This window comes from Heterocephalus glaber, unplaced genomic scaffold, assembly GCF_053883595.1.
Source record: "Heterocephalus glaber isolate CG9 unplaced genomic scaffold, H.glaber_assembly_v1.0 deba00001569, whole genome shotgun sequence".
In the NCBI taxonomy this organism is placed as follows: domain Eukaryota; kingdom Metazoa; phylum Chordata; class Mammalia; order Rodentia; family Bathyergidae; genus Heterocephalus; species Heterocephalus glaber.
This window is the reverse complement of record NW_028258354.1, coordinates 13,378,337-13,450,425: the sequence shown is the minus strand read 5'-3', so window position 1 is coordinate 13,450,425 and position 72,089 is coordinate 13,378,337. Positions and strand designations below refer to the sequence as shown.

General features: G+C 37.0%; 1 protein-coding gene across 1 annotated transcript; it reads left to right on the top strand.

Annotated features, from left to right (window-relative positions):
* The first annotated feature begins 25,583 nt into the window (after positions 1 to 25,583).
* Positions 25,584 to 29,057, top strand: Ifng (interferon gamma). Its single transcript, XM_004861087.2, has 4 exons — positions 25,584 to 25,792; positions 27,005 to 27,073; positions 27,165 to 27,347; positions 28,824 to 29,057. The coding sequence occupies exons 1-4, from the start codon at positions 25,679 to 25,681 to the stop codon at positions 28,950 to 28,952; spliced, it is 495 nt and encodes a 164-aa protein (XP_004861144.1). The 5' UTR covers positions 25,584 to 25,678; the 3' UTR covers positions 28,953 to 29,057.
* The last annotated feature ends 43,032 nt before the right edge of the window (positions 29,058 to 72,089 follow it).

Genomic DNA, 72,089 nt, shown 5'->3' with positions numbered 1-72,089 from the left:
GTGGTTCCACTGCCTGCCTTGCAAGTGCAAGATCCCGAGTTTGATCCCTGATACCAAAAAACAAACAAACAGAAATCATACTGTAATAACAAATGCTGGTGAGGCTGCAGGGGAAAAAAAGGAACCCTTCTGTATTGTTGGTGGGAATGTAAACTAGGACAACCACTATGGACATCAGTATGGAGATTCTTCAGAAAACTAAAACTAGAAATTCCATTTGACTCAGATATTTCCATTCTAGCTATCTTCCCCAAAGAGTTCAAGACATCATATTACAGTCATATACAGTTCATAATAGCTAAATCTTGGAAGCATCTTATACAGCATGTCGGTCAACAGATAAATGAGTAAAGAGAATGTGGCATTTATACACAATGGGGTATTACTCTGCCATAAAGAAGGATAAATTTGGGGCATTTATAGAAAAATAGATGCACTTTGAGACCATAATGTTAAACAAAATAAATGAGATGCAGAAGTTTAAATATTGCATGGTTTCTCTATATGATAGATAATAGGAAGTAGGGAGGTAGAACTTTTTCAAATGAGAAGGGGACTAAGAGGTGGAGGGAGAGGGGAGGGGAAAAAGATGAGAAAAGAATTGAGATGTGTTATATACATATATCAACTCCCTGGAAAGAATGTAATCATTATGTACTGCAAACATGTATTAATACAAAATGAAAACTAAAGAAAGAAAAGATTGAAGCAAAATATTATAAAGATCACCTTTCTAAATAACATTTGCCTTCATCCAGCATGGCTTCAGAAAATAAAAATCTTTTGGAAATAATTTCTGGAGTAGGAAAGAGAAATAGTTGAAAATACAACTTCATTCAGCTGGAGCAGCGCATTAAGTTGGTCATCTGTTCCAAGTCCAAAATGAATAGGCAGATGCTTATCTATGCTTTGAGATGTCCTTATTGACCACCTAAAAGTTTCCCCTGGCTGAAAGAGATCCCAGGTGGAGAAATATCCAGAGCATAGAATGTCCCAGAAATGGCCTAATCAGCTAAGAAAAATGTGTGGAAAAAGGAATGCTTGAAAGAGGGGTAAGGAGTATAAAGTAAAGCCAGAGCCAGGGCCAAATAGGGTATAGATCCTCAGTGGGCTGGAATCCAGCGGGAGAGGAGCTCCAATTGGAAGGGCCAGAGGCTCATGAAAGCCATGTCAATAGCCCTAATGTCAATGTCCTCTGTGTGTGTGTGTGTGTGTGTGTGTGTACTAGTTTGTGATTGTCTACATTCTCTTAAAAGCCTCATATTTTATTTATTATTCATTTATAGTAAATTATATTTAACATTTTTATGTGCCAGGCATGATGATAGGTGTTGGGAATACAAAGGAGAATAAGACAATATTCTTAGCCTTGAAGAACCTCTTAGTTTGGTGGAAAAAACAAACATGAACAAAATTGTAATACAATGTGAAAAGTACAATGATAGAATTATATACAATGAATTGAGGGAGCACAAGGGTTGAGAGTTGTACTGAACCTGAACGAATTAGCAAAAGCTTCCTGAAACAGGTAATGTCTAAGCTAAGTACTAAAAGTAGAATTCATCAGGTGGTAGACGGTTTAGCAAGAGCTGGGACCCGAAATCCACTTGGTGATACTGGAGCTTTAAGTGTGAGGCAGAGGATGCTGAGGTATGAACAGAAGCCAATAGATGGTCTCTTGTATTACATTAAAACACTTGTAGAGGTGAGTAGCTGTAATGTGAGGAAATACATGTTATAATCATATTTATCTTTGAGGAAAAAGCTCCGGAAAGTGGACTTAAGAGGGCCACAAGCAGAGACCAAGGGCTGGTTCAGCAGCTGGCAGGGTTTAAGGAAGATAACAAGTCTGTTTCCACTGGGCAGGAGGCTAAAGATATTAGGCAGATTAGGACATCAAACTAGTAGATCTAAGAGGCTGAGTCAATGTGAGTTTCCTCAGTGTATGGGGCAGAATTGATGTTGCCATGGAGAGAGAACACAGAGGAGGAGGCTTAGGGTAGATTATTTTGGAGGTGACTCTAAGACAGCTGGTTTGAGATTCCCCCTGCCCCTGGCAACCTTGTCTATTGGTTTACTAAGGTACAATAGTCAGCATTTGGCCAGGAAAGTAGAAGCTGCTTTAGGTTTTTCAAGTATGTCATGAATTAGAGGGAATTAAGAATATGAGTCAACCACTTTAGTGAGCTGTAGTCTGGCAAGCTGCTACTGAGAGGGTCAGCCTACAGCACGGAGTGGTGTGATTGTAATGACTTGCCCTAAGCAGATGCCAATCTCAAGCACCTCGGGGAGGCTCCTATGAACCAGTTCAGTCTGCAGCACTAAGTGAGTAATTCTCAAGAATCTTGCCTGGAAGCTGGTTTGAACTTCACATGTACCCATTACAGATCTTTCTCCTTTAAAGACCCACCTGTTCAGACTTACTACCTGACATTTGGACCTATGACCTGTCTTTTTGTGTGTGTGTGTACAGTTCTGCACATCTTGTTTATGGAGCCTCAGTGTCTTTTTTTGTACAATACATCTTGTTCATACAGTGCTATAATTTCTTCTGATTGAACTGTGCAGTACTGTAGTTTTATGTTCTGTTATACATTACAGTACTGCATGTAAGAGTTATGCAAATTAAAGCAAAGTCATTAAGTTGGAGTTTCCACTGACCATTTGTTCGGAATATTCTAATGTACATACTATATACAATTCCTCATTTAGTGACCAATTCATTTAACGACCTAGCTGCAGGAATGGAACTCAGTTGTTAAATGAGAAATACCTGTACAGTGCTGCCTCCAGAGAATAACAACCTCTCCTCCCTTCTACCTTCTAAATCTACTGCACGGGCCTTAATTGGCCAACTCTAAGAAATGTACAGAGGATCATGTCATTTGCAAATAATGACAATTTGACTTCTTCATTTCCTATCTTTATTCCTTTTATTTCTTTCTCTTGTCTAATTGCCGTGGCTAATGTTTCCAGAACTATATTGAACAAGAGTGGTGATAGTGATACTCTATATAGAAGACCCCAAGAACTCCACCAAACGTCTTCTAGACTTAATAACAAAATTCAGTCAAGTAGCTGGTTACAAGGTCAACACACAAAAATCAATAGCTTTCCTCTACAAATGACAGACTCACTGAGAGAGAAATAGGGCAAATAATTCCTTTCACAATAGCATCCAAAAAATTGAAATACCTAGCAATCAACCTAACAAAAGAAATCAAAGACCTCTTCTCTGAAAACTATGGCACTCTGAAATGAGAGATTGAAGATGATATCAGAAAATGGACAGACATCCCCTGCTCCTGGGTAGGAAAGATTAATATAGTGAAAATGGCCATACTTCCAAAACTTCTCTATAGATTTAATGCAATTCCAATTGATATCCCAGCAGCATACTTCATGGACCTTGAGAAAACAATCCAAAAATTCATTTGGAACAAGAAGAGACCCAGAGTAGCAAAAGTAATTCTAGGTAACAGAGACATGGCAGGAGGCATCACAATCCCCATACTGCAACTCTACTCCAAAGATACTGTGATAAAAACAGCATGGTACTGGCAAAGAAACAGACCTGAGGACCAGTGAAACAGATGAGAAGATGCAGAAACAACGCCAGACACACTCAGCCATCTCATCTTGGATAAAGGAGCCAAACACCCTCACTGGAGGAAAGATAGCCTCTTTAATAAATGGTGCTGGAAAAATTGGGTTTCAACTTGCCAAAGACTAAAACTAGACCTATATCTCTCACCAAGCATTAAACTAAAATCAAAATGGATTAAAGACCTAAATATTAAAATAGAAACTCTGAACCAGTTGGAACAGAGGTTAGGTAGAACTCTTGAAGACATCAGTATAGGAAAAGATTTTATGAACAAAACCTTAGTTGCCCATGAATTAGCACAAACAATCAACAAGTGGGATCTCTTCTTATTAAAAAGCTTCTGCACAGCAAGAGAAACCACCAGCAGTGTGAAGAGAAAACCTACAATGTGGGAAAAAATCTTCACCTGCTTTTCCTCAGACAAAGGTCTACTATCTTGAATCTATAAAGAACTTAAAAAGATCAGACCTCCCAAATTTAAAGACCCAATCCGAAAATGGGCATCTGAAATGAACAGACATTTCTCAGACAAAGAAGTAGAAATAGCAAATAAATACATGAAAAAATGTTCAACATCACTGGTCATTCGAGAGATGCAAATGAAAGCAACGCTGAGATTCCACCTCACTCCAGAAAGAATGGCTGCTATCATGAAATCAACCAATAACAAATGCTGGCGGGGCTGTGAGAGGAACCCTGCTCCACTGCTGGTGGGAGTGTAGACTGGTGCAACCACTGTGGAAATCAGTATGGAGATACCTCAGAGAACTAGGACTGGAAGTCCCATTTGACCCTGCTATTCCACTGCTGGGGATCTTCCCCAAAGAATTAAAAGAATCATACCACAGTCATATATGTGCACCCATGCTCATAGCGGCACAGTTTGTAATAGCTAAAACTTGGAAACAGCCCAAATTCCCATCAACTGGAGACTGGATAAAGAAAATGTGTGTTTTTTTTTTTTATAAAATGGAGTACTACTCTGCCATAAAAAATGAGAAATTAGAGACATTTATAGCTAAGTGGATGCACATTGAGGTGATAGTCTTAAGTGAAATAAATAGGACACACATGTATAAATACCAAATAGTTTCTCTGGTGTGAGAAACTGAAAGTGTAAATAAGGACTAAATGTATAATAGGTAATGTGAAATAGGAAGAAAAGGGGCAAAGGGGAAGGAAGTGGGAGGGCTAGGGGAAAGGATAGAAGGGAATGGGATTAATATGAGAAAATAGAAAAATAGGAACAAAATCTTTGTAAATAGGGAGGAATGGAGGGGATGAAGGGTGGGCTGGGCAAGGGCAAAAAATAAGAACCAAGAGAGACTATGTAAAGGTGCAAATTTCCAATGATGAATGTCATTATATTTTATACTTAAAATGTACCAATGATTAGAATGAATAATCGATAATGTAAAATAGGAAGAAAAGGTCCAAAGGGGTAGGGGTAGTGAGAGGGGCAGGGGAAAGGAAAGAAGGGAAAGGAAAAATGATGAGAAATGGAAAAAATGGAAATAAAGTCTTTGTAAATAGGGAAAGGTGGAGGGGGTGAAGGGAGGGCTAGGAATGGGGGAAAAATAAGAATCAAGATGCATTATGTAAAGGTACAACTCCCAATGAGAAATGTAATTGTGTTGTATACCTAAAATGTACCAATAAAAGAATTTAACAACAACAACAAAAATTCTAGAAAACTAAAAAAAAAAAAAAAAAAATTGTACAGAGAAGAGAATTCTGGGAAATGTAGTTTCAGCTTAACTGTGCCGCGCAGAATTTAGAATAATGTGTGGGTTCTGCACACCAGCCAATCTATATATCACTAAGTCCCTACAGAAAATTCTGATTTATGATTCAGTGACTTTTGAGTCTTTCCCTGTGGCTGGTAACAGGGTAAGAAAAAACACCAGAGCTCTTGAGTGGCCATCTTTTGTATTGTGGAAAGAGAAATAGTGAAAGATGTAGGAAGGAAAAGAATGAAGCAAATGTGCACGGAAAAGGGAAAATGAGAAATCATGTAGCTGCTCCCAGAGCCAGAGAGGTAGCAAGACAGACATATCTATTAAGAGAATCTTTTGAACCATGGCTAAACTTTTGTTTTGGATTCTCTGAGCAAGACATGGCTTCTTAGGAAAAAACCTTTATTTCTTAATGTAGCTTACGTTGATTTGAAATTCTTCTAAACAAAGGAATTGTAAGCAAGATAGCATCCTATCAGAGATGTCCATGCAGCCATGGGAGAGGTGGGTCAGAGATTCTGGAGAATGAGCTTTCCTTGAAGTAGATATTGAGAGGCTATTGACCTATAGAAGTAAAACTGAGAATGGAGGAGCTTGGGCAATGATTCTGACTCGAAGGTGAATAATAATATGGATATTAAAGGCATTATAAGTAGTATTGAAAATACATTAGCACTGATAGAAAAGACAATGTTCTATGAAGAGATGAGTCAAATTGGAGCATGAACCATGGAAGAACGAGTAGGGTGGATAAGCATGCACATACACACGTCTTGTTTAATAAACACTATAGTACTTGCAGGTATGTTTCTTACACCTGACTTTGGGTATGCTACTTGCTAATGAATGAAAAAAAATCCAACTTTGATCTCCTTTTTCATGACGACTGGTAATACTGGCGAACTTAGTTTTTACTTGCTTCTTAGTTGGTTCTAATGATGCTATACTTTTTTTTTGGTACTGGGGATTGAACTTGGGACCTTGCGCTTGCCGAGGCAGGCGCCAGAACCACTGAGCTAAATCCCCAGCCCTGATGCTATACATTTTTATATACTTGGTTATAGAATTTAAAAATTAGCAACTAAAGGTAAATGTGGTGGATGCTTGTAATCCCAGCTACTCAGGATGCTGAGGTGGGAGGATCCTGGTTTCAGTTCAGTTTGGTCAGAAAGTGAGACACTGTCTCAAAAATAAGTAAAAATTATCAATTAAATGTTAGCATGTGCATTTTAAGGATAAAGATGCTATCATTAAGGGAATATTTTCATAAAATTTTGACTTGAGATAGCTAGTACAGAGGACTTTGACTGTTCCTAACATGAAGACATGGATTTGTTTTAGGTGATGTATATCCACATTGTTCTAATCATTACATATTATATGCCTGCATTGAAATATCTCTCTGTACTCCATAAATATGTTATGTCTCAACTAAAAATATCTTAAAAACCAAAAATTATTTTAGAAGGAAGATATATTCTTATTTTCAAAAATTAAAACTCTCAAAGCTATAGCATGTTAAATTTACATATTAATGCTGAAATATGATCCTAAGTTGACAGCATACGTGTCTAAATTAAAGTAGACCATTTTTGATGTAATTTGTAAATTAAATGCATGAGATGGGCCTAATTATTTGTAGCACTTTTCCTATTCTATAAACCTGGCTTATATTGTATACATGCTTTTTGGTGGTAGCAGGAGGAGTCACCATGTTTTTGTATGACTCCATGGTAGATTGCTTCTGAGCTGGGAAATTGATATGGGCTCCTGACCTAACAGCATTCCTCATTTGGATTTTTTAGGACGACTGCAGAACCCTCTAATTCAACATTCAGTTTCTATTCTTGCTCCATTATAGCTTATTTTTCACCTACCAGCTACAATGATCCCATTAAAACATATGCCAAATCATGTCACTCCCTCACTTAAAGCACCACAGAGTCTACCCCATTTCCTTTCGAATGAACCCGAAGTTCTTGCCAGGGCCATCACTTGGCCCCTGGCCATCTTGCTGACCTGATCACCTATTCTTCAGATCCAATAACCCTGCTTTCTTGCTATGACTGGAACCTGGCTATAAATGCTCCTATCTTCCCATTTTGCTCTTCTCTTTTCTCTGCCCTGGAACATTCTTCCCAGACACGATCATAATTCTCTCTCTCCCTCCTTCCAGTGAGGTCTCTGCTCAAATGTCCTTGCTTTAGAAGAACTAACTCCAACCTCTCTTTAAAATGGACTGCCCCTTTCTCCTACTTCACTTCCCATACATACATATCCCCTTAGATGCACAGCATCTCCCATTATCTACATCCCACATTTGAGTAGTGTATTTGTTATAATTGGTGAGCATGTATCGACATAGCATTATCATCCAAAGTCTGTAGTTTTGTTAGAGTTGCTCTTGGTATGGTGCATTCTGTGGGTTTGGACAAATGCATAATAATATGTGTCCTTCATTATAGTACCATGCAGGGTATTTTCACTCCCTGATAAACCTCTTTGTTATGCCTTTTCACTCATTCTACCCCTCACCAATGGCTAGCAGTCACTGATATTTCTTTTCCATCATGTGATATAGTTGGAATCACACAGTATATATTCTTTTCAGATTGGCTTCTATCACTTGGCAATATGCATTTAACATTTTTCCATCCTTTTCATGGGTTGCTAAATAATTTCTTTTTCTTGTTGAATAATATTCCATTGTATGGATATACCACAGTATACAAGTACAATCCATTCAGCTACCAAAGGACGTTTTGGTTGCTTAAAAGTTTTGGCATCTTTGAATGAAGCTGGTATAAATATCCATGTGAAGGATTTTGTGTGGATATATAAGCTTTTAACACATTCATATAAACACAAAGGAGTGGGATTTCTGTATCATGTGGCAAGAGTTTTGTGAATAACTACCAACCATCTTCCCAAGTGGATGCAGCATCAGCGAGAGGGCTCCTGTTGTTCCACCAGGAGGTGGAACATGGTGCTGTTAATCTTCTGGGTTTTTGCCGTTCTGATAGGTGTGTAGGGGTAACTCATGGTTGTTTGAATTTGCTTTTCTCTGAGGATGTTTGATAAGGAGATCAACAAGTATGTAATGAATTAGTACTGTTCAAACTGGAATTTAAAAAGGAAGTCTATTGTTGGGAGCCAAAACTTGTGAAATATGAAGTTTTGGAGCCCAATTTTCCTCCCACTGGAAGACGCTGCTCTGTGGTATGTAAGATTGATGGTGTCTCATAAAGAGAAACAGAGATGAGAGCCAGTGAGACAAATCCTGTGAAAACTTGAATCCCTGATTCCAGCTACCCCTGAGGCTCTCTCGGTTTCCCATGATATTTGTGTCCTTCCAATAAACACTTCGTGGTTGAGATTTCTATCTCTTGCTACTCAGAAAGTTCTGTCAAATGCAACTTGTCAGTGTACTGATAGTGACACTGAAAAATAAAGGGTATAATGAAAACTGAAAAAGAAATCTCTGGAATTAGTTCAGTCAGTGTTACAAAATATTGGTGGTTGCTGATGTTGCATTCCTTGCCCATATTTCTCAGCAACTTCCATTTCTATCCCTACCTGCTGCCCCACTGGTTCCAAGTGTAACAACTCATTATCCTTGGCCTGAGGCATTCTTTGTGTCTCTGTGTGGGGATGACTGAGAGTGCCAGGTGTCAATGTCCTGGGAGCAGCTCTCAGATAGTGGTGAGGAGAGTGGAAGATAAATACCCCAGCTTCCTTCCCCCTTGGGGAAATTGACTGTGAGGCCTTAGTGGACAGGATCCCATTTTCCAATGTGACTCCAATTTGGTAATGACTCTATACTGACTTCCTGCTCGCATTAGTCAGCTTTTCTGTTACCGGGAAAAAGTTATCACCTGCAATTTAAAGCAGGAGATGTTTATTTTGGTTCATGGTTTCCAGGGTGTCAGTTCATGGTCAGCTGGCTCCGGGGAAGGAACATCATGATGGAAGAGTCTGGCAGAGGAAGTCTCCTAATATCACGATGGTTGAGAAGCAGAGCACAGGAAAAGAGTGCCAGAGAGGAAGGGGATACTGATGAGGCAGAGTCCCCAGGGTCATGCCTCCACAACTCATCCAGCCGTCCTCAGAAGTGCACCTTACTAATCTCCCACATGTCTTTCAAGTCAATCAAGTTGACAATCGAGATTAATCATTCGCTGATGCTCCCTGGATCATGTCACCTCTTCCCTACTGGTGGTTTCTAGAATCACTATCAAAGTGATCCTTGTCTCAGGTTCTGCTTCTGGTGTAACCCTGTCTAAATTTCTTTATGTAAAATATTTCAATTGAACATGAGTAAATTAAAATAGAAATGCACAAATACAACTTAATATAAATCAGGTTACAGATGAACAAATCCACACTGGAAGTGGTGGCGCACGCCTATAATCCCAGCACTCTGGAGGCTGAGGCAGGAGGATTGCCATGAGTTTGAGGCCAGCCTTGGCTGCATAATGAGTTCAAGGCTAAGCTGAACTACATAGTGAGACCCTGTCTCATAAAATCCTCCCCCCAAAAGAAGAAACTAAAATTAAAATAATGAATACATATTGTGCTTACTATGTGTGCTTACTATGTGGCAAGCACTATTCTAAGAGCTTCAAGTATAACTCATTTGATTCTCACAAAACCTCTATGAGGTAGATGCCATTATTGTCTGTTAAATCCACAGTGTTTAAGAAACTTTTTCAGGCTTACACAGCTGGTAAAAATGGGGCCAGGATTCAAACTCAGAGTGGCTCCTAACTCTGTGCCATCAGATATGATACTACAATGAAAGCATTATTTTAAAAGATGATTTATCAGTAAGGCCATGATATTATGTAAGTAATTGCACACAATTAAATTGTTTTTATATAGTATATATGTGCTATATATGAATAGTACAGAAAAATAATGCAATTTGATGTCACTGTAATCTTAAGCATAGGAAGGTTATCACAAAAGTTAGAGTTGTTATGGCATAAAGACTTTTCTTAAAAATCTCTTTAAATTGGTATGGATCAGTTGTTCATGAAAGTGATTCATCACTAGTGCCTGGCAGTAAAAACCACTAGCATCAGTTTCTGTGCCTGATATCATTACAGCCCTTAGGACAACAGAGGACAGGTATAATTGGAAGCTAAAATCAGCATGTGTGATGAAGGTACTACCCTGTTTCCTGTATGGTTTGGCACTAAACTGAGCTAAAGAACTGAGGTCCTTTTGAGCTTGCAGCCCTGACCAAGAGCACTTGTTGGCTTATCCCCCAGGCCTGGTAGTCAAGTGGTTTTAGATAGTTCACGTAAAGCACTGAGCTGGCATTTTGGGACAGACAAGGAGACAAAGACACAGTGCCAATTCTCTAGGACACTACTAACTAGTGGGTAAGATGAGCATACAGGATACCTTGATTTTTTTTAAGGAGAAAATTTCAGGTGAGGTTATTCAGAGGTTTAACTTTATATGGATTTCTATGCTTTTGCAGTTTCTGCTCATTGGCTTCAGTTGTTACATCTGTGACAGGGAGTGTGGCTACTCAGAAGAGGGAAGATGCAAAACTGTCATGCTCTGCAGGTGCTTTACAATTCTTTAAAGAAGAGTGCATCAAAAGCTTCCTGACTCTGTGATAGAGCATGCTGCCCTGCATCTGTCCCTCTAAGCCTCTGTTCTCCATAGGGTCCAGACCATCTGTGTAGCTTCTACACACACGGGAGCCCAGGGCTGCCAGAGAGGAAATGACATCAGTGCCAGGTGGGGGAAATTAGGGCAATTTCCTTCTTCTCAGGGTGCCCCACAGGAAGGAGATGGGAAGTTAGGTCAACGCTGGCTTCACACCTCTGGCCTGGGAAGTCCTATCAGATGATTAAAAAGAAAACCCAACATCCTAACTTGTTGCTCATTGGCAAGAGATGACCGGGACCTCAGGGGAAACCCCTGACCACAGGCTAGTCTTGCAGAAAAAAGCCAACTCGAAAAATACTTCAAACTCCACCTTGTGTGACAAGAAGTATTTCCTGGTCTTGAGTTCTTTCACTTTCCCAATGGAAGTGTAGACTGAATGTCATTTAGATTTCCCCTCTGTGACTAATTTTCTTCTTTTTAGGGAGAAGACAATGTGACAGAATGCAGGGGATGTTTTGTTATTGACTAGGCTTCCCAATAAAATCATAACTGTGACCAGCACATAAGTTATGATCTATGATTCTAATTAGCAAATGATGTTTTTAATTTTCAAATAGGGCCTGTCATACATCATTAGGTCTGAGGATGCCAAATTTTAATTAAAGTAACTGATATATGTTTAGAATTATTTGGAGTAATAAATCTGTGCTATAATCTCAAGCAAGATAATCTGAAGAAGAAAATACATGAGAAGTTCAGTTTTTAAAAGCCTAGGATTGTGTACCTATTGCTTCCAGAATTAAGGAATAGACAGAGCCTTTAATTATTAGTAACCATGCAAAGCAAGCAAGACAAAAGAAAAGAAAACAACAGGATCTAAAAAACAAAAGCAAAATTAAAAACATTGATGAATTGAAAATAAAGAGTGGATTTATAGTATTCTTAAAATAATTCTTAAGAAGACAACTCTAAAAAGAAACATAAGAACAAACATACATCAATGTTATAGTACATATAAAGGGCATGGGTTTTACAGCAATGTAAGTCTAGGTATGTAGTGATAGTATTTGCTTTAAAGCCCAAAGATGAATTAAAAATATGAAATAGACATATTTATTTAGGTAAAAGTAATAGTCAAGATAAGTGTTTCAGTAGTTATATTAAGTGAGGTAATATGCGTAGTCCCAAAATGTATCATGGGACAGAAATTCACAAAATGAATACATCAGTGCAGTAGGTATTTCTCCTCCAAGCAGGACAATGAGCTTTTCTTTCTGTGGCCTCATTATCTTCAGTACGTGGCCTCTGAGGCTGCTGTGCACATTTGTATCAAGATAGACAATGGAGAAAGAGTACAGAAGGTGGCTCTTGGAGGGTGGTGCATTGCTTCTCCTCACAGCCTGCCACTCAGTCCTATGTCCACATGTGGCTGAAAAAGACTTTGCGAAATGTGGGTGGGATCTGTGCCAGGGAGAATAAGCAGGTTTGGTTAACAACAAGGCATTCTTGGCCCCAAAGTGCTCGCAGGTGGGAAATACACAAGCCAAATGGGGATGTGAGCAATCTCTGCATGGGCGACTGTCTTTGCTGTTGCTCATTAGAATATTAACAGGGTCAAGGAATATTAAAAAGAAACATATTTTGTACATTATGCGGCAGGTTTTGCCGTTCTATGAACCTCTTTGAAAGTCTCCACTAAGGAGACCTTTTTTTGGCAGTCAAACATCTTCCTCTTTCCCAGTGGCAGCTGTTAGGTATTTCAGAGCCCCCCACAGAACAAGCCCCCTCCTCTCCTTTCCCACAAGGAACGGGGAACTTCCGCATATCTAAGGCATGACCTCCCTTTGTTAGTGACTTTCTGCCTAGTTAAGGTCTTTCTGCCCCATCGGTTGGTTCCTTAGATATTCCAGTGAGATGGGGCTTCCTGAAAGCAGTGACTCCATTCCCCTGACCAAAACCTATTGTTACATACCCCAGCCCCAATTACTCACCCCCCACCAGTGGACTAGTGCTCTCCCTCCTGCGAAATCCCATATAAACCCCCAGTTCAGCCCATACTGTGGCTGATCTCCCTCCTGTGAATCAGTCCCGGCAGGGTGCAGACTGCCGCCCCAATAAAGCTTGCTTGAACATCCGTGTGTGCCCCCCTCTTCGGCGACCTTTCAGCAGCCCACTTGTCCTTTGAGGAATCATATTGTTCTTGGTGTATGCATTCAAGCTGGGCTAGCAAATCTGAGTTGCATATACCCACATCATGAACTCCAAAGAGGTACATGGAAGATCCTTTACCACATATTTTCCTTAGCACTATAGGATTAACGCCAGGGGAGTCACATTATCCATGATCAGCCAATTAAATTCACTTCCTAAGGTTTGATTTTGGAGCAGAGTGGAGTGGTACAAATATGGGAGCAAAAACATGGATTTTACTGATTCATTCCTTCATGATGCTCCAAAATGTTTAGTAGTTTCTGTCAGGTAAAAGGGCTGAAGACCAAGACCAGACCAGTCCACAACAAGCCTTTATTAGGGGAATAGATCTGCCGGGCTGTCTCTGAACAAAGGAGAGACAAAAGCAATATGGCCGGGGCAGGGAGAGTCTTTTATAGAGACTGGGGTGGGGTTTGTAGGGGCTGAGGTGGGGTTGAGTGAGGTAGTGACTAGGGAATGGAGGAGCCAGTGATGTCACTAGGTGGTAGGAGGTGAGCGAGTATTAGGTTACTTTCTAGGCGGGAACAGGGGCATACTGGGAAGAACGGTTTATTCTTTGGTGGGAGCAACCATCTTGGCGTGACGTCACACAGGGGAGGGGGCAAGGCACGATAGGAAGAGGGCAGCTACTATACATAATAGCTGCTGAGGTAGTGGGAGACCTATCAGTTTCTAGGGCTGAGATCTTTGGAATAGATGACTTACTTTGAACGTGGTTCTTCCTTCCATGAGCTCATCCATATACCTTCATTAAGTGTTACAAATAAAATTAGTCTACTGTTCTCTAATACCTGAAGAAAGAACCCTAAATAATATATTAAATGCATCAAGCTTTCAAGAACAAATTAGACAACAGCCACTAGCTTGGTTGGAGCAGGATGATTAAGAAAGCCAGGAGGGTTTTAGCTACTACTGACTGTTGGCACTTAGGGTAGTGATTTTTAGATAAGTTGCTTATCCTTTCTGAGCCCCATTTTTCTTCTCTATAAAATGAAAATAAATGTTTCTTCCTTAGGTAGTTGTCAGGATTAAATGAGATTATTGTAGATAGGTAAGTTAATTAGATATCTTGTAGGCAGTTAGACAGGGCCTCCCTTAAGGTGCCAGCCCTCCAAGAGCCAACACAGCTAGGAGCTAACATGGAGGAGAGTGAAGACACATTCACTGAAGGCCAGCATTGTAAAAGGAGAGAAACTACCACACCCTTGTAGGATGAATAGCAGTGACTGATATTCTAAACAGGTATCATCACCTGGGTGGGGGGCCAAGGTCTTAACCCAGCCTCTCCAGGAAATATCCCTGACCCCCACCCTTACTGAAAATCCTTGTATGCTTGCTATGTGACTTGCTTCCCCATTTGACCCCCATTTAATCAATATTACCTGGGTGACTGTACTTGTAATCTTATTGGTTGGCCATGGTTTTGTCCCACCTCATGCCCACCTTGTAAATTTCCATTGGGTCTTATAGTTTTGTCCCACTTTGTACCCGCCTCACCACATGGCTTTGCTGTACAAAACATCTTTGAAAAGTGGGGTGAGCGGGCAACCCACTTGTGGATCCCCTTCTGTCTCTCTTAGGCAGAAGCTTTCTTCCAATAAGGTTTTCCTACTTTTAACCTCCATTGTTCCTAGAATTCATTCTTCGATTTTAGAGAATACAAACTTACGTTTCAGATATCTAGTAGGTTTGGAAATTACATCTCTTCCCCCTATATCAAGATGATGCACTTTTACTTACTTCATGGATAGCTGTCATTTTACTTATAGAAATTTTGGGTACACTCTTATTTAGAAGCTGTGTTTTACTGAAACCAATTTGAGTTGTTTTTTTTTTTTTGGTGAGGGGATCTTGCCATATTCAAGCTAAAGCTAGAAGTCTTCCATTTATACATTTTTCTGACTAATAATGGCCCAAGTTAAGTTGGTAAATTATAACATATAGACTTTGCAAAATCTCAAGCTGAAAGTAGTAGGATTTATGGGGCTAACTAGGGTTGGGATAGTACATTTGCTGTGTTTTGGTTATGGCTTATGTGTGTCCCTTCCTATGTTGGAAGCTTGGTCTTCAGCATGGCAATGTTGGGAGGTGGGACCTTTAAGAATTGGGGCTTAGTTAAAAGTCCTTAGATCAACTGTGGTCACACACTCCAGAGATTGTGATATCCCAGTCTCTAGCTGGTTCCCTTTTGGAAGGTGTGATCCATTCCTCCTACCCATGTTTCCACCATTGCAATCTGCCACATGTTAAGTGGCAGTTCTCACTAGAGTTTGTGAATCCTGTTTGCACTTTCAGCCTTTTCAGAGTTAAATAAATCTTTTTCTTGTATAAAGTTAGCCTGCCTCAAGTATTTTGTTATAATAGTAAAAAGTGGACTAAGATACCATTTATTACTTTTTGAACTTTATAATCCAATCATTAACAAAAACAAGAAAATATGAATCAAAATAACACATTGTTAAATTTCTAGGGAGTGTTTCCATCTATCACCATAGTGAATTTCTTCTTTGCAACCTTATAACTTGGGCTGCTGCTTCCTCCTTTGAGATGTAGGGCCTGGTAATATTTGCTCCTGGAAGGGATTATTTACATCCCAATTAAAAATCCCATTTGTGGTGTAGCCCATTTACATTAATTCCTTGTTTTTATTCTGTCTTTGCTGTTTGCTTCTTGGTACTTGGTATTTCCCAGATAGTTGAAGGTTTAACAATTATATTTTTGCACATAAAAAAGGTTTATTTAAGGATTTTAAGGATAAGATAGACATATCATAATTATAAACACAATTTATAGAACAGATTTATATGGTATATACTTCTAAATGTAGGAACAGGGGGCTGCCTGCCTATTGTATAAAATAAAATTAAAAATTAATCCAAGCTCAAAAGAGGAGGCCATTCACCTCATTTTAAAATGTGAACATGAAGACCTCTGAAAAACACACATTCATTCAAACTGCACTAATGATGGACAACACAAAGAGTGCAGCATTTCCAAGGAAGCCCAGAGCTTTCAACCTTAATTTGTTAAAATAATTAATGCTTTGACTTTGGAGATCTTTCATTTTTTAAGACAATCAGCTCAAGAATGTTTTCAGGCACTACAGCTTGTAACAATCAGAACAGTCTTCTAGTGAGTCTACAGTGTTCAGAGATTCAAGTCCAATACACTTTGGCACATAAAACATGAACAGAAATGAAATCCAGTTGAGAAGTAACTGTGATTTTTTTTTAAAAGAAGTCCCTTCAAAGGTTGCTTGACATGTACAAAGGGAAATTCACCTGTTGGCACTACATTTGGTTCCATAGTGTACTTTTAATCCCGCAACCACAACAACAGCACAGCAAGCAAATATGTAGGACACTGAAAGTAGAACTAGCAATTTTTGGATTCACCAAAGTACTACTTGCATCAAAGTAAAACACTTCTGTAACTTTCTAGCTTTTTAAAAACCAAATATTGTTAAGGCTTTTTGACTGATTGTGAGAAAAATTGTACTTGGTTTCCTTAAGATTTTCATATGCTGGGAAAATCCATTATGAACCAAAATTAATTCCATCTTTTACCAACAGAATTTTCCTATTCCCCAACTGAATATGAAGAAATTGTGCAATAGAACCCTCTACATATTATAGCAGAACAAACTGTATAAAACAGAAAAATTTAAAAATATGGGTATTATATGGGAAGTAAAATTTTGTCTATAGAGACGTTTGATCTTTGCCATCAATTCTGGGATGTAAATTCTAAGCCCTTAGAACTTCCTGCCTGATAAGCATGTCTGTGTTTACTTAAGGCCTTTGAGCCATGCCAGATGGTCTATGTCAATGATGTCATTATGGTGGGGACTTGGGGGTCCAAGTGTGAGATTAATCTCTGGAAGCGCTGGAGACTAAAGTCAGTCATACAGGCAGTCCACCATGTCTATGTGACCCAGATCAACAGAAACTGGACACTAAGTCTTAGGTGTATTCTGGTTGGCAACATTTCATGGATATTCTTACACATCATTACTGGAAGAAGATCACTTTCCATTGCTCCACTGATCAAAGATGTGTCTTACGAGCCTCTTTGCTGGTTTTAGTCTGGGTTCTTATGCTGTAATAAACTAAATAATTATGAATATAATCATTTTTCTGAGTTCTGTGAGTCCTTAATAATGAGCTCTTGAACATGGAAGTGGCCTTGGGGGCCCCTGAAATTGCAGTTGGTTAAGAAAGTAAGGTGACCTTGAAGACTCCTAACTTATAAAGACTTACACCAAAAGACTTAAAAACTTAGCAGCTTTCTGGTCTATGTGCTTATGCTTCTAACACAGTTATCTGAAAAATGATCTTCAATTTCTTAAGCCTCATTGCTTAACTAAATTTCTACTTAGTTCTATATCACTAAAAATTTCTTGCACTGATTTTTTCTGGTTTCAGATAGTGTCTATAAGGTGCCCACAAAAGAAAATTATGATTTATTTATTTTATCCTATATACATATGTTTAGCTTCTCCTATTCTCCTGTCTTCCCAATATAGATACATTACATTTTGAGAGTAAAATCTGCATTAGAATGATTAACTGAACATTATTCACAATATTTGTTATACACCATAATATTTTGTTCCACACACAATGTGTTTTTTAAAGTTAATAATTGACGTTATTTGTCTGGCTTTCTTAGTTTTCCACATATCCATCACTAATTTATCATCCCACCCTCAAAATCTTATCAGGTGAAATTGTTCTGGAATGTTATTATTAGTGACTTTTTTTTTTTGGATGCCCCCTCCTGGACTCCTCAGCCCTTCAGATCCCTTCAGATTTTTATATTCATTTTCTTGGAATGTCCCTCTAAATCTGCTGGAAATTCTCCTAGCTTTTTTTCTGTATTTGTTCTTGTTTATCTGGATTTAGGTCATCCTGGATATAATTTTTCATTTTGGTTGAGCACTTTCTAGACTTTCTCAAGATGCTTTAGGAGAAAGGATGCAGAAAAAATGAAGTTATGAAATTTTGCATGAATGAAAATTGTTCTTATCCTAACAGTTGATTAATAGTTTGGTTGAGTATGATATTCTAGTTTCAACACTATCTTATTCAGAATTATTAAGCTATTATTTGAAGGCATGGCTCTTCCACTTCTATCTTCAGTCTAGCTGTTGAGAAATTTGAGGGAATTATGCTTCCTGCTGCTTCGTACGAAACTTGTTTTTTCTCTCTTGAAGTTTAAGGGTCTTCTCTATTCAAGATTCTTTTCAATTTGATGATGCATCTCGAGGTCAATCTTTTTCTCACTAATTTTATTGGGCATTCATAGGATTTTCTCTTGGATCACTCATGTTCTTCAGCTATGGGAAATTTTAAGTAATTTCCTTGATAATTTTCTTTCTTCATTCACTTCTTTTCTCTTTCTGGAGCTTGTTTTATTCAGCTGTTTTCCTGTATTTTTAATATATCCCTAGCTCTTAGTCACTTCTTTCTTTCTTGGAGATTTCCTTACTTTGTCTTTCAGCCCTTCTGTTGCTTTTTAAACTTTCTTTTCTAAATACTCTTATTTCACAAATCTTACTTTTTCCATTTTTTTTTATGTTGATCTTTTCTCTATACTATCTTCGTTCCATTCAAGTTAATGTTATATTTGAAATTGGTATGTTTGATTGTGAAAGCCCTGTTAGTATGTTTAGGGCTATTTCCTGGAGAGGAATCTTCTAGTCATCCATTACTTAACATTCTAGAAACCTAGTGATCTTACTGCTTAGTAGGATGGTTTTCAATTAACTTCTAATCTTATCAAAGTACTCATTTATGTTTTAGCTATGCTAAATATCTAGAACCTTGCTAAAAGGTAGACTCAGTTTTCAAACCAGATATAATAGAAAGTGGCTTGGATGAGTGGGCTTGAAGGAATTTAACTACATTTTATTATATATATATATATATATATATATTTGCAATCAATTGTCCCATTTTCAACCCTAATGTGAACTTACTTCTCCTCAATTCCTGCGTCTTCTGATGCTCTGCAATGTAAACTAACCCTCGTCTTGTTAAATTCCCGTACTTGGGTGATTGCCACAGTAAAAACAACTAAAATTGAAGTCAGTTACTACTTGATCATCTTTTTTTCCATCTTTCCTATCTGCTGTTATCTCATGCATCTTTCCTTTGAAGATTTTTAGTGTTTTTATGCCTTTGCTATTATTTTAGAGATTTTGAAAGAAAATAGATGCAACATGTATTCTATATACCGCAGTTTCATGTCCTCAAACTTGTTATCTCCATCATTATTACAGCAAAGGAAGAGAGAGCTGGAAGAATTACCAGGGGCTTTCATTGTCCTTGGCCCAGAAGTGATCCATCCACCTAGGCCTAGAGTAAATTGATCAGAAAAATCACAAGATACAATTGAGATAAAAGGGCTGCGAAGTGTTTTATTCCCTAGGAAAGAGTTTAGATCTGGATATCTAGAAGACACTTGGAGTGTTGACTGCACATCCATTTAGCTCTTAATATATGTGCATTATTGCACCATTACACCCACTGACATAATTTATACTCATGACAGTTTTTGAGACAGCTGCTATTTAAGTTAGCTTTTTAAATAGATGAGGAAATTGAAGCAGAGAGAATTTAAGAAACTCACTCAAAGTCAACAGAGTAAGAAAGTCATGACTGAACGCACACAACATGATTTCAGAGTCTTGGGCTTACCTAACTGAGTCATTTTGCCTCACATTTAATTAATCCACAAAAGTTTATTGGGGAACAATTTTGTGTGTGATATTGCATTGGGTACCTAGAAAACAAAAAAACAATTTGTATCAAAATGCTAACTGTATTTACCTATGAAGAGTGAAATCATAAGTGATTTGCCTGTTTTTCTGTATTCTTTGATTTTTTTAATTTAAAAGATCTCCCACATAATAATCATTAAAAATTTTCCATCTGGCAAGCTAATGGATAGGAATTTGTTTTAGATAATTCATGAATTAGTTTAGGGATTAGGGACATAGTAATTAACTATCAAACCTTCATGAGAAAAAGTCTTATTCATGGAATCACAGATTCAGAATTCCTCTGTCAAACAGTCTAAGGAAAAAATGTAAATCTGCCAGTCTTCTGTATGGAACTTTTATGATGGGAGGTAGAGTAGTCAGTCTTTTTTTAGAAAAATGTGCATATTTTTTAAGAATAGTGCATTTTTAGGGACATCCAAAAGACAAACACTTCCTGAGCCAATTGAGTTAAAAAAGCGCACGGCTGGAGGGTCATGTGCAAGTGTTAAATGTTATCCCATATCTTTTCTTATGAATTTTATGTATTTTTCAAAGTTCAAATTTAAAGCTCAAGTTCAGCCTAAATTCAGACTCATCATTGTTGAAATTTTCCAACTTTCCCATCATTCAGATAATTATTTATCTTTAAATTTCTAAATCTCTTACTGCCTTTACCTCATTTAACCTTAATCTTTAGTAATGTCTTATACTTGTCATAAGTCATAGCCATGGAAACAAAATTTTAGAAATGGAGAGAAATAGCATTCACTGGGTCTATCTTTTCACTTTAAAGAGGATGTAGCCGAGATGTCAGGCCTGGGTAAAGGTTTTACTCAAAATCCGATATGGTATTGAAAAGAATCCAAGACTAGAATTGGGAACTCCTTGCTTTTAGGCCAAAGTTCTTCTACATTACTTCATAGGTTGTAATTTTTTTCTTTAATACTGATTTTCTTGGAGGGAGAGATAGTGTGTTTTACTTCTTTGTAGATCCAAATAACTCAGCCAGAGATCTATATGAGGCATAGCACCAAATAAAATTTGCTTAAACCAGGAAAATGAAATCTTGAAATCCTGAGGCAGTATCTACTGTGATTTCAGTGTTAATATTGGAATCTAATGGGAAAGAATGACTTAACTTATTGATGACATCTGCTAGTGACATGAGAAGAATGAATGTATGCATTATGTCAAATACATGGCTTTTTCCTCTTACCAATAATCAGTCCTCTTAAACATAGGAACTCAGTGGGAAGAAAATACATGGAGGCGAAAAAGAGAACATGAATCCCTATCCTGGTACTGGTACAGAAGAATTAACTCGAGCTATCAAATTTTCTTACTATTAACTTCTTTGTGATCCCCAAAGTTATGGTTATATAGGAGGAGCTCAGTAAGGACATACTAATTAATTAAAATTAGGATATAAACATATTTTCACAATCAAACTTTATATCCTTCTTTGGTAACCCTATGTCAAGAACTCAATAAGTGCTTTTTAATTCCTTAAGGAACAAAAATATGACCTTTAAAGCAGACCGTAATTCCCTAGATTGTCACGTACAATCTTGTTTGGCATAAAATCGACAATATTATAAACTGATGATTGTACTGATAGCATCTTCAAATTTACTTGAAGCACCCTTCAAAGTTGCCTAGGTGGTCCAAATGAAAAAGGGGGATTCAGAAAACCTTCCTGAAACATATGGGATATTATGAGTCAAATTGTGGGGGAAATTTGACTCCGCACGACTTCCATTGTGTATGTCATGCTTCTTCTGTAGGCTCAGCCTTCATGATGTCAGGAGTTCCAGGAGTCAGAATAGCGTGGGAGCATGGATCCAATATTGACTCATACTGAGTGGAAGAATTTACACCAGAGTCAGGATGAGATAATTCGGTTGTGAGTGCTAGGGATGTGACTGCTGATCAGAGAGGAAAAGGGCAACCAAGGTGTAAGTTTTGTCTTACTATCTACTCAATTAAGAATGAAGATAGCATGAGATTCAACTGAAATCTTGCTGACGCATACTGAATAATCATAGCCAGTTTTCAGAAAGACAGTCTAGCTGAAAAGAAAAAAGAAAGTTTTCAGCCCCTCTGTTTTACGAATATGGTCACACCTTGGCTCCTAGTGGCTTTGAAAAACTTAAAGGATATCTTGAGGGTGAATTATTCTGCAGTCTCAGTATTGGCTGAACCAAAAAGGTGTGAAACCTCTAGTTTGCATGTACAACATAGGTGTTTTACAGACAGAAAAGAGAGAGAAATTTCTTTGTTTGGAAAGTTGACAAGACAGGAAAAGGTCATAAAGGTATATATTGCTATAGTGACAACATTCTATACTAAAGAATTATATGTTCAAAGATGAAAACTTAATAGCAGATGATTTACTTCCTTGACTGGGTATAAGACCAGTTAGTTACATAATTTGCAGGAACTAATGCAAAATTAAAATATAGGCTCCTTGTTAAAAAATGATTAGGAGTTTCAAGAAGGTGGCAACAGAGCATTAAGCCATGTATGAGTTGTTCCAAGTTGAGGCCCCAACAGACTGCACAGGCTGTATGCTCATGACTTTGAATCCAGTGGGATGTCTGGCCAAGAATTTCAAAATCTTTGTTTTTAGTCCTCCTGTATTTTGAAGAGTTAAAGTGTGACTATCACAATTTCTACAGAAGAAAAAAAATTCCAGAAACCAAAGCCTGATAGAGGTTATTTATTTGAACTCACATATCTAACATAATTAGAGGAACATACAATTGCTTCTCGGCCTTTTGGCTAAGATCAAGTACAGAGGAACATATAATAAATTTAGTGGGTATTGACCAGTTAGGAGACGGGATGATTAAGGAATATATTCTGGTTTTAGACTCAGCTCTGCTTTGAGCAGCTGAATGAATTTAAACATATCACTGCTTTTTCTGAGTCTTGATTTACTAATCTAAAAAGTGAAGAGACAAATAATCTCTATAACAGTATCTGATCTCTATAATTCTGTGCTTGGTCATACCATCAAGAGTTGTTAGAGATTAGATTTTAGTCATGTAGTTACTTACTTAAACATCTGGTCACATTATGAACATATTCTTAATACATATTTACAATTCTGAGTAGGCACACAAATGCTGGAGCTGCATACAATTCACCATTATGGATATCATTATTCTTAACTCCTCTCTCCCAAAACTATATTCCAGTGGATGAATTGTGAAAAGGATAGAATTCACTTTTATGTATCTCCAGAAAGTCTGGAATATTTGCCTCTGTGACTCAAAGTTAGGTTATTGGTGTTCAGGAAGGTATTGAGTGCCAGCAGTCCGTCTCAAAGTTTTGGTAGGACTCTGCAAACACATCCTCTGGACCATGTTTTCCTTAGAAAGAACAACAATAAAGTTTTGTGTGAAGTAATATAATTTCCACATTCTTCACTTAAGAACAGGAGGCTTTGATCTCATGGCTATGTTCTGATTTTTAAAAAAATTTTGTTTATTCTTTGGAAAGATAGATCCTTAAAGACCTTTCTGTCTTTTTTTAAAACATAAAATAGGCTTTTTAAAAACATAAAATAATACATGGAATTGTCCTAGTCAGCAAGTGTTGGCTAAAGAAATGTAGCATCATGCTTCTAACATTAATAATAAATCTTATTTCATTAAAAATGAGTTTCCTACAGGTTAGTCCTGGTAACACTGAAATTAGAACTTGAGGCAAGTAACTCAAACCAGATCCTTAAGCATGCATTCAAATCTACATTCATTTCAGTGTCATCTATCAGAAAACTCCTTGCTAAAAAGTCTTAGGGAAGAAAAAAGATGTCATAGAAACAATGAAAGAATTTCTGATTTTAAGGAACTCAGTTAAATATTGGGAAAGACCTATGAGTAACTAATTCTAATATGAGATTGAGAGATCAGGACTCTAAGAAAAATATGAACCATGTGCTAGATCAATACAGAGAATATGAGATTAATTTTCAGTAAGATTATTTTGGGAGAACTCATGGAGATGGTGATTTTTAGGCTGGGCCTGGATGGTTGAGTACTATTTTGAGGGGCACAGGTGAGGGGAAAGGGAACTTAGGCCAAAGAAACTACATGAGCACAGTTCAGTGTGGATTTTAAGGAATAACTCGTCACTCAATATGCCTAAATAAAAATGGATAAGATTCGTTGAGGGATTACACTATGCCAGGAAAAATTCTTACCATTTTATGTGGATCATTTAATTTAACTCTTTGTATGTAAGGTTAAGCTTCCTGACAAGGAGCATAATTGTCAGGAAGCTTAACCTTACACACGATTTTCAACTGAAGCCTAGAAGGAGATACTGTTATTAAGCCTATTTTACAGATAAGGAAACTGAGTCATAAAAGAGTTAAGATGCTTACTCGATAGCCCAGTGGAGCCATAATTGAAAGTCTGTGTCCATAACCACCATACTTCAGTCTACACAATGTAGTTAGAAATTAAGGTAGGCTGGAACCAAAGGGTCTACTGCACCATCCTTAAGTGCTGTACTTGATACATTTTGAAGAGGGAAGGAGGAATTCTGGGGGGTTTTTTAGATGAAAAGAAATAAAAAGTTAAAAAATGTCTCCCTTGTTATTGATTATTTGGAACTGTTGATTGTCTAGAGGCACACTGTTCATTATAGTGGCTGCTAGCCACGTGTGGCTATTGAGCACTTGAAAACATGGTTAGTCCCAATTGTTTCCTTTTTATCTTCTCTGCAGTGGGGGTTGAAATAGGGCTTCATGTGTGCTAGGCAAGTGGTCTGCTATGGAGTTACATTCCTAGAAGTTAGTCCAAATTGAGATGTGCCATACACACAAAACATACACTTGACCTTAAAGGTTTAGAGTGACAAAAACAATAGAAAATATCTTATTAATAATGTATATTGATATATATTGAAAAGATACCTTGTATATGTTGAATTAATACAATATTTTAAAAAATCAATTTTTACATGTTTCCTCTTTACTTTTATTAGTGAATTTACTAGGTGATTTAAAATTACCTACGTGACTTGCATTATATTTCTATTGGGCAGTGCTGGACTAGAGTAATTTGAAACTTGTGGTAGATATTTTACTAGCCAATTCTGAGGAAGGACTCTCTTACCACATTGTTTTATTTTAACCATACTCTTTCTTTGCTTTCTGGTCATTTGCAAGAAAAATTTGAAAAGACTTCCCCTTTGTAAAGGTTTGTGAGGCCCTAGAATTTCCTTTTTCACTTGTTCCCAACCACAAGCAAATGATCAATATGCTCTGTGGATGAGGAGTCAGGTTTACAAGGGTAAAAGGGGGAGATGCAGAAAAATTTCCAGTCCTTGAATGGTGTGAAGTAAAAGTGTTTTCAAAGGATCTCACAAGAATGGCACAAGTGGGCACAATGGGCCTGTCTCATCGTCAAAGGACCCAAGGAGTTGAAAGGAAACTCTAACTACAACATCAAAATGCCACAAAACCATAGTTATTAATACAAACTAACTTGCATCCCTGCCTATCTGTCACCATCTCATCTTAAAAAAAAACTTGTGAAAATACGTAATCCTAATGAAACTTCAATAGGTATAAATACCAACAGCAAAAGGAGATGTAGTACATTGTTCTGATCACCTGAAGATCAGCCATTAGAAAGGAAAGCTCAGCGAAGTCCTTTGGACCTGATCGACTTAATATAGGAGCTACTGATTTCATTTTCTTTAGCCCAATTCTCTGAGACAATGAAGTATACAAGTTCTTTCTTGGCTTTTCAGCTCTGCATCATTTTGGGTTTCTCTACCTATTATTGCGAGTCAAGATTTACAAAAGAAATAAACATTCTAAAGGACTATTTTGTAAGTATTTTCTTTTAATAATACTTGCTTATGGTAAAAAAATGACTGAATGTTGACTTATTTTATCTGATAGACTGTCATCTCTAGTCCAAAGTTCTTTTGAGAAGATGTGATGCTACTTTGCTGATTGTTGGTGGGATGTTTCTTGATTAAATAATCTATATATTGCTTAACCTTCCGCCCAATTTGATATAGAGACTTAGAGGGGATTCATGAATCCTTCAAAAGATGGGCATGATATGGGTATAAAGCATAATGGTTTCGATAATTTTGTGGCAAAAGTCCATAAAATTATGGTAAGTTAAATAGTGTTCAATATTGAAAAAGTGATTGACTATTAGTTTCTGATCTCCCAGACTACTAGGAAGGTGACAGTAAAAGGTCAATGTTAGCATTAAAATAGCGATAGGAAAGAATGTATTAATTAAAGTAAAAGAAGGTGAAGTTCTTGAAGTTTTGGCTCATAGCTGTTTTCTTCAAGAAGTGATTTCAAAATTTTAGTACTTCATGTATATTACCTATGAATTATTCCTGAAGTCTGTCACTTGCTGAGATTTTGTGAGGATTCTGGATTAGGGTTTTAAATTTTTTTGTTTTATATTTCTTTTTAAATTTTATTTATAGTTAATGCAAATAGTCTTTTCGTTTTGAATAATCTATTATTTATCCAAAATTTAGCTCTTATAATAATGTTCAAGCATTTACAATCTATTTTATTCTTATGGTGTAAATCAAATCTCTCTCAAACATATGTACCTAGAACTATTTTTTAAAAAGTGACATGATAATACCTTTCAGGAGGGTACCGGTAGATGTTACCAAAATCTGTACCATAGGGGGGCAATATATTTTAGTGGGATGACTTTGCTATGGGTGTTTTTTTTCCAAGCTTGAAGATACTTTTTTACTTTTTATTTTTAACTTCTCACTATAGTTACTTGGGACATTTGAAGTGTCACCAGTCTTGTTGAGATCATTTATGACTTTGCAATTTAAGAGTTATACTAGTAACTGAGAAAGCTGAAAGAGGACAATAGTCTTTGGCTAAATCTAGCATAAAAGCTTTTAGGAATATTTATTGTTAGAATGAAATAGAAGGGTCGAAAAGGAAATCAATGACTGTTTTCAACATCTGAGTTCAATGAAGCTTACTGGGTATTTTTAAGACAATTTATGGACTAATTATAAATAAACTTTTTCATCTTTTCTCAGAACGCAAGCAGCTCAGATGTAGGAGATAATGGAACTCTTTTCGTAGGCATTTTGAAGAATTGCCAAGAGGTAAACTGAGCATTCCCATTTGGCTGATATGTTGCTTATTTTCTGATGAATAAATTCACATTGTCTTCTCTTAATGCTCTTTTCTCCCAAGGAGAGTGACAAAAAAATATTTCAGAGCCAAATTGTCTCCTTCTACTTCAAACTCTTTGAAAAATCCGGAGGCAACCAGATTGTCCAAAAGAGCATGGACACCATCAAGGAAGACATCATCGCTAAGTTCTTCCACAGCAACAGCAGCAAACTGGACGTCTTCCAAAGCCTGACTCGAATTTCAGTGAGCATATTTCAATTTTTTGTTTCATGGTAGAAGCTTTTGCACAGAATTTAATTCTCAGGAAGAAGAAATTAGGTACTTAACATTTGCTAAGGCTATGAAATGAACCTATGGCTGAAATTTTTCCTTACTAATTCCACACGTTTTGGGTGATTTTTAAAAGTCAGTATAGGAGTCATTTAAATGTTACTTGGAAGAACACAGGCATTGAAACTGTTACATAGAAGGCAGGTGAATGGATAAATCCAGCAAGAACGAAGTAGAGGAAGTAATAGAGGGAAGTAGTGAGAAGTCCTCTCATTGTTTGTTGCTTGTGTGATGGAAATTCTCTTGCTTTGGAGGAAAGGCTGTGTGTCTTATGGAAAGAGCAGTGGGAGGGGGTGAGAAAAATTGTTCTTCTCTTAATTTGGCCACCAAGGTACTGTGACATCAAATGAATCACATGCCTGGCTGGGTCTCAGTTTCCTCATCTCAAAAGGAACCTACTGAGTTATTGCATAAGTTCTATAGTCACCTTGCTCTAAAAATTCACAGTGCTATGTGTGGAAAATGAGAGCACAGAAAGGTGTAAACTTTGGGGAGGCAGCAGAGTCATCTTACTGTGATATCTGGTTACCTCTCAGATTATGTGGCCCAATTAAAAGTGAGAATGCTCTTTTTTTTTAGGAAAAAAATTTACAACTTATTAAAGGATTGTTCCATTACAGATTCTAATAATCCATTCAGATTCTAATAATCTCAGGTGGAGAAATCCCTAGGCTCCTCATTTTTATCTCATAAAATTGTCTTGAGGCCTTAAATTAGGGCTTCTAGAACCTGAATGATAAATTTGAAGCATAAAGACATCATGTTTTCCAAACTTTATGTACAAGACAAAGGTCTCCAAAATCATTTGGCTTTGACTTTGATGTAAATGGGCTGGAATGAGAGATATGGCTTTTGTTATGGCTTGTGCCCTGAGGATTTGTGCCCAGGCTTTCACTATATCTGCCTGTCTCCTGTCTTGTGTAAGCTACCAGGGTCAGAAAGGAGAAATGGCACTAGATTTCACTGGGCCATAGGCTAGAGACTGAGAAAGCACTTGATTCTGACTCGGTGCTGCCCTGGCTTGCTTTCAGTCTTGGATAAGTCTCTTAAGGTCTTATTGGCAGATTCAAAGTTATTACATGAGCAGAACTCAATCCCATCCTTCCCCCACTTCACTTCAGGCCTTATTTCATTATATAATTTTGACAATTCTGTAGCAGTAAAGTTAAGGACATGTGATGTATCCCACCACATGATGGCAAAACTGGCAATTCAATTATCATTGTAGCCTCACCTGATAAAAAGTGAATATTGTATATTAATATATTATGACTCAGAGTCACTTTTTAAAAAAGAAATACCTCCATTTTCATTGACTATGATATTGAAAGGTGAGTATCTGGATGACTCATATGCCTGAAAATAATTTTGCTATTTGGTTTCCATTAGGTAGATAATGTGGATTTCCAGCGCCGAGCCATCATTGAACTCAAAAAAGTGATGGATGATCTATCTCCGAACCAGCGGAAACGAAGAAGGAGTCAGATGTTGTTTCGGGGCCGGAGAGCATCTAAATAAGTGTCCTGATGCTTACAATATTTGAATTCTTAAATCAAAATCTATTTATTAATATTTAAAATTATTTATATGGAGAATATATTTTTACTCATTAATCAAGAAATATTTAATAGCAACTTTAATATAATGAAAATGAATGTCTATTAATATATATATTATTTATGATTCTAGTATACTGTAACTATTCCTTTTGTCCCTTTATCCTTTCTGACTAATTAGGAAGACTGTGTGATGCTCCAGCTCTATCTCAGGGGCCAGCTAAGCAGCTGACCTGAGCAAGACCCTGGGGGTTGTGTATTTATTTCATTTGATGATACAAGAAACACTTATAGATAAAACCACACCATCTAGTTGCTGCCTATTTGAGAACATGTCTGTATTCTGAGCCAGTGCTTTAATGGCATGTCAGATAGTACTTGAACATGTCAGGTGATATGGCCTGTCCCTTGGTAAAAACACAGCATCTCAGGAGTTTTCACACCTGGTGCTTCTAAATATTGCTGACAACTGTGATTGAACCCAAATGGAAAGTAACTCATTTGTTTAGTTTATCAATTTCTAATACATATGAATAAAGTATAATTTTAAAAATACTCATGCTGCGTCAGACTTTTTTCTTAGTGAGGACCTGGGCAAATGAACCACATACTTAATAATTAGAAGGAAGACAGTAATTTTTAGCAGGGAAATCTTAGCATTGCATTAGGCTCCTTTCAAAGTGATGTTTTCCTCTGGTAGCAATTTATTGGCTTTTGCTGCTCCATTTGGCAGCTATTTGAATTATGTTTCCAAGATATAGATTTAATTATGACACCATTCTATTCAGAGCTCTTGCTATGCAAAGTAGTCCAAACTGCTTAGGTTGGCATACAGAAATTTATTTCTATACTTTCGTTCCATCTCCTTACCCTCCCTCAATTTGGTGTCTTCCTTCTTAACCCACTTTGGGAAAATACCATTGAGTATGAGAGTAGAGAGGGAGAGGGAAAGGGATGGAGCGAGGGAAGGGAGGGAGGGGGAGAGGGAGGGAGGGAAGGAGGGAAGGAGGGAGGGAGGGAGGGAGAGAGAGAGAGAGAGAGAGAGAGAGAGAGAAGAGAGAAACCTGGATTAGAATCTGGGTATGACATTGCAAGGAGTGTGATCCTTAATGAATTATTTATATTTTCTAAGCTTCAGTGTTCTTGCCTGCAAAAAAGAAGTAATTGTGTCTTTCTAATAATACATGGTGAGAGTTTATTTTATCACTCAGAAAGTATTTATTGGGGATACCTACTATGTGCCTAAATGCTTAAAATACCTTAGTCATGGGGAGTTTGAAATTGAGCCAGGAGGAAATAGACAATGAACAAAATATATAATACGTAAATAAATTACATGATGTTAGAAAGTGATTGATGTAGGAAAATAATAAAAGTAGCACAGAATGAAGGAACTGGAAATACTGTAAGTGGGGTAAAGTCGATGGGCTAGAGGTTTAAATCAAGTGACTATAGTTGCCTTCATTGAAAACATTTGAAGAAGCACTTGTAAGGGAAGTACATTTGTATTATATCAAGAGGTATACCCTTGCAAAAAATTCCAAAGTGGAGATGCTTGGTGTTAACAGAGCAGCCAGCAGAACACAAGGGTGGAAAAGAAAAACAACCACCATTTAAGGGGGACATAGGGGAAGTGCCCTTAGGAAAGAGCCAGTGTATCTTTTAAGTAGGAGGAGGTTGGGGGTACAATGAGTTTAGTGGACTGTGAATTACAGAAGACTCAGTAAGCTGATGTTAAGACAAGAGGTCATGAAAGGAAATGTGTGTAGGAATGTGTGGTGAGTTTGGACTTCTTTCGATTACTGACATAAACAAGGATAGTGCAGATAATGAGATAATTTCTCCTGGTTTTGGGACATATCGTGTTGATACAAGAGGGTGTCAAGGACAGAAGAGGCTGGGTGTTTAGATTACCTTCTTAATGGTTTCAGTTGGCCCTTCCACAATAGTAGGATCCAGGGAAATTGTTTAAGTAAAGGGATCATTTTAGTCTTTGATCACTGAGTAACAGTGGATGAAATCTGATTTCAAAAGTTTTACATCTTTGATGAGAAAAAATAGAAAAATATCTAGGCTAATTTTGGTATGATTGTAACTGATATCAGATGTTGTCATTGTCTTTACTCTTGTTAGTACTCAAGATTGACTGATATGGACTCTATGATATCTATAGATGGAGGGCTATTGTGAGATTGTCCTGTCTACAGCATAGAACCAGATCATACCTCTGGGGAAGGCATTAGGAATTCTTGCTGCACATCATTATGAGAAGTGATTAATCATGCAATTGGAAATGAAATTAAAGGAATCATTAGTCTAGGACTAGGTAAAATTTGGGCTGGACTCTGAGACATGGAAAGAAATAAATTGTGTATGTGGTATGATGGTAGCAGAGAGTGGAACGGGGGAGAGGTTCTTTAGAGAATGTGACTGGAGACGGGCCTATGCAGTAGTTATAAATGACTGTATTGTATTGTTCTTCTTTTAGGTCATGTCTTTCATGCCATGTCTCAGACATGTCATGGGGCTTGCAGAAGGGACAAACTATGCTTTAGTCTCTGTGACCTGGGAGCTGCCAGGATTTCTCTCCTAATGCTGGTAGGGGTAGGTATCTCTCTAGGATCAGGGGCACTGGCCTGCAAGAGAATACATACATGCAAATGTGCAAGAGAATACACACATACATATGAATACATATATGTACGAACATACCTATTCATATGAATACAGATATGTATCACACATGTATGAATACATACATACATATATGTGCATAGATACTTATATGTGTATGTATGTAGTCTCACCCTTAGTGACTTTCAGAGATAGCTACTACATTCCGGATAGTGGTGTAATTTTTGATTATTAGATTGAAAACTAGACATCAATTTCCTTTTTCTCTTCCTTTTTTCTTCTTTTCCTAAGCTTTCCCATTCTGAACAATATAATTCTAAATCAGCTAGGTGCACCAGAGTAAGGTATTCACCTGTGGCTGCCCAATGTGGGGAGTAAAATTCAGAGTGCAGTGGAAGCGTGCACATGTGGGGGAAACCTGGCCTGGAAAGTGTTGGGCTTGAGCAGAATGAGAAGAGTGTTTTAGAAAGGGAAAGAGAAAATATTTCTTTTCTGTTGCCTTTGTAGTAAGTGACCACAAACTTAGTTGCTTAAAATAATACACACTTTTTATTTGACACTTTGAAAGTCAGAATACAAAATTAGGCTCAGCGGGTTAAAATCAAAAGATCAACAGGGTTGTATTCCTGGTGAAGGCTCCATAGGGAATTTGTTTCCTTGCCTTTTCCAGAGTGTGGAATTGGCTGAATTAGTGGTCTCCTCTTCCTTCAAAGCCAGCAGTGTAGCATTTTCTAATCATTCCCCCCACCCCGTTTCCCTCTTACAAGGACCCTTGTGATTACATTGGGACCACTTGAATAATTCAGGATAATGTCACCATCTCAAGATTTTAAACACTGGAAAAGTTCTTTCTGCCATATAAAGTAGCATTCACAAATTTTGGAAATTAAGATATAGACATCTTTGGAGAGCCATTATGCTGTCTATCACAGAGGGGCTGTCTGAACAAGGGTAGTCAGAATGTGAGCAAAACACATGCAGAACAGCCTGATGCAGGACTCACAGTCCAAGCAAGATATGGAGGTCATCTATGTGTTTGAATGGTCCAGCACGAGGAGTCAGAGTGGAGTAGTGCATCAACACAGGAGAAGGTGTGTTAGTACAGATGAAATATTGCTCCTCACAGAGGACTGATTAAGTAAATATATGAAGGATAATGGGAGCTTGGCTGCTCATTGTTGAAGTTACAGTTCAGAAAGGGAGAAAATGATAATAAACCATACAATACTGAATTGGATGTATCAGTATGAACCTATGATCTTCAATATAGTGAGAAATAGAAAGAAAAAATAGATGTAAGTATCTGTTTGCATGTATATTCCTTGACTCTATTCACTGAGGGGCCTGGGAGAAACAACATCTCAGTATCAATGAGGACATCTAGTGCCCATGTCTTGATTTCTAACTATTATTTTCTACTAAGAAGAACCACAACTTTTTGGAGAATTGGCTACTTTCAGGGGTGGGGTGGGAAAGTACCAGGAGTGCCTTACTGGGTTAGAAAGTGAGAAGTATTCAGACAATACTAAAAGCATGGTTAAAGCCACTGAAACCAGCTGGAAGGGAATCCTACTGGTCAAATATGGGAAAATTTGAGCAACAAAAATAATGATGGGCAATGTATTATAACGTACTTAGCTGGGTAAAATTTCTACCCCTCTCTGAGACTGGTGTCAGTGTGACCCCGACTCTGAGGCAAGGAAAGATATAAACTGTGTTATGTGGTATGATGGTAGCAGAGAGTGAGACAGGGAAAAGATTCCTTGGATACAATAAAAATTCAAGTGCACATTCTGATATAAGTGAGTAAAGTGAAAGGTTGAAAAGGAATGGAATATTTACATAGTTGCTAGTTACTTCACCATAGATACCTATTGACTCGAAATTGGAAGAGAGTAACTTTATCATGGATAATCCTAGAAGATACCATCTTAAGGGATAAAAGTGAGTATCATTCATAACAGGATAATTGAAAATGACATGTCCCCTGATAGGATGCAATAAAATGAACACAGCAAACCCTCTGTGATATCCCTGTGAAAGATGCTTAAACTATTTTTATCATGAAAAAAACATTATAAAAGCAAGCAAGTTGAGGAAAATTCTATAAAATATATGGTCTGTAGTATTCAAGTATCAATGTCTTATAAGTTAAGGAAAGACTGAGGAGTGAGGAACAGTTCCATTCTGACATGGATTAAAGAAGTCAATGCAATATAAGTTTCTGAACTGGATCCTTTTTCAACAGGAGTTATTTTTAGAACACTTGGTAACACCCGAATAAGGTATATACCACTAGAATTGATAGTAATATATAAAAATAAACTTCTTGATTTTGATGGTTGTATCATGGTTACATTGGAGATATTTTTGTGGGTGGGAAATGTACACTAAAGTATTCTCAAGTGATAGAGCATGACATCAGCAACTTATTCTGAGATGATTCAGGAGAAGTAAAACATTTCTAATGCTTCTGTGACTCTGTGATTCTTTTAAAATAAAAATATGAAACATTCCTGTGAAATTGTTTCAGAGTCACAGGATAGTGAAGTCTAAAGTTCTTGAGACACTTCATCCCAATCACACCAGATAACTTAGAATTCCCATATTCAAACTGCGATGGGTTGAATTCTCTAAAGATGAACACACTTAGATTCATGTTAGCCCCATGCTCTTTATACAATGTGAATGAAATTCCTTTCATTGTTGCTTTCTTTAATGTTAGGTAGGAGATTGTGACTTCCTCTACCAAATAGTATTTTGGAAGTGTAGCTACTTGACTTCCAAGTTAAGATGGCAACTTCTACCTGCCTTTTTCTCTTTTCTCCTCTCTCCTCAGTTTTCTCCCCCTGCCCTCATCTCTAAGTTGTAAGAACACTTAAATGTTAATTGCTACATGTTGCTGAAGGCTTATGTAGTATGGGGGTCAGACATTGCTGAGGACTGTCTGACTATAGGTTCCCCACCCTATTATGGGTTCCCCACTCTATTATGGGCTGTACCTACAGGAATCCCAACAGTTCTTAATTGGGAAGATCTGAGAAAGAGTCCATTGTAGCTCTGGCATGGGGAAGAGAAGAGAAAATCTTGTTAAATTTGTGCAGAAACAAGTTCTACTATCCAGGAAGAAAGACTTCATCAGTCTTGCAATAGTGCCAGGAGGGAAGGACGTTCCAACCCCTTCTTTATATTTCACCTAAAGTTCTATAAGAAGAATCAATTTTGAAGATCAAAATCCTACAACTGTGTGCCTAGACCAACTAAAATACTGAGATTTAATAGAAAGATGATGTAACATTGTCTTTTCCACATATCTCACCAAACTCCATTAGAGCTTTGGTAATAACAGTGACTCATAGGTGAGAGAGGAGAAACACAGACTCTTTCTGAGAAGGAGAACTGAGGAAATCCCAAAGTAAAGAAGGGATGCCCAAACAAGGGCACTTCAAAAAGAGAATAAAAAACTTGAAGAGGCACAGCAAAGATGAGAACCAGACTTAGCATACAGATATTTGAATTATCAGGCAAGAGATTTAAAACAGCTACAACTATTATGTTAAGGGTTATAATGGAAAAAGTAGACAATGTGAAAGAACAGATGGGTAATATGACCTGAAAGATGGAAATTCTAAGAAAGAATTGAAAGGAAGTAGAATAAATAAAAAACACTCTAACAGAAGTGAAAAATGCCATTGCTGAGCTTATCAGTAGACACAACAGAGCCAAGGAAAGAACCAGTGAGCTTGGAAATAGGTAAAAAGTAACTTCCCAAACTAAAATGCAGAGAGAAAAAAGATCCAACACAAATAAAAAATAAAACAGAACAGCAATATCATAAAAGCAGTACAGAACACCCAAAAACTGGGAGACAGTTTTAACAGTTGAAATAAAACTATAGATTCTCAAAAAAGCATTTAGCTAAACAAATTCCTATAAAAGCAAAGACAAAGAAAATACAGAATTATAACAGAATTCTTGTCTTACACAATTCTTGTGTGTTTCCCACTGTGATTGTAACAAATTATCACAAACTTAGTGGTTAAAACAACATCAATTCCTAGTTTCACAGCTCTAGAGGTCAAAAGCTCAAAATCAGTCTCAGGATAAAATCAGTGTGTTGGGCAGCTCTGTGTTGCTTCTTCTTCTTTCTTTCTTTCTTTTTTTTTTGGTACTGGGGATCAAACTTGGGTCCTCGAGCTTGTGCAGCAGGCGGTGAAACCACTGAGCTAAATCCCCCGCCCTCTGTATTACTTCTTGAGAGACTAGGAGAGAAACTGTTTCTTGTCACCTTCAGTTTCTAAGGTGGCCTACAGGCCTAGGCTAGTGGCCTCTTGCCTTCATCTTCACAGCCAGAAAGGCTGGTCTGAGTCCTCTTACTGCCATCTTTCTGGTGCACTTTCCACGTACTTTTCCACTATAATAGCCCTTGTGTTCCTATGGGGTCATAGATGAGGAAATTATACTAGACTATCTCTGTGGTAATCACCATATCTCTTGTAACAGCTTTGAGAATAAACTTTATGGTGTCTCATTTATTATTTGGTGTTAGGCTTCACATTGGGTCCTGTTGCTCTCCTAACAAAAACATCTGTTGATTAATAAAGCTAAATGTATTAAACCCACTGCAGTAAGGGGGGAAAAACATGATAAAAATCTTACTAGAATCTCAGAGAATGAGGTCAGGAGTGGATATTTGTGGGGCTTGGGGCTATGTACTCAACTGGACTCTTTCAATGAAGGGAATTTCATGATCTAATAGTTCAGGTCTAAGGGCTGGGGATGTATCTCAATGGCACCACACCTGCCTGGGAAATGTGCAAGGTCCTGACTGAGTTTGATCCCTGATATGGACAAAAATAAAAAACAAAAACAAAAACACAATAGTTCAGGTCTAATAGAGTGGGGCAATGTTCTCAAAGCATTTTTTGATACATAAGCAGTTATTAATAATTAGCTTACTTAGGTGAGCAATCTAATGTCCTGAGAAGTTTGCTTGTTCAGTTAAGCAAAGTATTTGTTCAGAGAAATTGATTGTCAGTAATTTCCTGAAGCAAACAGTGTTGTTGTCTGTAGACTTATTTTCCTGGAAAAGAGTTTTACGGAGCAGATAACTCTTCTTGATTCAAGTGGCCTAAGCTCTCCATTGAGCTAGTTAAGGTACACAAATGCAGGCAATCCCAGTTCTTATAAGTTCATAAAAATATTGGCTACTAAGAAAAAAATTTTTCCTTTTTAGTTTTACTACCTTAAAATAGTTTTCACAATAATTTTATATGTTAGACATAATCTGATAGTTACCCTGGATGCACAGCTGATGGAAAGAATTGGCAAGAATTGAGGAATTTTGGTTTATCTGTACTGTGCTCAGCATTTGAGGGCTGCAAAAGAAAGTACAAGGCCAAGAGTCTAGACTGAGATTTCTCTTGCTGCATGACATGGCCTCCTTTAGTCAGATGCTTATGAAGGATCAAAGGTGAAAGTGCCAACTCCCCCCTAAACTGCAGCTGTAAAGCCACATCAGAGAGCCATGGACATCCTGGGTATAATGCCCCCAAGGATGTATAATAAGCAATCATGTGATATAGATATAAGCCCTTGTTCAGAGTTCAGTTAGACCTCGATTTCGTTAGCGGAAAAACTTCAAGTTTCCCTTCTTTCATTTTTAAAATGGGAGCTCATGAGGCAATTGTGAGAATTAAATAAGAAAATACCTAAAAATGCTTGGAAAAAAGGCAATGCTTTGTACATGGTAATTATAATTATTGATGATATTATTGTTGAATAAATCAATGAATCATTGTCATTAGCTTCCCACCGGGACAAGTTCTCTTCAATTTTTTTAAATTTTAACTTGCACATATTTATGGAATACAGAGTGATATTTTAATACATATATAATGTATGTATTCTGTACTATGTGTGGTAATTATTCATATTTATGGGATACAGTGTGATATATTGATATATATATATTATACATATGCCTTGATAATTGTGTTCAATTCAGGATTATTAGCATATCCATTTCTTTGTCATGGGAACATTCAAAATCCTCTTTTATAGCTATTTTAAAATCTTCAGTAAGTTATTGTTAGCTATGGTTACCCCACTTTGCTATAGAAGACTAATTCTTCTATCTCCCTGTATTTTTGTACTAGTTAGCCATCCTTTCTTCATTCTCCTCCCTACTTTGCTTCTTCAGACTCCACTAAGTATTATTTTGCTCTGCACTTTTATGAGATCAACTCTCTTTTAGCTTCCACGTATGAGTGAGAACATGTGGTTCTTGTCGTCATATGCCTGTTTTATTTCATTAACACCATGTCTTCCAGGTTCATCTTGTTGCCTCACATAACAGGAATTCATTCTTTTTTTATGGCTGAGTATATTCCACTGCATATAAATACTGCATTTTCTCTATACATTCAGCCACTGATGGGTACCTACTTTGGTTCTAAATCTTGGTTATTGTGAATAATGCTAGAATAAATATGGATATACAGGTATCTCTTTAGCATTCTTACTTCTTTTCCTTTGGATATATACCAGGTAGTGGAATTGTTGAATCATATTATAGCTCTATTTTTGTTTTTTAAGGAACCTTCACATTATTTTCCATATGGCTATGCTAATTTACATTCCTCCCAACAGTGTGTAAGAGTTTTCTTTTCTCTTCATCCTCACCAAAATTTATTATGTTTTTATTTTTGATGATAGCTCTTCTAACCTGCATGAGATGACTTCTCATTTTAGTTTTGATTTGCATTTTTCTTCATGATTAATGATTTTGAGTGTCAAGCAGCAAGATGACAATGCATCACAGCACAGCACAGAATACTTCCTTGAAGAAACTACATCAGCAGTACTTGGTAAATGGTTATGTGTAGAACTCACTTGGAGGGTAATGTTAAACATTCCTCATAAAACATGTACAGAACAAATGGGAAATGTGACTTTAATGTAAGATAAAATGTTACTCTTTATGCTTTAAAACTCTGGGACATTTAAATCCAGATAATACAAGGTGCTTTAATTCTAGATTCCATAACTGAACACTACTTTATTAGTTGCCTGAGAGTCGATAAACTTTGAGGACTGCTCATGGCTTTTTAAAGTCAACTTGAAATATAAAAGCACTTAGTTTACCAAGCAAAATCTAGTTAACTGATTACATGTTACATAAAATATACATTTTAAGAAAAACTGACTTTAAAAAAGATTGCATCATTGATGTGTAATAACTTCAAAAATGTTACTCTTATGAGGAAAAATGCACTACTTCAAAGATCTTTCAACATGTGTTAAGATGCCATATTTTGTGAATTCATTACTTTATATATTCTAAACTTTCAGCAAAATAATTTGAAAGGGTTCTTAAACCTAATAACACCTAAAGAAATGGCTTAACATGTCTGTGAAATGGCTGTCTACCACACATTTATTTCCACTATGAACATCCATCAAGAACGTTCTATATTTAATTTGATGTAAATATTCAAAACCTCATTTAAACATGCTATAAAAATATTTAGTGTTTTTGGTATTAAAATCTTAATAATGCTACAATACAGGCAATTTTTCACAAAAAGTTTCAGAGGCAAAAGATTTGGGAATAGTTGGGTGAGAAAGAAATTAGACAATCTACCTGAGTCCTCAATTTTAGAATTAATCCTGAAAAAGATGGCATATTTGATCGCCACCATTTTTTTGGAAGAGTTCAGGCAAGATTCTAATATTTATAATTTTAATGTTCATAACCTTTTAAATGTTAACATCAACCACAGGCTAGTTCACTTTCCAGAGACTGAAAATGCTATTGTAATGTCATTCTGGTAAATTCAGCTACAAAAGCACTAAAACAGGAAAAGGGACAGAAACACCATATCACAGAACTAATTCTGCATTATGTGTTATTGAAGTTTTATCCAAAAAAACTTTTCCTATCCATACTAATTTCCTAAAGTATTTCTGGTCTGTTTTTGTGACCATTAGTGATTGTCAACTTGACTACATCAGGAGCCATGTAGCAAATTAGTAAAGCACATTTCTGGGTGTGTCTCGGTGGGACATGGGCTATGTCCTTAGGGACTATATCTGTCTCCTAGTCCTTTTCTCTTTGGCACTGTACTTATGCTCTGCTTTGTTGCTTCTATGAGATGAGCACCAAGCCTTTCCAACACAATGCCTTCTGCTTTGGAACCAGCTGACCATGGACTGAACCCTCTTGAGACCACAAGCCAAATAAACTCCTTTTTAAGTTGTGGGTGTCAGCTATTTTTTTTTTTTTTTTTTTTTTTACCAGAAATGGGAAAGCCATCCAGTACAGCCTTATTCTAGAAGTTTTATGGTTTTGGGTCTTACGTTTACATTTTTGATTCATTTTAAGTTGATTTTTCTATATGGTCAGAAACAGATTTCTTGATCTGAAGAATTTCTCATCCCTCAAAACATAGAGACAGCAAGTGGTTAAGGAATAAGTCACAAGTTTTAAAATTTCACCCATGTTTTAGTTGGAGTAGTGTATCATGACTTAGGTTACTATGCGAATTTTGTGAAGCCTTAAATCTTGGGGTCATCCAGAAAAAGTGAAATTTGGGATTGGGATAGGTAGGGCTTGCAAAATTGACCTAGCTTCAGAGAGTTTGGTCAAAATGGTAAAGAGCCTCCTGGAAGTCAATGCCACACTGTGACACAGAAGTTTTGAGGATAGAGAATTCATGGCATCCAAACTTTGGAGATAGATGTGGCTAAATGTGATTTGGCATAATCTGTCCATAAAAAGCTGGGCCACCACTGGAGAACTGGGTCTTCATGGGCAGTATCTAGTCCTTCTGAGCAGAGATAGCACAAGGGTGAGGGGGTCAGGGCACCACTTGAGGTGTCCGATTAATTGCCGTGAAACACCTTGTGAAGAAGGAAGGCCAGGGAGTCACGGAGCTTGAGAGGTCAGAAGAGTATCAGAGCACTTTTCTGTTGCAACTGAACTCTGCTAAGCTGCTATGAATGCTAAAATGGTACGGCGGTTATGTGCCTTACCCATATCAGTCTTGACTCACATCTGTGGCATGAGCGTATGAGCAGGATGAGATCGAAACTATGTAGCGCTGGGGAAGGCAAAGATGGGAACCTGGCAACATGCTCTAGGTGGGAAAAGATACATGCATCATAAAGAGCTTTGCAAGAAGTTCAGGTAGCCATTCTGGGATGAAAACTCTGAGGTTATGATTCTTCTTGGAGCATTTTCTTTTCAGAAATATCAAATATTTATGAGTATCTGGCACTATTACTCACTAGTTATGTGACCTTTATTAACTCAAAATCAACAGACACGTTTAAGATAATAAATTATGTTACATATAAATGTGATCTATAATGATACATTTTGTAGACAGAGTTCTGTAGTTTTCCAGGTGCCAAAATTTATGAGTCATATGGAATGAGGAAATACAGCAGAATTTTTATTCCTGCAATTTCTTTCGGGGCTTAAATGATCAATTAAAGTCTAATTTCTTGAATTTTTAAAGACCTGTCAGTTCTTAATCTCAAAACTTACCCTAAGAAGGATTTTGTGGTTCATGTTAAGAGTGTGTAATGGTATTATTTTGAGTCTTTGCCTCATTTATTTTATCTATATTTGTTTGATCTTAGACCTTCTCTCCCAGCTAAATAGGCCATTCTGTGCTTGTTGTCAGTGAGAAGCAATGTAACAATGGAAAAATGGAGAGAAACCAAGTTCTCTGCTGGAGTTTCAAAAGCTTAGGACCTTATAAAAGGAAAGATATTTATGATATAAACAAACAGATTGAGAGAAAGCATCATGAGCTACAGGGATAAGGCTTCTGCCACTCTCAGACTAATCATGGCTAAAAAGAATAAGGAGAACTGAAAGTGGTGATGGAGGAAAGAAGTTGGTGAACTCTGAGATAACAAAGTTGGATGTAAAAGAATCATGTGGTCAGAATGGAATCTCCATAGTTAGGTCAGCTAGCTTCTAACATCATCTACTCTCACATCTACTCTCACACAAATAGTACTATTCTAAGGATTATTTTCTTTAATTTCATCAAGGGACTCTGGGAAACCAACTCTATTTAAGGCTAAAAAAATAAGTCTGTTAATGCTTCACCAAACACTAGCGTATGATTTTGTTTTTTCTGTTCATATTTTAAAGATTTGATAATCTTATTTGTCACAACAGTGCTTACAAAATAATGTACTTGCTTTATAGATATAAGAAAAATGATTCATAATAAATGTTATGGCTTTTAACTAACTGTCCCCCCAAAGCCTCATGAGCTAATAGGTGGGGTTTTGAAAGTGACAGGATCATGGGTGTGTGATACTGAATTTGTTCACTGATTAGTTTAGCATAGTTCTGGGTGTGGATGATAGCGGGAAGACCCACCCTGGGCATGGGTGGCATCAACCAATAGGCATGCAGCTTGGATGGAATAAAAAGGGAAAGAAGAAGAAAGTCTCACTGCTCCCTGCCTGACTTGCTATAGGCTGTTTCTCCTCTACTATGCCTCTCTGCCATACCACCCTGCTTTGGAAGCAGTGATTATGGACTGAAACATCTACAAACTGTGAGCCAAAATAAACCTTTCCTCTTTTAACTTGTAGGTTTCAGGTGTTTTGTCCCAGCAATGAGAATTAACTAAGACAATAAATAAACACTGAAATTTCTGTGTATTTAAGTGATTTACACATCCTGTCATTGGTGTGCATCAGGACTTTTTATTAGTTTAGGTAGAAAAAAGTATTCCAAATGACAGCAGAAATATGATTTTTGTGGGTTGGAGTGTGATTTTGGTGGAATCCAATAGCAATGTTTCTAAGTCAGTCTCTTGCTATTGCATCCTGCTTGGGGATACCCATTAGTAGATGCTCAGATTCACCATGGATTATTTGCACATCAGTGGCCTTAAGGAAAATGAGCTTAGCCCTCTAAGAAGCATTGCCTGTCAGTGTATTCACTGGGGCTTATGCTGCCTCAGCAACTTTCTGTATTAATTCTGGTTCTTTATGCATATCCTAACCCTCTTTGCTGCTCAGGTTTTCTGGGGACTTTGCATGGAGTATTAAAAATCCTTCTAAAAAGTAAGGTATTCATTAGTGGACTAAACGAGACGTGGCTCACGCTAATGATCTTTAAGTTAGGCCTTCATGTACAGAGAAAATGAACTAATATGTGTTTTTTTAAAAAAATGACTAAACACATATAAAGTAGTGTTACATGGTTATAAATGGTCTTCATTTCAGAGCTGGGAAGCAAGAGTTGTCTCTATCTTTGAAGGGCGGATGATATAAAATAAGGAAGTCTTAGCAGAGTAAGATTCAAAGGTGGGAAAGTGAAGTGATCTAAGCAAAGTAAAAAGCAACCTTGCTTTCCTCTGTGCTGGGGGTGCTTCATTAGGTGCAGACCTCAGGGGAGAGGCAAGAATAGGACAGATCAGTTCAGTAGGAGTCACTTACAGTCAATAATACAGCACTTACCCACTTAGGTTCAGTTCTAGTATTTGACCATTAGGATATCTGTGGGTAAGCAGATTCCATTTTTATTACTCTTTCTTGAACTCAAGTGGTTTTACTGATCTTATACCTGACCAATGGGACAGAAACTGTTTAACCATCTTGATTTCATTTGACTTCCAATAACCCTAATCTAGGTCTTTGTAAACCATTCAAAGACCGTGATGAGATGTGCATTATATTCTAGTTAAACCAAAGAGAACTTCATTTTTGTCCTATAAACTTCCCTCTTAGGACTGCTTTCATTGTGTCCCATAAATTTGAGTATATTGTACTATACTGTTTTTTGTCCTAGTATATATGTTGTCACGAACATAATTTATCTTCTTTCATGCCTTTATTTATTCAGTACTTAAATCTTACCATTTGAAAAGAAAATAAATCCTATTAATGCAGAGCTGATTTGTTTCTGTATACATGTATTCAAATATGGTGATTTAAAATTAGCAGAGAAAAAAAGAAGAATATTTTGTGTAAGACTTTGCTTCATGGTAACAAAGAATGTTCCTGGAGACTCGAAGGCATACTTAGGACATCCCAATAAAATAGTGGCTCAAAGTTACCATAGCACAGTTATGAGCTTTACATGAAGTTTTAAGACATTTTCTCAGCTTTTTCCAGGAATATTTATTTCCATTTGAAAATAACAAGACTAATTAATCTTTGAGCCTTTCTAGGAGATTTATGGCCTCCGAGATGATTTCTCACTCTCTAGAAGGTGCCCACATATGTCCCAAGGATATGAAAATTCCAAAAGAATTGAAGGATAAATACTGTCTGGCTTCAGTGAAACAAGAAGGTCAATTCTAAGGAAAGAAATGTTCAAGTAGTAGGGAAGATTAAACCTCCCTATTAGCCTCCAGAATAATTTTTTTAGATAGAAGTAAATGCAGTACCTATCAAGATATATATATATAAATATATATAAATATATATATATAAATATATATAAATATATATATAAATATATATATATTTATATATATAAATATATATATAAATATAATGATAACGTGCATAAGTTACCTAAGATATAATATAATTCTTCATGGACAAAATTATCTCCTGCATTGCAGAATTTGCAGCATTCATAGCTTCTCCACCCATGAAGTTCCAGGAGAATTTCTAGAATCATTGTGACAATCCAAATTGCTCACATACATTTCCAAAATTACTTGTGAGTGAGGGAGTAGTGGGTGCCCTAAGAATTGAATTTTAAAATGCCTTCAAACTCTGCATATACATGAAATCATAACTCTGCAGCCTTATCCTTCTCTTGTTTCTGATCAATGTGATTATTCTTCCAAAGAATTTGACAAGACCACTTCATATATCTTGAATTTAAATTTTTTCCTTCATTGGGGAGAAAATTTTCATACAAGGTACTGAAGACATTGGGAGAATAGGAATCACGAATATAAATTCTATGATTTGAATATAGATAGTGTCCCCAAAATGTCCCTGGTGTTCAAATTATTGATGGAGGTGGAAACTTTGGGAGGCAGACCCTTGTGGAGGTCCTTGGATTTCAGCTGGTTTTCTTTCTTTCTGCTTCCTGGTTTATGATATAAGTGGGTTACTTGTCCATGGTTTCTCACTATGATGTGGTGTCATTACCAGAGGCCCAAAGAAATAGGCCTTCCCAGTCTTGAGCTGGAATCTGCAAAAGCAAATTAATCTGTTCTTCTTATAAATTAATCACCTCAGACATTTTGTTATTAGTGACACGAACCTAACTCTTATGGTTTTTATCTAGGTATCTCCACAAAATCTTATGTGCTCATAGGTGGGGCTTTGGGGAGGTGATTGGATCATGGGGGTGTGATATTATCTGTGGATTAATCTACTGATGAATTGACAGCTAAATATGAGGTTGAGAGGTGAAGCCTGGTCCAAGTAGGTGGGTCACTGGGGCATGGCCCTCTTCCCTGATCTCTTTGCTTCCCACCACCATTCCATGAGTTTTCCCCTTGGCCATGCTCCTCTGCCATGCTCCCCTGCCTTTGAGCTAGCCAATTATAGACTGAAATATATACAAAGTGCGAGCCAAAATGAACATTTCCTCCTTTGTGTTGTAGTGTCAGGTATTGTGTCTCAGTGACAAGAAAGTAACTAAGACACTAATAAAATAAGTAACTAACTTTGGTTGAGTTGGGGAGCACCAAGAACATTGAGTAACCGAGTCTACGCTATCTTTTTTTTTTTTTTTTTTTATTACCTTTAGGGACTAGGACCACAGTAGAAAATGCTGTGTAATTGGAAAATGACAAGCTGGAAACTCTGGTTCAGGAGTTAGGAAATCCCCACTATCCGTTTCCTTAAGCTAACACGCTGGGGTTAATCAAATGTAACTGAAGGGGCCGGATCCTAAAGCCATGTCAGTCTGCAAGTGAGACTGTCTACACAGTATAGCAACAGTTCCAGTCAACTTGTAGGATAACATCAATGAAGGTAGTTTGCCACAATGTTGTTAAAAGCATGCTTCGATCTCTGAATTCTTTTTCTATTTTATCTTCACTCAGAGCTACTAGAGGTGAACCAGGAAAGCAGAAAACACATACTCAGAGAAAGCAGCAATAAAGAAGAGTGTATCATGGATCACTCAGCAAATCATAGCCCCCCAAAGCCCACATGACTTTCAATCAGTGGTCTCAACATGAGAGACTTGGTATCTTTCCCAGGACATCAAATTATTAAATTCTTAATGATGTGTATATTCAGAGAAAAAGAAATTGTCTCATTTAATTCCGGTTTGGTTGAGTGTTAGTTTTCAGCTTTTAAAGAGAAGTGTTGTGGTTGCTTCCCATTGCCTCTGAGCTCACACTGGATGACACAAAGACAGACAATTTAGAAAAATAGTTGTTGGCTGGTTATTTGACTCCCAGCATTGGGACAGTGACCTAGACACCTTCTTGAACTGAGAAGAGGAGAAAATAGGGATTTAAATAAGATTCCGGGTCATGGTCAAGGAAAGGACCATTTCAAGGGACTCTTCTGAAGTGAGAAGAGACTGTGTTGGGAAACAAAGTCTGTTGTTATGAGAATTTTTTTCCTGACAAATGTCTTAAAGGTCACATACCTATAGTATAAGAATGTTTTTAACCACACAAGTTTCAGTAAAATCAAAATCAAATGCTACTAAGGAAACCAGTTTGTTTTTTTTTTAATTTTGAACATCAGGCTAGCAACTAAAGGAAATTGTAGCCCATGGACCTGAGTGGCTTCAAGCACTAAATAGTCTAGCAAGCAGTGCCAAGGAAACCACAGACTGGGTTTTCTACCCTAATATGTGGAAACATGTTTATTTTCATCTTTATCCTATCTCAAAGACTGGGCCAGAATGGTGCTGTTAATAACTGACTCACACACAATTCACCAAAACAGTTATACCCAAGTGGCAAAACATGAAGAGACTTGCTCTCAGTAATACTGGGACTTGAAGTGTGTCTTAAGAAGTAGGTTCCTGACTGTGCTGACCAGGAGAACTTGGCATTTGCTTTCTGTTCCTTATTAGACAGTAGGAAAAGGTAGATTTTAAGAGATAACAGGAAACAGCTTCTCAGAAGTGAAACGAGAGCCATTTTTAGATTTATCAGGTAGGAGTGGTGGTGGTGGGGTAGGAAAGTGGGCTAATAGATGCAAAAGTCAGTATAAAAGGGCTAAAGGTGTTTGGTGGACTTCAAAAGGCAGGACCTGGAGAATATAGTTGGTTGAGGTAAATTACTTCCCAGCTCTGAAAAAGACATTGCAGTTCAGGGAAGCCCATTGAACTTTCTGTGAAATGTATCTGTGAACTGGAGATGTAAAGTGTATTTCACACTTCTCCTGTTGTACCCAAAGTTTTTGTTTGAAAGAGTAAAACATCAATGCAAATCACTGAAAATCTTTAGCACAGTGTCTGGAACAAAATTAACACTCAGTGAAGACTATTGTTTTCTTATTATCATTTTTCATTTTAGTTGAGATTTTTACAATTCTCAGCCCATAAATCCTCAGTCACAAAGTACCTTCTTAAGTAATACTTATTAAATGCATAATTAATTAGAGTATCCGAAGTGGTAATAATGTAAAACATTTGTCTTGGATTTTCTCTGTCTGCCTGAATGTATTGCAGTGAATTGAGAACTGGTCCTGAACCCCACATGGAGCTCTACAAGAAAGGTATTACTGACTGAGGGTCAAGATTACTTATCTAGTAAATACAGAGCCAGGGCTCAAACCCAGGCAGCCTGGCTCTAGAAACCAGGCTGTTCTCTAGGACACCTCACTCAAGAGAAGCGGAAGCGAGTAAGGAACTGGAGGTCCTGGAGTTTGGGGAGTCCTGTCAGGGAAGCAAGTGCTGGAAGCAGCAGAGATGGATCTCCCTTGCCTTCCAGAGAAGCCTTTTGACCAGAAGGGGCTGTAGCAGAGAAGGTCTTCAGGGGCGGGGCTAGGCCCAGCAGCCATGTATTCTGCTGCACTATGGCCTCCACAGAGGCCTTCCCATTTTCCTCTGTCTTGGAGGGCTGCGTTCCCCTGACAACACCTCTGAACTATCAATATAGTCAACTATCCACAAACCAAAGTAGCCCAGATAAGGCTCAAAGGCCCATTAAGAATCTCCAGCAACATGGTGGAGGAAAAATTAAAAACAAAACAAAACACATAAACAAGATAATCAGTGAGACTGGCAAACCTGACTCTGGGAGACAGCCAGGAAAAAGAAGGCAGATGCTCTCTGTATTAGCCACACAGTGGAAACCACTTTGTTCTCCAGAACCCTGCTCTTCAGGACACTGGCATCTCTTGCCAATGAGGTAAGCAACCAGCAAATCCATGGGGGAACCCAGAGAGGAAGACATGGCTGCACATACCTCTCCACTTCAAGAAGCAGCTTTGTATGGAGTTGCTTTGGGAAGTCACCGCCAATCCCAGCCCTGTATAAGCCCTGACCACTGCGCTGTGGACACTTCACCAACACACTTCAAATCGTGGCTCTGTTGCTACTTGGGGCCTACCTACACATCACATACCAGAGCCCTCATCATGAGAAACTCATTTGCACTCTGAGCTCAGAAGCCAGGCTATTGCTGCCCATGTCTATGCTCGAAGCCCCAGCTCAGCTGCCATAAAGAGCCATACCCTACCACAACCCAGGCCATTCTGTGTGCATGCCTGTGCTTTTCTTCATAGTTTCCCAACTGCTTCCGAAACATCTGTGTCTTGTATATTATTAACAACACAGCAGTAGGGTGCTGGTGTTCAGGTATCAATACCATTCATTACTACTCCAGATTCTGGAGTCATAGCCCTTCCATGTGTGCCTGTGGATCAACTAGGGCTAATCTACAGGACATTATGTAATCAGTGGACATTGTGAAGAGGGATACTAGCCAGACTCAGAGACAAGAGGCACCCCCTCAGCCACAACTTCCCCACTGGCCATAAAAGATGTAGGGGGGACCTCAGCATACATTTCCACTAAAGATACCAACTCTGGATGCTACTGTGGATAGATATAGGATTGGCTGCTGAATATCCTTGAAATCTTTATCACCACTGGCCTCAGCTTAGAAAGCTTCACAGCTTTCTAACACAGCTGTGTTCTCAGTGATGGCAAAACCACTGCACTAGACCCAGTGAAGACTCTCATCCTCCTTTCTTCTAGTGATAGGGGAAAGTCTACACACAGCAAAACAAACTCATGAAGACTAAAAGAGGGAACTACTTCACCAAATGTGCAGATATCAACATAAGACAAGAAATATGAAGACCAAGGAGCTATAACAACACCAGAAGAACACAGTAATATCCCAGTAGCTAGAATGGAGATATATACACTACCTGACAAAAATTAAAAATTCCTTAAGGAAGTCCAACAAATTTCAAGAAAATATGAATAATAATTCAGTTAAATCCAGACAATAAAAGACCAAATTGAGAAATTTAATAGAGATTGAAATTATAAGAAAAAATTTTAAAAATCAGGAGCTGAAAAAATACAACAAATGAAGTAGAAAATGCCAACAGTGGGTGTCAAAACAGAATTCGTCAAGTGGAAGGAAAAGAATCTGCAAATTTGAAGGCATATTATTTAAAAATACAGCTTTAGAGAAAAAAAAGAATGAAAAACAAGGGAGAAAGCTCACAGGATTTATGTTACAGTATCAAAGTAGCTAATATTGAAATTATAGTAGTTTAAGAAGTAGAACAAAGGATAGAAAGACTATTTATTTATTTATATTTATTTATTTATTTTTTAATTAAATTCTCTTATTGGTACATTGTAGGTATACAACACAATTACATTTCTCATTGGAAATTGTACCTTTACATAATTCATCTTGGTTCTTATTTTTTCCCCGTTACCAGCCCTCCCTTCACGCCCTCCACCTTTCCCTATTTACAAAGACTTTATTTCCATTTCTTCCATTTCTCATCATTTTTCCTTTCCCTTCTTTCCTTTCCCCTGCCCCTCCCACTACCCCTACCCCTTTGGACCTTTTCTTCCTATTTTACATTATAGATTATTCATTCTAATCATTGGTACATTTTAGGTATACAATATAATGACATTCATTACTGGAAATTTGCACCTTTACATAGTCTCTCTTGGTTCTTATTTTTCACCCTTGCCCAGCCCTCCCTTCAACCCCTCCATTCCTCCCTATTTACAAAGATTTTGTTCCTATTTTTCCATTTTCTCATATTAATCCCATTCCCTTCTATCCTTTCCCCTAGCCCTCCCACTTCCTTCCCTTTGCCTCTTTTCTTCCTATTTCACATTACCTATTATACATTTAGTCCTTATTTACACTTTCAGTTTCTCACACCAGAGAAACTATTCGGGATTTATTCATGTGTGTCCTATTTATTTCACTTAAGACTATTGCCTCAATGTGCATCCACTTAGCTATAAATGTCTCTAATTTCTCATTTTTAATGACTGAGTAGTGCTCCATTTTATTAAAAAAACCACATTTTCTTTATCCAGTCTCCAGTTGATGGGAATTTGGGCTGTTTCCAAGTTTTAGCTATTACAAACTGTGCTGCTATGAACATGGGTGCACATATATCACTGTGGTATGATTCTTTTAATTCTTTGGGGAAGATCCCCAGCAGTGGAATAGTGGGGTCAAATGGGACTTCCAGTCCTAGTTCTTTGAGGTATCTCCATGCTGATTTCCACAGTGGTTGCACCAGTCTACACTCCCACCAGCAGTGGAACAGGGTTCCTCTTTCCCCACAGCCCTGCCAGCATTTGTTATTGGTTGATTTCATGATAGCAGCCACTCTTTCTGGAGTGAAGTGGAATCTCAGTGTTGTTTTCATTTGCATCTCTCGAATGACCAGTGACATTGAACATTTTTTCATATATTTATTTGCTATTTCTACTTCTTTGTCTGAGAAATGTCTGTTCATTTCAGATGCCCATTTTTGGATTGGGTCTTTAAATTTGGGAGGTCTGATCTTTTTAAGTTCTTTATAGATTCGAGACAGTAGACCTTTGTCTGAGGAAGAGCAGGTGAAGACTTTTTCCCACATTGTGGGTTGTCTCTTCACACTGCTGGTGGTTTCTCTTGCTGTGCAGAAGCCTTTTAATAAGAAGAGATCCCACTTGTTGATTGTTTGTGCTAGTTCACAGGCAACTGAGGTTTTGTTCATAAAATCTTTTCCTACACTGATGTCTTCAAGGGTTCTACCTAACCTCTGCTCCAACTGGTTCAGAGTTTCTATTTTAATATTTAGATCTTTAATCCATTTTGATTTTAGTTTAGTGCAGGTGAGAGATACAGGTCTAGTTTTAATCTTTGGCAAGTTGAAGCCCAATTTTTCCAGCATCATTTATTAAAGAGGCTATCTTTCCTCCAGTGAGGGTGTTTAGCTCCTTTATCAAAGATGAGATGGCTGAGTGTGTCTGACGTTGTTACTGCATCTTCTAATCTGTTCCACTGGTCCTCAGGTCTGTTTCTTTGCCAGTACCATGCTGTTTTTATCACAGTAGTTTTGTAGTAGAGTTGCAGGTTGGGGATTGTGATACCTCCTGCCATGTCTCTGTTACCTAGAATTGCTTTTGCTATTCTGGGTCTCTTCTTGTTCCAAATGAATTTTTGGATTGTTTTCTCAAGGTCCATGAAGTATGTTGCTGGGATCTCAATTGGAATTGCATTAAATCTATAGAGCAGTTTTGGAAGTATGGCCATTTTCACTATATTAATCCTTCCTACCCAGGAGCAGGGGATGTCTGTCCATTTTCTGAAATCATGTTCAATCTCTCTTTTCAGAGTGACATAGTTTTCAGAGAAGAGGTCTTTGATTTCTTTCATTAGGATGATTCCTAGGTATTTCAGTTTTTTGGATGCTATTGTGAAAGGAATTATTTGCCCTATTTCTCTCTCAGTGAGTCTGTCATTTGTGTAGAGGAAAGCTATTGATTTTTGTGTGTTAATCTTGTAACCAGCTACTTGACTGAATTTGGTTATTAAGTCTAGAAGACTTTTGGTGGAGTTCTTTGGGTCTTCTATATAGAGTATCATGTCATCTGCAAATAATGACAATTTGACTTCTTCATTACCTATCTTTATTCCTTTTATTTCTTTCTCTTGTCTAATTGCCGTGGCTAATGTTTCCAAAACTATATTGAACAAGAGTGGTGATAGTGGACATCCTTGTCTTGTTCCTGATTTGAGTGTGAAGGATTTCAGTTTTTGACCATTTAGTATGATATTGGCTGTTGGTTTTTCATAGATGGCTTCTATCAGTTTGAGTTAGAGACTGTCTATTCCAATTTTTTGTAGGGTTTTTATCATAAATGTATGTTGGATTTTGTCAAATGCTTTTTCTGCATCTATGGAGATAATCATATGTTTTTTTTCCTTGGCTCTATTGATATAGTGTATTACATTGATTGATTTACATATGTTAAACCATCCCTGCATCCCTGGGATGAATCCCACTTGATCAGGGTGTATGATCTTCTTGATGATCTTCTGCATTCTGTTTGCCAGTATCTTATTAAGGATTTTTGCATCTATCTTCATTAGTGAGATTGGCCTATAGTTCTCTTTTTAATTTGGGTCTTTCTCTGCTTTGGGGATCAAGGTGATGCTTGCTTCCAGAAATGAATTTGGGAGTATTGCTTCCCTTTCAATTTCACTGAAGAGTTTAAACAGTAGTGGCAGTAGTTCCTCTCTAAATGTCTTGTAGAATTCAGCAGTGAAGCCATCAGGGCCTGGGCTTTTCTTAGTTGATAAGTTTTTAATTACATTTTCAATTTCATTGGTTGATATTGGGTTGCTCAGAATTTTTAGGTCTTCTTCATTCAACTTTGGTAATTCATATGTATCTAGGAATCTGTCCATTTCTTCTGTGTTTTCCATCTTATTGGCATATAGGTTCTGGAAGTAGGTACTGATGATCCTCTGGATTTCTCCTGGGTCTGTTGTCATTTCACCCTTTTCATTCCTAATTGCATGGATTTGGGCCTTTTCTTTCCTTTTCTGACAAGATTGGCCCAAGGTTTGTCAATTTTGTTGATTCTTTCAAAGAACCAACTCTTGGCTTCATTGATTTTTTTGTATTGTTCTCTTAGTCTCCATTGCATTGATTCCTCCTCTGATCTTTATAATTTCCTTCCTTGTATGAGCTTTGGGGTTGTCTTGCTCTTCTTTTTGTAGAAGCTTGAGCTTCAGCATCAGGTTGTTTAATTGGGATCATTCTGTTTTCCTAATATGCATATTCACTGCTATGAATTTCCCTCATAAGACAGCTTTCATCATGTCCCATAGATTCTGATATGTTGTATTGTCATTGTCATTTAATTGAAGGAACTGTCTGATTTCTTCTTTAATTTTCTCTGTGACCCATTGGTTATTCAGAAGTGTGTCATTCAATTTCCACATGTTTATGAAATTTTTTCAGTTTCTTTTGCTATGGATCTCCAATTTCATCACACTATGGTCTGATAATATACAGGGGATAGCTTCAATTCCTTTGCACTTACTTAAACATGTTCTATGTGTGAGTATGTGGTCTATTTTTGAGAATGATCCATGTGCAGCTGAGAAAAATGTGTATTCTGATTTTGTGGGGTGGAAGACTCTGTAAACATCTGTTAAGTTCATTTGTTCAAGAGTTTGATTGAGTTTTAGAATTTCATTACTTATTTTTAGTCTAGTTGATCTATCTATTTGTGACAGTGGGGTGTTGAGTTCCCCCACTACAATTGTATTAGTGCATATATGACTTTTCATGTCCATTAGTGTTTGTTTTATATAGTTGGGTACACTAGTGTTTGGTGCATAGATATTTAAGATTGTCATCTCTTCCTCTTGGATTCTTCCCTTTACAAGGATGTAGTGTCCTTCTCCATCTCTCTTAATCAGTGCTGGTTTGAAATCTACTTGATCTGCCAAGAGAATACCTACTCCTGCTTTTTTTTGGTTCCTGTCACATGGAGTATTGTTTTCCACACTTTAACTTTCAGTCTATGAGTTTCCTTTTGAATTAAGTGTGTTTCTTGTATGCAGCATATTGTTGGATTTTGCTTCTTGACCTATTCTGCCAGTCTATTTGTTTTGATTGGTGAATTGAGACCACTAACATTGATGGTTATAACTGAAACATATTGACTTGTCATTGCCATGACTTTTTCTTTTTGTTGGGTTCTCCCCTTTTCCATTTAATTTCTTGTCATGCCAGATGGGTTCATTCTGCTTTGCTTCCTGAGGTTGTGATCCTCAATATCTGTTCCTAGGATATTGTGTAAAATTCTTTGGAGTGCTGGTTTGGTATTCATGAAGTTCCTAAGGTTCTCTTTGTCAATGAAAGTATCTTATTTCTCCATCCATTTTGAAAGATAGTTTTGCAGGGTACATCAATCTGGGTTGGAGGCTGTTTTCTTTTAGGGCTTGGAATATGTCACTCCAAGCTCTTCTTGCCTTGATGGTTTGTGTTGAGAAGTCTGCTGTGATTCTGATGGGCTTTCCTTTGTATGTGATTTGTTTCTTTTCTCTGACTGCTTGTAGAACTTTGTTCTTCTGTTGAGTTTCTGGAATCTTAACAATTATATGCCTATGTGTAGATTTTTTTTGATCAAGGCTATTTGGAGTCCTATATGCCTCACTTATCTGTATGTCAAGCTCTTTTCCCCTGCTTGGGAAGTTTTCTGCCATTATTTCTGTGAAGAGATTTTTTATGTCAGCTCCCCTCTCTCCTGTTTCTTCCTTGAGCCCAATCAGTCTTATGTTATTCTTCTTTGCATCATCTAGCAGCTGCTGGATTGATTTCTCATGTTCCCTTATAATTTAGAAACAATTTTTCTTTTCCTGGTCACTAATTGCAATCTTATCTTCTATATCTGAAATTCTGTCCTGACATTGGCTCATTGTGCTATGTAGACTTTCAATGGAGTTTTTCATGTCCTGGAAATCTATTTGCATCTGTTTTATTGATTCCATTTGTTTCTTATGTTGGGATTCCATTGTGTTCCTGAGCTCCTCTCTAGATTTATTAATCATGTCTTGCACTAGGGGCACAATTTCTCCTGTAATCTGAGAAATTATTTCTGATTTCATTTTTTCCAGATCCCCTTTTGTTGCCAGTTCAGTGGATCCAGGTGGTTGAGTATCAGAGTGTTCCATCTCATTTCCCTTTGAGGTTGCTGTAGGTGATCTGGAAGTCTAGTTTTGAGACTTATTTATGTGTTTTCTCACTTCGACTGGGGCGGGGGGCTATTAGCGCCTGTACGGATTACCTCCTCTGAGCTGGGTGAGGTGGGACAGGGGCCACGAGCAGCGGTAGGGATGGTGACCCAAAAGCCTTTTCCTGTGGGCTGGGAGCAGCGGCAGGGATGGTGGCCAGGAAGCCCCTTCCTCTGGATCAGGAGCAGTGGGAGGGATGGTGGCCCAGAAGTCCCCTCCTTTGGGCCAGGAGCAGTGGGACAGAAGGTGGCCCAAAAGCCCTTTCCTGTGGGCTGAGAACAGCAGGAAGGATGTGACCGGGCAGCCCCTTCCTCTGGACCAGGAGCAGTGGGACAGTGGCTCAGAAGCCCCTACCTCTGGGCTGGGAGCAGTGGGACACAGTACCTTGGTCTGGTGGTCTGGTGTCCTCTGCTTCTTTGTAGTGTGGAACCAGGTGGCTGCCTGTCTGCAGCGGGCTGATTCTGCATGTTCTGTGCCACTCGGGACCTCAGTAGGGTGTGGGCAGACCTGCCTGTCTGCAGTGGGGTGATTTGGAGTCTTCTAGAAAGACTATTTAAAGAAATAAAAGCAGAAAAATTTTCCCTGAATGAATGCTGCTGAAAAGAAAGTAGAAGGGAAACTATCATTAGAGAAGAGGAAGGGAAGAAGGAAGGGGTATAAGAATCGCTAACAGGGAGCACAAATATGATAGAAATACATTATACACATTGAAATGTCCCCAAATGTGAAATTATGGGGGAGGCTGGCGCAAGTGGGTGATTAGGGGGATGGTAAAAGAATGTTATGCTCATGTTCAAATCTTCCAAAATGAAGTTCATTAGTCTGTGTAACCAATATGCATTAACAAAAATATAGAAAAAAACAGTAACCCAGTAACAGTTCACTGAAAAAGTAGAAGAAGGACAGGGGAAGGAAGAGGAGGAGGGGAGAAAGAGGGAAGAAGAGGAGGAAGAGGAGAAAAAGGAAAAAAGCAAGAAAGAATGAAGGAAAGAAATAGCTCAAATAAATAGCATGATATCAAACCTTGTGGAAGAAACTAAGGCCAAATTTAGTAAAAAGAAATAAATGAAATAAAGATGAGGAAAAACAATAAAATCAATGAAACTAAGTTAGCTTTCTGAAAAGGCAAAATTGAACTTTTTTCTAGACCAAGAGAAAAACAAAGGTCAAATAAAAGCAGAAATGAAAGAGAAGATTACTGATACCATAGAAATACAAAAGATCATAAGTAAATATATAAATAATGATACACCAAAAAATGGGATAATTCAAAAGAAATGGATAAATTCCTAGACTTATACAACATGCCAAGTCTAGATTTTGAAAAAACAAAATTTTAACAGATCAAAAATAAGTAGGGAGATTGAGTCAATAACAAAAGGTCTCCATCAAAGAAAATAGTGAGACCTAATGGTTTCATTGCTGAAGTTCAGTAAATATTTAAAAAGGTATTGCAATCACTTCTTCTCTAACTCTTCAGAAATTTGAAGAGGAGAGAATGCTTTCAACTTCATTTAATGAAATGTTATTACTCTGATACCAAGTTCAGAAGGGAATTCTATAAGAAAGGAAAATTACAGATGAATATCCCTAATGAATACAGATGTAAAAATCTTCAACAAAACACTAGCAAATCAAATTCAACATCATATTAAAAGAATCATTCACTGTCATCAAGAAAGGTTTATCTCTGGGATGCAAGGATGGTTCAACATATGCATATCCTGTTGTGAAGCACCATATTAAGAGAATGGGGAACTATATGATCATCTCAACAGAGTCAGAAGAGACATTCAACAAAGTTTGACAACTTTTTATGATAAAAAATTTCAAAAATTAAGTATAGGAGGAATGTACCTTAGCAAAAAAGTCATACAAAATGAGCCCATAGCCAACATTATACTCAGTGGTAAAAGTTGAACGTTTTCTCTCTAGATTAGGAACAAGGATGGCCACTATCACAACTTCTATTTATCATAGTATAAGAAGTCCTAGCCATAGACATTAGATGAGAGAGAGAAAAAAATGCATCCAAATTGCAAAGGAAAGTTAAATCGTCTCTGCTTGCAAATGACATGATCTTTGGATAGAAAACCTTAGTTTACCAAAAATCTGTTAGAACTGATTAAAGGTTACAGAGTACAAATCAATCCAACAATTAGTAGTACAGTGGACCCTCAAGTTACAACTGGCCATATATATGTGGGTTATGACTGGAATTATTTTAGTTTTAACTTACGACCAAGGTCTTGAGTTACTGCCCAAATGCCAGGAGCTTGCCAGATGTTCTCAGATACAGATTTAACCCTTAAAGAGTTCTGGAAGGAACATTACAACATCCTTTCCTGTGTGGGGTTAACTGAGAAATCCTATGGTAATGTCTCTCTAAGGTCAGGGAGATCTTACTGGAAAAAATGTGGCCTAAAATTATACAGAAGAGAGACTTTGAAGGCTGTGGAGAGAAACCTGAGCAACTTGAGTTAATAACGAGCACTTGCAAATGAATTAAGGTCATAAGTCCAGGGTCCACTGTCTTTCTACATGCTAATAACTATCTGAAAAATAGCAAGAAAAATGTCACATAATAGCTATTAATAAAACAAAATATCTAAGAATAAATTAATTGAATGAGGAAAAAGAGCTCTAAAATGTAAAGTATAAAACATTAAAGTGGAAACAAATAATTGGAAAAATATCCTGTGTTCATGGATTAGAAGAAAAGTGGTAAAATATCCATGCTGCTTAATGGTCTACAGATTGATGGTAATCCCTAACAAAATTCCAATGACATTTTCACAGAAATAAAAAAGAGAATCACATTACCTAATTTGAAAATCTACCACAAAGATATAGTAATCAAAACAGCATGGAACTGGCATAGCAAGAGACATAGAGATCAATGGAACAGAACAGAGATCCTAGTAGTGAATACAAACAATTGCAGTCAATTGATTTTTAACAAAGGTGCCAAGAACACACAATAAAGACATGATAATTTCTTGAATAAATGGTGCTGGAAAACTCTAATATCCACACACAGAAGAGTGAAATCATTTTGTAACCTAACACATAAAAATCAACTCAAAATTAATTAAAGACTTAAATTAAGGTCTGAAACTGTAAAAAAAATACTATAAAATTGCCACAAGAAAACGTAGGAGAGATGCTTCATGGCTTGGTCTGGGAAAATATTGTTTGGCTTTGACCCCAAAAGTATAGGAGACAGGAAGAAAAGTAGATAAATTGGATTACATCAAGCTGAAAGTTTTTTGCACAGCAAAAGCAACAATCAGTAGAATGAAGAAGCAACTTGTAGAGAATAGGAGAGTATATTTTCATACCACACATCTGACAAGGGATTGAGATCTAAAATATATATGGAACTCAATAGTACAAGCAAATAACCCAAAAGTATGAAAATTAAAAATAAATAATCCACATGACCAATGGACCTAAACAGACATTTCTCAAAGGAAAAAATACAAATGGCCAACAAGTGTATGTAAAGGTGCTCATCATCAAGGAGATGTAGCTTAAAACCATAATGAAATCACCTTATGCTTGATAGAATGACAGTTATTGAAACAAGAAGAGGTAAGTGTTCACAATGATATGGAGAAAAGAGAACTCTTGTATACTTTTGGTGGGAATATAAATTAGTACAGCCATTATGCAAAACTATATGGAGGTTCTTCAAAATATTTAAAATTGAGCTACCATATGATTCAGCAATCTTATGTGAAGTGTCATGAATATAAAATCAATATGTCAAAGATGCATATTCCCATATTCACTGCAACATTCTTCAGAATCATTAAGAATGATATAGAATCATCATCAATGAATGAATGATGAATAAAATATCACACACACAAATACACATACAATTGAATACTATTCAGCCTTAAAAATGAATGAAATTCCATCTTGTGTGACAAGAGGGATAAATCTGAAGGATATGTTTGGTAAACTGAGCTAGGCACAAAAAGACAAATCCTGCATGACTCTCACTTACATGCAGAGTCTAAAATCATTAAATTCATAGAGGCAGAGTGAAATGGTGATTACTGGAGTCTAGGGGAAGGGCACGGAAGGGGGTTAGTCATAGACACAAAATTTTAGTTGTCAGAAGGATAAATTCAAGCGATCTATTGTACATTATGGTGACTACAGTTACTAAGAATATATTGTATTTTTGAAAATTGCTAAGAGTAGGTTTGAAGGTTCTCAGTACATGTGAAAATTATGTGAAATAAAGCATATGTTAAATAGTTTGATTTAACCATTCTACAATGAATACAGATGATATTATGTTACACATGATAACTACAGACAATTTTTAGTTGCTAATTTAAAAGTGGAAAACACAAAAGAAAATGCACTAGGTTTTAATCTATTCAACAAAATTTATTGAGAACCTACATAACCAAGTATTGCAGTATGCACTGGTGACATTGATACTTCTGAAAGGCGATTTCTGTCCCGAAGGATCTCCTAATCTAATGAAAAGGTAACAAGCAGATATATAAGGAAAGGATCCTATAAAGTTTATTTTTTCCCATTAAGTTTATTGGTATATTTTAGGTATAAAATACAGTTACATTCATCATTGGGATCTTGTACCTTTACATGAGGACCTTGGTTCTTATTTTTTCCCCTTCCCCTGCCCTCCCTTCACCCCCTCCACCCTTCCCTATTTGCAAAGATTTTGTTTCCATTTTTTTCCTTTTCTCATATTTTTTCTTTTCCCTTCTTTCCTTTCCCCCACCCCTCCCACTTCCCTTACTCCTTTAGACCATTTCTTCCTATTATACAATATCAATTATACATTTTTAAAATTACAGTATCAAGATATAGGAGACATTACCAAAGATTTTACAGAATTTAAAAGGATATAGAAAGCATATCACAAAAATATTTTTTGAGATAAATTTGACAACTTCTAAGAAGTACCTTGGAAGACAAATTAATGAAACTAACTCTGGAGGAAATATAAAATTTGAATAGCACCTATTAAAGAAAGCATATTCCTAGCTTGAAAACCTACCTATGTGAAAACAGCAGGCTCATATACATTTTAACTGATAAACTATATCAAACATTTAAAGCAGAAGAAAGAAGGAAGACTTCTCCCCTCATTTTAGGAAATCAACATTGTGCTAATCCTAAAACTGGATCAAGATAATGGAAGAAAAAAGTATGAACATAGATAGAAATTTTTTTAACAAAACAAACTATTAGAAGTCAGTTCTGGCAGTATGTAGAAAGTGGTTTTATTATAGGGAGGGGAGTGTTGGTTCAGCATTGGAAGATCCACCCCCAAAAGTCATCATTTTAATAGAGGAAAGGAAAAAGCCATATGATCCTGTCACTCATTGGAGAAAAAGTATTGGATTAAATTCTACAGCTGTTCATGGTAAAAGCTATCAGGAGACTAGAAGTAGAACAGAACCTTCCCAACAGATCAAAGACATGTACTCCATACTTCCAGTAAAAATGTCTTAAATGAATGGAAAAAATGTAATGCTTTCTCCATAAGGAGGAGAACAAAGGCAGATATGCCTACTCTTCATCTTTCCACTAAACTTTGAAACATAGGGCCAAATCAAAATAGTCTGGCAATAAAATGACACAATTAGGATAGGATTGGCGAGATAGAAGTAAAATCTTTATATGTAGATGGAATGATCATCTACAGAGAAAATACTAAGAGATGTCTAGGAGCCCCTAGAACTTGTATTTGAATTTAGCAGGATTAGAAAACACAAGGTATATATAAAAATTCAGGTCTATGTATACTTGCTATAAATGAAGAGTTGGATATTGAAATTTAAAAGTTATGTAGGAGTACAAAGGACCTAGAAAAATAAAAATAAAAAAACAACCAGTGTTGGAAGACATTTGGCGCCTAATTTTAAGACTTCCTCTAAAGCTACAGTAATCAAGGTAGTGTTGGTGTAAGGAAAGACATATAGATCATTGGAATGAAACAGAGAATCTAGAAATAGAACCACACATATATGGTCCACTGAGTTTTGAAAGATTAATTAACATTAACATTTTATGGAACATAAACTCAATTCAAGAGCCTAGGAAAACAGAGTGTTTTCAGCAAATGGCACTAGAACATCTGGTATCCGTGTGTAAAAAATTAGCCTCAACCCATTATTTCCATGCATGAAATAACTTGAAAGGATCTATGAACCTAAATGTGAAAGACTAAAACTATAAAACTTTAAGAAGAAATTATAAGGGAAAATGTTTATGAATTTAGTGTAGGCAAGAATTTCCTAGGATATAAAAAACATGATGTATAAAAGAAAAAAATTGATAAATGAGATTCCATCAAAATTTAGAACTTTAAATGACATCATTAAGAAAATGAAAAGTAGTCCTTAAACAGACCATATTTATAATGCATATAACCTATGACCAGAATATATAAAGAACTCTTAGAGCTCATTAATAGACAACCCAATTAAAAAGTAGACACAAGAAGATGATAAATAGCCAGTACAGCACAAGGAAAGGTGTGGAACACTACAATCAGAAAAATACTAATCAGTACAATAACAAGATTGAGTTATATACTCATTAGGGAGATGAAGTTAAAAGTTTTAAAAGAACAAATGTCACGTTAGGTATGAACCAGTTAGAACTTTCTAATACTGTTAATATGGATGTAAAATGATAAAACCATTTTGAAAAACAATATAGAAATTTCTTGTATTACTGTTAAGAGCCAACAGTTCTATTCTTAAGTTTTTACTTGAGAGGAATGAAAATACATGTTCACAATAGATTTGTATATACAAGTTGAGTATCCCTTATCTGAAATTCTTGGGACCAGAGTGTTTCAGATTTTCATTTGAAATCCACTTGATCTGCAAAGAGGACAGTTAATCCTGCTTTTTTTGGGGGGGGGTTCCTGTCACATGGAGTATTGTTTTCCATCCTTTAACTTTCAGGCTATGAATTTGTTTTTGAATTAAATGTGTTTCTTGTATGCAGCATATTGTTGGATCTTGCTTCTTGACCCATTCTGCCAGTCTGTTTCTTTTGATTGGTGAATTGAGACCATTAACATTGATGGTTATAACTCATACATTTTGACTTATCATTGTCATGACTTTTTCTTTTTGTTGGATTCTCCCCCTTTGCTTTTAACTTCTTGTCATGCCTGATGGATTTATTCTGCTGGGCTTCCTGGGGTTGTGATCCTCATTGTCTTTTTCTTGGATATTGTCTAAAATTTTTGGAGTGCTGGTTTGGTATTCATGAAGTTCCTAAGGTGCTCTTTGTCATGGAAGTATCTTATTTCTCCATCAGTTTTGAAAGATAGTTTTGCAGGGTACACCAATATGGGTTGGAAGCTGTTTTCCTTTAGGGCTTGTAATACTTCACTCCAAGCTCTTCTTGCCTTGAGGGTTTGTGTTGAGAAGTCTGCTGTGATTCTGATGGGCTTTCCTTTGTATGTGATTTGTTTCTTTTCTCTCACTGCTTGTAGAATTTTGTTCTTCTGTTGGGTTTCTGGAATCCTAACTATTATATGCCTATGTGTAGATGTTTTTTGATCAAGGCTAGTTGGAGTTCTGTATGCCTCACTTATCTGTATGTCAAGTTCTTTTCCCCTGTTTGGAAAGTTTTCTGTCATCACTTCTGTGAACAGATTTTTTTTATGTCATCTGCATTTGCTCCTGTTTCTTTATTAACTCTGATCAGTCTTATGTTATTCTTCTGTGCATCATCTAGCAGCTGCTGGATTGATTTCTTGTGGTCCCTTATAGTTTTAAAGTAATTTTTCTTTTCATGGTCACTAATAGCAATCTTATCTTCTATATTAGAGATTTTTGTCCTCACATTGGCTCATTCTGCTGCGTAGACTTTCAATGGAGTTTTTAATCTCCTGGAAATCTGTTTGCATCTGCTTAATGAATTCCATTTGTTTCCTATTTTGGGATTCCATCATGTTCCTGAGCTCCTCTCTAGATTTATTAATCATGTCTTGCACTATGAGCACAATCTCTGCTGTTATGTGAGAAATTATTTCTGATTTCATTTTTTCCAGATCCTCTTTTGTTGTCAGTTCAGGGAGTCCAGGTGGTTGAGTCTCAGAGTGTCCCATCTCCTTTCCCTTTGGGGTTGCTGTGTGTGAACTAGAAGTCTGGTTTTGAGACTTGTTTATGTGTCTTCTCCTTTTTGCATGGGGGAAGGGGAGGTTGCTGTTGGTGCCCATGCGGCTCACCTCCTCTGTGCTCGCAGGGGTGGTACAGTGGCCCAGAAACTTCCACTTGTGGGCCGGGAGTGGCTCACCTCCTCTGTGCTTACCCCTATAAAGTTTATTGAGAGTTAAATGTTAACATTTTCCTGGGAAAGCTACACTTTAATAGTGTTCTTTTAAAAAAAAAGGAAGTATCTTGAAGAAAGAAATAAAGCACTAAGGATTAGACAGTTGATAACTGGGAACAGGGTGGTACCTCAATGAGATGATATTTAATTTGCAAATCATTGTCATTCAGTGTTGTATTCAACCTATTTTTTTTATTTTCCTCAGTTTTTATTTTTTAATTAGTACATGTTTGTAGTACATGATGATCACATTCCTGGTGAGGATTTCGTATACATACCTAACACCTCATAATTCTTTATTCATCCTTTTCTCTCCCTTCCCTCCATCTCTTGGACCCCATCCCATTGTTGGTGGGAATGTAAAGTAGTACAACCATTAGGGAAATCAATATGAGATTCCTCAAAAAACTAAAACTAGAAATTCCATTTGACACAGCTATTCCTTTTCTAGGTATCTTCATGAAAAAATTAAAGAAATCATATTATAATGATACATAATATTACATGATACCTATTTTTATAGCAGCAGTATTAACTATAGCTAAATCTTTGAAGAAGCCTATATGTCCATCAACAGATGAATGGATAAAGAAAATATAATATTTGTACACAAGGGCATACTACTCAACTTATTTTGTCATAAGGAATCTTTTTTTTCCCCCTTTCACTATATGAGTAAATGATGCAAAGAAGACCTTTTCCTTTTGGTAACTGATAACAAAAATTAACAGAATGACAGAGATGCCAAAAAGTAGTAGTTTAAAAATAGTTATTCAAGTTATCTTTTAGGAAATAAAGAACCTCTGCATTTCTTTCTCAACCAATTCTTTCCCTAAAATAGTCATCTATCACCAGCCCAATCTTCCTGATATAGTTCTTGAAAGCAAGGTTTGATCTTAATCAGAGTGTTATCTTTTTCATCACATGCCTCAGGACCACTTCAAAGAACTTTACTCTTGAAACAAATTCAACTACTTCCATCCTTACCCCACAACTAGATTTAGACTTGTAAGAAAATGAATAGGTTATCATTTTCAACAAAAATTCATTGAACATGTGCATAATACAGCACTGTGACATACACTGGTGACACTCCTGATCTAATGGAAGGGCAGATAAGCAAATAGATAATTATAATATTGTGATATTTTGAGATGGCAATGTGAATAATGTACTAAGGGAACACATTACAAGAATACCTGGTGCCCAAATTGATTAGATTTGAGTAGATTTGTTTTTCTTCCTTTCTGGAATCTGGTACACATCCCAAATTCAGGAAAATTAAAGGGACATTTTTATGATAACTTAAGTTGATGGTACACACAGACTTTTGTAACATGGTAACATTCAGGAGAGCTGGCCAAAGAGGAAAATCATCTTGGCAGAATGGAAAGCTATTCTTTTTTTAATTTTTTTTATTTTTAAAGCTATTCTTTATTATTGAAACTCCTTTAGAACTCTCCTCATTGCCTTCTCAGAAAGGAACAGAATGGAAGCAAACAGCAGGCAGAAATCAGAAGGAAGAGAAGTGTGTGCAAAAAGGGAAGAAAGAGTTTGGGATGGATGGTCCTCTGAGGTGACTTTAAAAGCTGAGGATGGAGAATTTCTTCTTGCTAAATTGTGATGGGCTGTATGGAAACTGGAAGCTAATGAATCAATAGACAGTCTGCTTGCTTTTCTGTACTGCATGACAGTGTTTAATGAGGCATTTCAACTCCTTTATGGTGATATGCAGTTGTACAGCCACACAGAGCAGCATGTACAAAGGTAAGCAGGAAAGAAAAACTACGATGTATGTGTGGATCTTGAGACAGGACCAACAAAATGAAAATATAGGCAAAAAGAAATTGGGTTCAAAACTGTACTTTTAAGAAAAACACCTTCAGGACACAAAAGTTACTCAAGTATTTTTATTCCATCCAATAAACTCACTAAAAAAAAAAAATCCCTAAAAGGCTTAAATACGCAGTAAGCCTATAAATTGGACTCTGGACCAGTCCTTTTCACCTATAAATTGTGCTTCCTCTAACCTCAAAGAAGTAACAATATTAGTAGTCAGCATAGCTCAATTTTAAATGCATATGAAAGATTTCCATTCTGACATAGCCTGTCAATGAGTAACCTGACAGGCAGAACAGATACATGTCCTAGATCATCTATTTTAAATATACCCCCAACACCCCATATACCCAGGACCAGCTCATAATGTGCTTCTCTCTCTTGAGGGCCCACACTCTATTTCTTTGACTGCCTACTTTTGAGTTCCTGCCTAATAAAACTTTCCCATGGCTCTGACTGACTAGCCCTGAAAATTCTTTTTTTTTTTGGTAGGAGTCAGCAAATTTCCAAATGTTCTATGTTTAGTGTGGGTTAGATTTCTCATCTCAGTTTAAGTGTCCTCTTCAGACCTAGTCTAGTGACAGATCTCTCACATCTTTTTTAAAAAATTTATATATTTATTCGTACATTTTAGATATACATTACATTTACATTTATCATTGGTTGCTTGTACCTGAACATGGTGTATCTTTGTTCTTATTTTTTCTCCCATTACCTGTGTGTCTTTCACCCCCTCCACCCTTCCCTATTTACACAGACTTTGTTTCCATTTTTTTTTCTTTCTTATAATTTTTCCATTCCCTTCTTCCCTTTTCCCTTCCCCTCCCACCACCCCTACACCTTTGGACCTTTTCCTATGTCAAATTATCAATTATTGAGGCCAGGCAGAGACCCCAGGGCACTGGTGGCCACAACTTGCCCCACCCCACGTGCCCTGATTGGCCTGGCTGCACCAGGACTGCACCTGCAGCGCTGCCAGCTTTGGCAGCCAGATCTTCTCAGGGGGCAAAAGGGTGGTGCCCAGCATTTGCATCTGAGGCTGACCTCACTGTGGCAACCCAGGAAGTAGGAGTTATTGTTTTCTCAAGTTTATAAAAGGAAACCTGTGACAAAGAGAGGGTGGAGAAAGTGAGCCAGTCCCAGCACTGGAAGGAGGCTCCCCCACCGCCATTCCACACTCCTAGGGCAGAGAAGATGAGCCATGTGGGCATCAGAAGCACCCCCCCACCATAAAAATGAGAAGACACATAAACAAGACTCAAAAACAGACCTCCAGGTCACCTAAAACAAGCCTAAAGGGAAATGAGATGGAACACTGTGATACTCAACCACCTGGACTCTCTGAACTGGCAACAAAAGAGGATCTGGGAAAAATGAAATCAGAAATAATTACTCAGATAACAGCAAAGATTGTGCTCATAGTGCAAGACATGATTAATAAATCTAGAGAGGACACAGATTAAAAAATAGAGGATCTGAGGAACATGATGGAATCTCAACATAGGAAACAAATGGAATCCATAAAGCAGCTGCAAACAGATTTTCAGGAGATTAAAAACTCCATCAAAAGTCTGCATAGCAGAATAAACCAATGTGAGGATAGAATTTCACATATAGAAGATAAGATTGCAATTAGCGACCAGGAAAAGAAAAATTGCTTTAAAATTGTAAGGGAATGTGAGAAATCAATCCAGCAGCTGCTAGACAATGCAAAGAAGAATAACATAAGACTGATTGGAATCAATGAAGAAAGAGGAGAGAGTGCAGATGACATAAAAAATTTGTTCACAGAAGTGATGGCAGAAAACTTCCCAAGCAGGGGAAGAGAACCTGACATACAGATAAGGGAGGCATATAGTACTCCAGCTAGCCTTGATCAAAAAATATCTACACATAGACATATAATAGTTAGGATTCCAGAAATCCAACAGAAGAACAAAATTCTACAAGCAGTGAGAGAAAAGAAACAAACCACATACAAAGGAAAGCCCATCAGAATCACAGCAGACTTCTCAACACAAACCCTCAAGGCAAGAAGAACTTGGAGTGATGAATTTCAAGCCCTAAAAGAAAACAGCTTCCAACCCAGATTGATATACCCTGCAAAACTATCTTTCAAAATTGATGGAGAAATAAGATACTTTCATGATAAAGAGCACCTTAGGAACTTCGTGAATACCAAACCAGCACACCAAAAATTTTAGACAATATCCTAGGAAAAGACAATCAGGATCACAACCCCAGGAATTCCAGCAGAATGAATCCATTGGGCATGACAAGAAATTAAACTCAAAGGGGGAGAATACAACAAAAAGAAAAAGTCATGATAAGCCTTTTAAAACTTTCAACTTCATCTCCCTAATGAGTGTATAACTCAATCTTGTTATTGCACTGATTAGTATTTTTCTGATTCTAGTGTTGCACACATTTCCTTGTGCTGTACTGGCTATTTATCATCTTCTGTGTCTACTTTTTAATTGGGTTGTCTATTAATGAGCTCTAAGAGTTCTTTATATATTCTGGTCATAGGTTATATGCATTGTAAATATGGTCTGTTTAAGGACTACTTTTCATTTTAATGATGTCATTTAAAGTTCTAAATTTTGATGGAACCTCATTTATCAATTTTTTTCTTTTATACATCATATTTTTTGTATCCTAGGAAATTCTTGCCTACACTAAATTCATAAACATTTTCCCTTGTAATTTCTTAAAGTTTTATAATTTTAGGCTTTCATATTTAGGTTCATAGATCTCTTTGAGTTATTTTTATGTATGGAAATAAAGGGTTAAGATTAATTTTTTACATATGGATACCAGGTGTTCTAGTGCTGTTTGCTGAAAACACTATCTTTTCCTCGGCTCTTGAATTGAGTTTATGTTCCATAAAATGCTAATGTTAAATAATCTTTCAAAACTCAGTGGACCATATATGTATGGTCCTATTTCTAGATTCTCTTTTTCATTGCAGTGATCTATATGTCTTTCCTTACACCAACACTGCCTTGATTACTGTAGCTTTAGAAGAAGTCTTAAAATTAGGTACTAAACATCTTCCAACACTGTTTTGTATTTTGTTTTTTTTGTTTTTTTACTTTTCTAGGCCCTTTGTATTCCTACATAACTTTTAAATTTCAATATCCAATTCTTCATTTACAGCAAGTATACATAGACCTGAATTTTTATATATACCTTGTGTTTTCTAATCCTGCTAAATTCAAATACAAGTTCTAGGGGCTCCTAGAGATTTCTTAGAATTTTCTCTGTAGATGATCATTTCATCTACATATAAAGATTTTGCTTCTACCTTGCTAATCCTATCCTAATTGTGTCATTTTATTGCCAGACTATTTTGGTTTGGGCATAGGTTTCAAAGTTTAATGGACAGATGAAGAGTAAGCATATCTGCCCTTGTTCCTCACCTTAAGGAGAAAGCATTGTATCTTCTCCATTCATATAAGGCGTTCTTGCTGGAAGTATGGAGTATATGTCTTTAATCTGTTGAGAAGCTTCTGTTCTACTTCTAGTCTCCTGATAGCTTTTACCATGAACAGCTGTAGAATTTAGTCCAATACTTTTTCTCCAACTAGTGACAGGATCATATGGCTTTTTCCTTTCCTCTGTTAAAATGATGACTTTTGGGGGTGGATCTTCCAATGCCGAACCAACACTGCCATCCCTATAATAAAACCACTTTGTACATACTGCCAGATCTGCCTTTTAATAGTTTATTTTGTTAAACAAATTTGTATCTTTGTTCATACTTTTTTCTTCTATTATTTTTATCCAGTTTTAGGATTAGCACAATGTTGATTTCCTAAAATGAGGGGAGAAGTCTTCCTTCTTTCCTCTGCTTTAAATGTTTGATATAATTTATCAGTTAAAATGTATATGAGCCTGCTGTTTTCACATAGGTAGGTTTTCAAGCTAGGAATATACTTTCTTTAATAGGTGCTATTCAAATTTTATATTTCCTCCAGAGTTAGTTTCATTAATTTGTCTTCCAAGGTACTTCTTAGAAGTTGTCAAATTTATTTCAAAACAGATTTTTGAAATATGCCTTTTATATCCTTTTAAATTCTGTAAAATCTTTGGTAATCTCTCCTAGTTCTTGATACTTTAATTTAAAAAATGTATAATTGATATTATGTAATAGGAAGTAAAGGTCTAAAGGTGCAGAGGAAATGGGAGGGGTAGGGAAAGGAAAGAAGGGAAAAGAAAAAATATGAGAAAAGGAAAAAAATGGAAACAAAATCTTTGCAAATAGGGAAGGGAGGGCAGGGGAAGGGGGAAAAAAACAAGAACCAAGATACTCATGTAATGGTACAAAATCCCAATGATGTATGTAAATGTATTTTATACCTAAAATGTACCAATAAATTTAATGGGGGAAAAACAACAACAACAACAACAACAACAAAACAAAGAAATTATCAATTATTCATTTTAATCGTTTTCATCTTTATTTACCCTTTCAGTTTCTCACACTAGAGAAACTATTCGGTATTTACACATGTGTGTCCTATTTATTTCACTTAAGAGGTAGGCCTCAATATGCATCTATTTAGCTATAAATGACTCTAGTTACTCGTTCTTTATGACTGAGTAGTACTCCATTTTATAAAAAAACCCACATCTTCTTTATCTATTTTCCAGTTAATGGGCACTTGGGTTGTTTCCAAGGTTTAACTATTACAAACTGTGCCTCTATGAACATGGGTGCACATATATCACTGTGGTATGATTCTTTTAATTCTTTGGGGAAGATCCCCAGCAGGGGAATAGCTGGGCCAAATGGGACCTCTAGTCCGAGTTCTTTGAGGTATCTCCATACTGATTTCCACAGTGGTTGCACCAGCCTGCACTGCCACCAGCAATGGAGAAGGGTTCCTTTCTCCCCACAGCCCCGCCAGCATTTGTTATTGGTTGATTTCTTGATAGCAGCCATTCTTTGTGGGGTGAGGTGGAATCTCAGTGTTGCTCTCACATCTTTTAATACTCAATCTCTCGTTCCTATCAGAATATCTATCTGAAACAGAGCCTTTGATATTTTTGGCCCCAAATTTTCTGTCTATTATCATCCTCACTTTAGTAAATGGCATCATTTTCTGTCCAGTTCATTTACACAGAAACAGCCATCATCCTCAATTTCTCCCTTTTACTAATTACTGTATCATTATCCTGTGCACTAGCAATTCTGCTCCTTCTGGCCTCCAAGATGTATTATTAAATTTTACCACCTGTCTCCATCTCCATTGCTACCCTCCAGTGCAAGCCACTGTAATTTTTCCCTGGACCATTATGCCATGGTCTCTGTCTCTATGCGTTCTCTCTTTTTTGGTATGCTTTAATAGTATTTTTTTAAAGTTCCGTTGTCAGTATTGATTTCTCCTCATTTTAAAACTACTGATTGTATAGTACTTTCATCATTCACTCATTTTATCTTCCACCATAGATATTGGCTGTGACAGCTATTACTGTGTTAGTACAATGATGCTTTTAAAAATTTTCCCTATTCTGTGATTATTAACTGAAATTATTTTCCATGGAAGAGTTGTTCCTTACCACCTAAGTATTTATTAATTTAATTATACATTTATATTAATATTGATTCATATACTTATTTTTTTGTTTACACTTTAATTTCATAGTATGGACTTTTATTTTGCAGATGTTTTAACTTTGGTCACCTGGAGCTCCTTTAAGTTATCCTCTGCTGTGCCCTTTCAACTTGCTTTTTTGTAAAATTTTTTAACCCTTTCTTACTTTCTGCACCCCAACGTAGTCAAATATCATTTACATTTTCACTGTCTTAGTGAGATATGAGACTAGGGTGTGGTCAACTAGCTGGGCAATTGGGGCATGGCCTGTCAAACAGAGATCCAGGAAAGGTGTAGAAAAACAGTTCCTAGAGCGCTGGACCTGGGGCCAACCAGAGAATGCTATCTACAGTTTTCTCGTGACAATTCCAACTCCTACAGGCTCAGATAATTTCTGTCTTAAATCCTTTCCACGAACAGAGCTCTTGGAATGGAATAGGCTTCCTGTGGCTGACTCCTTTTTATCATTGATGTATCGGTTTGCACGGTATCCCCTGGAGATACCTTGCCTAACCTAATGTAAAGAGAAGCTTCCAAATCACTCTCTTATGCTTTAAACAGACTTTAGTGGTAGCTGATAGCTTTTCATTTATGTAGCTGTTTATTATCTTTACCCAGTCCACCTCAGCTTGACCTGCCTGCATTTAGAGGAATAACAAGCACAAAATAGTCAATTAATATTTGTGCAAAAAAAGAATAAATAATATCCATTCAGCTTTTGTTATTGAGCAGTTCTTGATATTGGTTGGTCCCACAAGATGCTTTAAAATCAAGGAACTGGAGTCATTTTTCTCTTCCCTTTATCATTAGTTCTATATTCTTTAAAAATATTTTTAATCAGCTTTTCTATAGTAGTATATAGGAAGTTAAATTTTTTCAGGAAAAGACTTTTGAAATACTGTGTTTTTGAAACATGCAGCCTAAAAAAATGATCTGTCTAGATCCCAGGAGACAGGAACCAGAGATACTTCCTGCTTTCACATAAAGCAGAGTGCAGAAGTAAGGAGGGAAGTGGTGGATAGCAAATAAACTCAGGAGGCAATTTGTTGCTGATTCAATATGACAGCTAGGGGATAGAAGGATTTGAAGAAGCACTAAGTTTCTGATTTGAGCCACTGGTGAATAGCCAGGCTATTTAGCATCAAACAAGTATAGAAAAGAGAAAAGAGAGGAGGAGCAAGAGCTGGAGAAGTAGGAAGATCCAGATTCAGTTGAGTATAATAGGTTTCATGCTCAGAGACCGGGCTGGACTGGACAGCAAGATCTGGGGCTTACCATCCTACGAGTGGTGGTAGAAGTCATAGGATCTCTAGACATGCAATCACTGGACAGTGTGTATAGAGTGAAAGACAAGGGGCAAAAACTGAATCTTCAGTTACTGTAACCTGCAAGAACAGGAAGATAAGAGGGGACTGAGAAGAGTAGCCAAGTGTCAGAAGAACCAAAAGAGTAGCCTCATTTTAG

What these genes read in the sequence shown, in the direction of transcription:
- Ifng (XM_004861087.2), top strand. Translation starts at nt 25,679, where the DNA reads ATGAAGTATACAAGTTCTTTCTTGGCTTTTCAGCTCTGCATCATTTTG. An exon ending in ACATTCTAAAGGACTATTTT is followed by an intron (nt 25,793 to 27,004) that starts GTAAGTATTTTC and finishes ATCTTTTCTCAG; the next exon opens with AACGCAAGCAGCTCAGATGT. An exon ending in TTTTGAAGAATTGCCAAGAG is followed by an intron (nt 27,074 to 27,164) that starts GTAAACTGAGCA and finishes TTTTCTCCCAAG; the next exon opens with GAGAGTGACAAAAAAATATT.